We start from the raw sequence: 69,424 nt of genomic DNA, 5'->3' as shown, positions 1-69,424 counted from the left end.
TTGTATGTAAGTAAATAATATAAAATGCTGCTTGTTGTGCAAACAGTCTGCCATAGTTGTTTTGCTTGGTACTTTTCTTTCTTCAAGTAAACTGATATATGGGAAAGTGTAAAGATTGTTTGACGACTTACATTGTTTGCATGAATGTCTCATTCCTGTCATGTTGTCAGCTGGTTGTAATGTTGCGCATAAACTTGCCATGGAGGATATGCCCTTACAATGATGCTTGTGGTTTTAATTTCCTTGAAGCTTTAGTCATGTGCAGATAAACTAATTATAGGTTATTGCAGGCTGGATTAGTTCGAGAAAAGTCATTTGGGACTACAAAAGATAGAATGCTTTATATTGAACAGTGCGCAAACTCAAGGGCTGTCACAATCTTCATCCGTGGTGGTAGGTTGTCTCACAGCATCACATTTATTCTTTAATCAAGGGGACTAGCACAGTAGAGGGCTGAGTTACTCGTATATCCATCTTAATTTCATTAAATTAAACATAAAGATATGCACATGTAGATGCTGTCTCTGGCACCCATACACATGCATGTATGCCCATAATCTCTTTTTTTCTCAAACAGTTATCAGAAAATATTGAAAATACTAAAAACAAAAAAACGTCAGGAAAATTAGAAGATCATGGCACTAAATTATATTATCCCTAGTCTTCTAGATGACAAACAGTAAAATAATATGATGCCATAAGACATGCGTATTTCATGAAACTTCATTTATAATTTTTTGACAGATCTTCCAAATTGTGTGTAATTTGATCATTGTTTGATTACTTCTGAAAATCTAATAAATAAAAAACCATGGAAATGAACCCATGAAAAAAAATGTACTTAGTTTTGCCTTAGAAACTGAAGGGTGGTTCATGGAAAATCCAGAAGTTTATCTAGTTTTGATGAAAAATTGTTGCTGGAGAAATGTTTCCCTTGAGTGTCTAAGCTCTTCAGACGACACTCTTGGGAGTATCTAGGAGTTGAGATCTAACAGCTTCCGTCAGAGCGTGTGTGTCCATCAGTATGTGAAATACCTCATCAATCTCAGCTTCACAAGGCGTTATATAGTCTTCTTGAGTTAGATTTGAACAGAAATTTTCTAGCCCGCAGAATTGACAAAATGAATGTGTCAATGCTGCTTGTTAGTTTGATTGGTCATATTAGTCTGCCACTCTCTCTGAATATACTTTATAAGATGCCAACTGACGCTAAGATCTTCTGTGATGATTTTCCAGGGAACAAAATGATAATCGAGGAGACCAAGCGTAGTATTCATGATGCTTTATGTGTTGCAAGGAATTTGATTCATAACAACTCAATTGTTTATGGTGGAGGAGAAGCTGCTGAAATATCTTGCTCAGTTGCTGTGGAGGCAGCGGCTGATAAAAATCCTAGAGTTGAGCAGGTAGGAACCATATGTTGTCCATTGGTTACATGCTGCATATCGAAATGTTACAACATTTGCATTTGCTATATACTATATTGGTTTTCTCTGCGTTTATGTCTTCTATATCTTTGTTAATTCTTCGCCTTTTTTATCCCCCAGTATGCAATCAGGGCCTTCACAGATGCACTGGACTCCATCCCTATGGCATTGGCAGAAAACAGCGGCCTTCAGCCAATTGATACATTATCTGCTGTTAAGTCTCAGCAGATCAAGGTGCCATGCGACTCATTCGGCCAATGATTCTGAGTTTGGAACTTTGAAAATATTCTCTGCTCCATTTTTCATGTTGACATTTTTGGTTTTGGCATTAAATCAGTGATCAAGACCATTAATTTTCTGTGTTGTAGGAAAACAATCCCCACTGTGGAATAGATTGTAATGATGTTGGAACCAATGACATGCGTGAGCAGGATGTGTTTGAAGCACTGATCGGTAAACAGCAGCAGATACTTACTGGCGACACAGGTGGTGAAGATGATACTCAAGATCGATGATGTGATCAGCCCTTCGGATTACTGATTATTGGTTTTCTTGTGAAGAAGCTATCATCGCTTTGGTGTTTGCTGCTCGGTTGCATTTAGTTCAATGATATGGCATGTTTGAGACACAACCTATAAGCGTTCGTCATGTTTTTGTGTCGACAGTTCTGCACCTTTTCGGCTTTTTCGTGTTCAGAAATGCTTCCCGTTGACCTCAATGCAGATATGAATGTCTTAGCAATTGCCTTTCAATTCAAATGGTTGTTGATTCTTTAACTCCTTATATATATATATATATATATATATATATATATATATATATATATATGGTGTGAATTCATTGGGGAACACCTGATTGGCTATGAATATTATGGTAATATTGCATTACTGCATTGATCTATGTTATTCAAAAAGTTTATTAGCGACGCAGTTTATGTCACTTATAAACAATAATGCATTTTGATACCGTATGAACATGGTATCTACCATAAAAAAGCGCCTGTTTGCTTGGATTTTGCCATGATTTTCACATATTTCTTGAAAATGCATGGTCATATAAAGATCATCAAATGGTATTTTTTGTTCCAGCTGCAAATAGTGATAAGGACGACACCCGAATTAAATGGTGTATAAGTCCATTCAAACCCTGAAGCCAACCAGAACATTGGAGGCATAAACAGGGTCCGTGGTTCCCCTTAGGGAGAAAAATATTGTACTTATATTTTTGAACATTTTTAATTTGCCCTATGTAACAAATCCAAAAAATATTATTCGGTCCCTCTAAAAATTTTCAAAATACTATTTGGCCCCTCTTAAAAAAAATTCTAGCTCCCCTAGGAGTAAGAGTATCGCCTCAAGGGATTTAAGCAAAATAAACATTAAAACAAATAGATATTTTCAATCAACCAAAAAAATCCTCTTTTATTGCTTTTCTCAATACAAGATTTAAACTTTCAAACCCATGAATTCCTATTACATTAACTAAAAACATTTCAAATCAACAACTAAAGTCCAACACATAAATGTGCATCAGCTTTAACAAATTCAAGTTGAACAACTCCATCACAACCCAACCGCCACTTGAAATCTTGAAAAGTCCAGTGTCTTAGAGTTCAATCTTGAAAAGTTCAACTTTTTTGGTAAATTTTCTTGCTCTTCACAAAGCACAAACATTAGGGAAACTGTGTTTGGAATAATGGAATTCTACGTAAAGTAATTTACATCCGTATTTATTTTTTGATGTATTTGTCATAAAAAAGAGCGAAAATTAGTATTAATAATTGCTTCCTACATGCATGACCTTATCTAATGTTACACATGCAAATGCACACACATATACACATGAGGCACGCATTCACACACACAAAGAGAGAAACATATGCAAATGGGCATGCACTTGTCTATATACATTGGCACAAACACACTTACATACACAGACGCATACATACACTATGTCACCCACAGGATCGACAGGAAGCGACCGTTGGATTTTTAAAGGGTGCTGGTCCATCTCTTTGGAGTTTTCACCAACAAGCACACACTCTCTCTCTAGCGTTCAAAGAATCGTGGACTATTTATCTCACATGCATTGATCCAGAGATCATTCATCTCGAGTTTGGGTTCCTGTTCCTGCTATGTTAGCCTGATTGGTTTCTTTTTGGGTTTTTTTGTCCCCGTCGATGGTGATTGGTAAGATTGTCGTGTCGTTGGATGGATTCCGTTGTTTGGTTCCTTCCGGCTAGGTCCGAATATGGATCTTTTCGAGACTCGAACCGTGGTCTTGGAAAAAGAAAAGAAAAGGCAAAGCATGGGCAGGCGTGGGTTCTAGTTCCCGATAATCTTTTGAGAGATCTTTTTGTTCCCTGCTCTTCTGTTCATCATTATCTTGACATTTAATCAGTAAGAGTAGGAACATAAATGTTTGGTTAGCTATAAGGGATTTAGTTAATGTTCTTGGTAGTGTTCGATTGGACCGATTTTGAACTTTGTGTGGGGTGAGCGAGAACGGTGAGTATTTCATTTAAAACCCCAACCTTTGCAACCCTAAATCGAAGTTTTCACATTCATATATCTCAATATCAAACCACAGGAAACAAATGGTTCTGGATGTGTTTTTCAATTCAAGCTGCAAATTGGTTGTCCAAAATGGAAAGAACATGCTTCTCAAGAACAAACCTGGTTTTATGGAAACAAAAAATGCCAGCTTCATCGGTTTAATGCCACAAGGACGGTAGTGCTCATGAGAGACACTTTCACCCCTTTTAAGGTGTGTGTGCGTGTGTGTGTGTGTGTGTGTGTGTGTGATAGAGAGAGAGAGATTGACATTATCAGGCATAAAAAGGCTAACCAGGTTTACTATGAGAAATTTGCATGAACTTGTCTCTATGAGACAGTGGTTGAAACTTCCATTGCCATTAGGCACCACCCTGGGATTCAAGATTTATATATTTTTTTCTTAATGTTGAGTTTCCTAGTCAATCCGGGGAATAAGTATGACTAATTTATCATCAAAATAAGTTATCCAAAATTCCAAAACTATAATAAAATAGGAGTTTTGTTTTGTCAAGTTCGCAAGATATATATATATATATATATATATCACCTCAAGGGCATTGCTGAAATGGGCATATTGGGATGCATTATGTGGTGACCTCAGTTCTATTCCTGGGGGACTATGTTTTTCATAAGTTCTACTTGTGAGGGACTATGTTTTTGTATGAAAAAAAAAAGTGGGTATCTATATGCAAGTTGATGTATGTAAACATCTCATTATATATTACCTGAGTATAGCTGTGGACCATGAAGGTAAGAGAAAATTTTGGAAGGGGTTCTATTCTTGTTTGAGTGGTAGGATAATCTTTTGCTTATATATATATATATATATATATATATATATATAATGGGTCAATTCACATAATCAATGGCCAATTTAATTCGATTGAGATATAAGCTTTCACAATATACTGTTTCAAACAGTCCTAGTTTTCTAAACCCTTTCCAAAAAATTAAACAAGAAGAGCCGAGAAAACAGTTATGGATTGGGCTCCATTTATAATGACGTTGAGCAGCACTCAAGAGGGACTCCTTTTTGACGGTTTCCCTTCGAAGCGTGACCGCCAATGGCTTCTGGCAGTGTGGGCGAGTGCGTGTGGAGATGGTCGATCGATGGGTGGACGGAGGCCACATGGATCTTCACATGGCCTCCCCAATGATTGATGTGAAAGAGATCCTCCATCAGATCTCATCTCACTGTCCAAGAAAATTAAGGCGATGGCGATATACAGATGATCTTCCTTCCTTCCTCTTTGGTCCCAACAATGGAATGATGATAAAGAGTTTAATTTCCACACAGTAAGCAATCATTGGCAAGCTTGTCTCTGTGATGGTGAATAATCGATCCACATCTTCCCTTAATCGCCTTCCTCCTTGTTCCTCAACGAAGAAAAGAAAAAGATGGTTTGCTTTTCTCCTCTTACTTCGATCTTGATCAACTTATCTTTCTTTCTCTCAACTGCACACCTTGGAGCTTTGGAAGATGCTATCTTGATGATATTAAAAAGTATTGATCTTAGGATTAAGAGTACCTGTTGGGGAGGCCACCTGAATGGGCTCTTTCCCGCCCCCTCTCTCTCTCTCTCTCTCTCTAGACAACTAAAAGCCATGTTTGTTCCAACTTGACATGAGACCTCCACATATTTGAAAACCATGGATCTCATATTATCAGAACTCTTCCTTTAAAAAAAAAATCACTTACAGGAAACAACCTTCAACATAAAACAGCTAAGTTTATACTCTTATGCCTCCAAAGTTCGGGTTTGTTTCAAAGGTATGGGTAAACTTACCGTGTATTATTCAACTTGAGTGCCACTTTTTGTTACCTTTAGTAGCTTATAGGAATAACACACCAATACCCTTTCCATAAATCTTTGGTTAATGTAATATTGATTTGCCTTACGGCAGTCATGCGATCAGCTCGAGTCAACGGCACATGCAAGAGTAAAGCAGCACCCATCCTGGCATCTCAAGATACAATTTTAAACCCCGAAGGCGAGAGAAGAAGGAAGATTTCGGCTGTCACTCAGGTGGTAGGATTAACCTCTCACTTGAATGTAAAGTAAATTTGGACATTTCATTTTGTAAGTTCAAATTGAACATATTCCTTCTTCATTCTTGTTTGCATTTATCGTCACCTACAGTCACAAACTTCATGTGGAATGCAACCAAAAGAGTGAAAAATATCCAAGCTTTACCTTTGACTTGCATATCTGTATTTTTAATGTCGGTTGCAGAATATATTAATGGAAATTGCACCTTATATCGAACATAAATGAAAATTTGACCTGTTTAAATTTGGACCGTTGGAACTAATAAAATAAACCAAACGGTGACATAGACACTCTATATATATTCGAATTCGGTGCAATCAGTTGGATTTGACTTAGAGTTTACAATTTGAAGAAAGTTAATTAAGAGTTTAATACTTGGGCTGCATCTGTTGACAGAATGTGGCAGACCCTTGTCTTGAATGTGCATATATATTGATTCCTCAACTTTTAAATTTATTTTTTGTTTGTTTCATTAAATATTTATTGTTGATCATTCAATAAAAAAAAAAAGAGATATACAAAACTGTCATTGGGTTACAAATAAAAGTTAGGGTTTACTGTTGAGAGCATGCAAATCTTCCACAAGGTCATACATGGCATGGCCCAACATGAAATGCAGATGTCATGGATGATGGTGAATGATGCGCATGAAGATAATTTGGAGGATGGGGAATGATGTGATTGATTCAAATTTTGAAAAGAAGGTGGAAAATTATCTTTTTTACGGTCTTCCAAGGAAAAAAAGAGGTATGGTGGTAGGCCTTAAGAATATAAAATTAGAGAGAGAAACTGACTTGGTGCTTTTATTTAAATGCTTGAATGTTGCCAAATTATCTGGTGCAGAGAAAAGAGAACTTGTTCCTGAATTTCAATATGCGGAGGAAGAACTAGTCAACAACCAAGAAAAAGAAATGCAGTATGGGATTCATGGTGGATTTCATTCGTCTACCTAATAATTCTCTTGCATTTATAGGGTGACGACACACACATATATATATATATATAAAATTTTCAAAAAGAATAAATGTTAAAGTATGAGCAGTTTTTGCAGTTGAAAAATTTATTCTTAAATAATTAAAAATAATAATAATACATAGTACTATGGACCAATTATATATATTCAAATTGACTATTGAAGCCGATTTTTATGCACTGGCTTTAATGTTTTTTTCCCAAAGTTATATGATTGGGAACAAGATGGTGCACAACCCATTTGGTCACAAAGCCTAACTTTTGGAGTAAAAGTAGATATGTGCCAACGATAGATTTTTTCCTTTTTCCTTCCTAACTTTATATATTTCTTTTGCTTATATATATATATATATTATATGGAAGGAACATTTCGGATTACTTAGTTTTATACTTGAATGCGGTCCATTTGTTTAGGAGTTGAAAAATCAACGCCAAAGATAGGAATAAATTTTCATTTTTTAAAAGATCAGACATTTTTGTAAGAAACAAACTCTTTCTTTCTTGCGTTTGTAAATGAGCGCACTTACATGCTCGAACTCTGTTAGTGTTCTCTATCTACAATCTTTTTCCAGATCCATATCTAATTCATGCCACTGAGTTCACAGGTTATATTTTAGGTTAGAGCAATGGATTGCAACGGAGTGATACGAACATCAGATCCACAAAATAAGCTTTTCAGACGAGTCCTAGCGGCCAGTCCTAAAAGGCTCGGTCTGAATGCGAGCCGACTCAGCTCGATCGAACCAAAAGAAGACTCGAGCTCGACTCGGCCAAGTTGAAGCTGGGTGTACAACTCAACCTTAAGCAACGCACCAATGCATCAATGATATTGTTTGTAATGAGAATGTGTATGTGCACTTTAAATGAGCCTACTCGAGCATATACGGCACCAGATCACCTAGCTTGGGCTCGAAATCTTTTAGTACTGGTTCAGTTTCAGCTGAAGCTGAAGCACTAAGTCAAGCTCAATTTGTTTGACTCAATGCACGTAGAGATGTCAATATATCTATTTTGGATTGGATACCTGAACCAATTAAGCAAAAAAGTCGGATATGAACAAAAAAAAAGTTAATTTTCTATCAAGAAATCGGATTGGATTCAGATTTAAAAAATGTCATCCAACCAGATTTGGATTCGAATCTTAGTTTTGAATAAACATTTTCATATCTATACGTGTTACATCTGTAACATGCTCCGAGCCACATAGTATAGCTGGTTGGTTAGCTGCATAGTATCTGGTGAGTTGAAGTAACAATGAGCAAATCATTTTGAAATTTGGAGGTTAAGAACATTCAACTGGAACTCTGGACGTAGACAAACCAAATGGGTCCAAGTAGTCGCTTCAAGCGGCAGAGCTAGAAATTTTTAGCTACACTCACTAAGGGATTGTTTGAAAACAATAAAATTAAGTTACTTATCCATGCACTTAACCCAAAAATTGTTTAGATTCATTAGACAATTTTTAAAAAGTGTTTCATCATGTTTTGAAGTACATTCAAAAGACGGTAACAATGTGTTACTAATGTCAAACAATCCCGAAGACACACTGACGCAAGTCCATTTTCCAATTTGGAAGCAACGGACCCATTGGGTAGTTGCCTACACGAGCCCACATGTTATCGAAAACACAAGTAAAATTGGAAATATTTCATAGCATCTGCCAATACGAGCAAAATATATGAAAATGACAAGTGGCTTGATAGCCTTGTGGATCTAGTTGTTGGTGTATTTTCATAATTATATTGACAATAAGGCCTAAGTTGTTGATGTCACATACACAAACATATGTATTCATATCCGGTTGGTTTAATTTTATATCAAACATCTATTTATGTGAAGTTCATTTAGCTACTTCCAAATTTATTGCATCAAACAATATTAGTTGGATATATTAATAAAAAAAGATACTAGAACGGGCAATCTGAAGGCCGCCGGTACTGTGAACGCATCGTATTGGCTGGAATGCGGCAAGATTCGGCGGCGGATGCGGACATTTCCATTATTGCCTGCGGGAAGTCGGACCAGACCGACCGAACCCACCTGGCGTGCCTACGGACACGGACGCCGAAGTCGTCACTCGTCCGCCGCTCTGGTCAAACGACTGACTCATGGAGCAGGAGGAGCGGGCCCACCAGGCCTACGTGTCGACTTGTTATTCGATTTCATCTGCCCTTTTTTCCATCTGTTGACCTGCCATGTCAAATTCTCTCACTCACTCCCCAAAATGCCCTTGAGATCTCTCATATGCCCAGTAGCTTTTGTGCGACACCAAGCAGCGATTGGACGGTAATTTCAAATTTGGTGAGGGCACGTTGGACACGCTGAACGACTCGGTTTATTGAGGGCCGACGAAAAAACTGAATCGGTGTATCGGTTTTCAACTGGAAGCCTTGGCGTCGACCCTTGGCCTGGTTCGATTTGAGTGGCTGGGTCGAGGGGAACAGCCCTCGACTCAGGTGCAGCGGCTCGGTCCAGTGTGACCCGACTCGAACCGGCGACGATCACCGAGACAAGATATTGTGGCTCAAGTTGGCCAACAAAATTTTACTCCGACTTCGTTTAATCTAAAGCGCAATCGAAGTCATCTAATAATGCTTATGGGGATAATTTGGGTCTAGTTTGAAACGAGACGATTCGATTCGATTCGGCAAGGAAATGGGTCCGAGTTTTGCTGCCCCGAGCCACAAGTTCCTTCGCATGAACCAGGGCCATGTGTTTGCGGCGCACCGATTTGATTCTATGGGGTTGACTCGTTATTCCGGCACTTGTCACTCGTGCTAGTTCAGTTCATTTCATTCCCTTGTTAATGCTGACAATCAATTTTCCCAATCTTTGTGCTTCAAAACTCTTTGAAATTTTTAAACAGATCTCAAAGAGAATTGTCTATATGAAAATAGGCAAAAAAAAAAAACATTCAAAATAATATTATACAATGGACAAAGTCTCATCTTATAAAATTATTTTGTATGTCACAACTTTTAATAATAAGCATGCATACTTCGGTTGGAAAAAGCACAAATCAAAATATCAATTTGTAGGCTTTGAATATTTAATTCATGGATCTCAAGTTAGACTTCTATACCTTACAGCCTGATAAACAACAAGAAATTGAGGGATGACAAAAAAAAAACTATTCATACTTTTCCAGTATGTATTTTAACATAGTTTATGATTTAAGCTAGGTCCATAAAAATTCTGATATGAGGTTTGGGACACCGGCATCTGGTGAGACCAATATTATGTTATTGAAACACATACTCTCAAAACATGTGATCCTGAAACTCTATGTTCTTGTTTTCTAGAGAACCAATATGTGATTATGTATTGCATTTAGTTATTGGATTTAGAAACAACATCCATAACTAAACAATGTTTCTTAAAACAAAAACATGGTGTTCTTGAAGCTTGAGTTGCAAGAATTGTATGTCTGCGAATACGTGGTATTTTTCGTATGATGTGGGTTCAAAAAGCCTCGATGTGATTTAGTTCAGGGCTGTTCCAAGTCGAACCTTTTTTTTTTCTTGGTTTTCAGTTTAAATGGATCATCTTTGGAGTAAGTAGATAATCTCAAGGGGCATAACTTATCTGATCGGGCTGACAGACTGGTGAAAGTTCGATCATCAATTAGATTCATAAAGATACTATTCTTCATGGGCTTTATGAAGTTGAAGGTGCACCATTCCCACACTCACTAAAGATTCAACGCAACCTCAAACCATGGAGGCAAGGGAAAGCAGGTTGGGGACCCTCAGCTTCTCATGCCAAATTGACATATTTAGAGCATACGAACCGGATTGACTGATGAACATTTTGAAACTGAATTAAAATCTACATGTTAGTTGCATGTTTTTTACCAACTTTTTTAGTTTTGAGGAAGTTTATCTTCTCAGTTCTAACCCCATACAATTCTCCATTGGTTTTAGCTTGTTCTTATTGATCGCCTAATACAAACACGCGGTAAGTTTTTGAAGGTATGTTCGATAGAATCCGATCATACTGCATGAGCCTTGTTATTTATACAAACAATGTTTTAAGTATAAATATCAAATTCATTCTTGATGCTAAAAACTATGGATCTGGCGTCAGTTCACAGTGAATATCATATGCATGTTAAATTCAAACTAAAATAAGGAGTGACTTGATCTCAATTTTTTTTTTTTTTTAATTGTTGAGATCTTTAGTTCTCTTCTCTATAACAGCATTAAGTTTTTTAAGTGTGGTTTTGTTTAGAACCGTATCGGTTTTGTCCGATTCGGTTCGGATAATCCCGAGTCTTAGGCCTCCCGTGCTCCACTTTTGACAGGTCGAGGGTATCCACTTTATTTGCGTCTTTTGCAAAATTGCCATCTCTCTCTCTCTCTCTCTCTCTCAATCGTGGCAGAAACATTGGGCCGCATAACTAGCCGCGTTGGCAACCCGTCTTAGGAAAACGCCCTCGAGGAGCTCCTTTTTGGTTTTCCTCATTATTTTTTTGGGTTTCCCTTTCTTTTTTGCTTATTTCTTTCTCTCTCCGAAAGAGAGAGTGAAAAAGGGTGGGAAAATCCATCGGCGATTTTGGGGGTCTGCTTGGGTTGTGGGTGCCCATCTTCAATCTTTTGCTCCTTTTGCTGTTTCAGTTGGAGAATTCGAACGTCCATCAACTGTGAGTTGTGCTCTCCTGCTGCAGCATCAATTGTTGTTCCTCTTTCTTTTCCTCTCTACCTCTCCTTTTCTTTGACCTAGTTTGAATTGGCTGTTTCCTGTTTCTGGTAGGTGTTGTGGTTTTCTGTTTGGGTTTCTTATTTTTGTTGATGAGAATGCTGTTGATTGGTGTGGTTCGAGCATGCAAATGGTTGAGAAATGCCGTAGACTTTGCTCGTGATTTGTATTCTACTCTCTAACTCCATTTTATTTGGGGTGTTGTTGTGATTGGTGTTCTGTTTTTTGCGATGAGTATGTAGAAGAGTTTTACAGAGTTAATAGGTTTGGTACTTCTTTTTTTATACAAGGGCCAAGTTTTGGATGGCTGCATTTGTGCTTGAAATTTGGTTGCATGCGTCTTCTGCTTTTAGTAAGTTGTAGGATGAGGGCCTCTCGTGGATTGAGAAAGCCCTCCACCTTTTTTAATAAAATGACGGAAGTGTGGATTAATCTTCTAGACAGTGCTGATGAATGTGGATGCTTGACGTGAAATTTTTGGTTCTTGGTTAACATGTGGTGCCAATCAATTATCTACACGCATTTTAGTCAGGTGTACTTTGAATGTGCAATGCAAGCTCTTCCACCATTAATTTGCATGAAGTTGCTAATCGGACGTTAATATTAATTCTGCTGGTCTTTAGTATTGGTAATATTTCCGACTGCATCTCACGGATGTATGATATCGGGCACAACAATTTATTTGAAATTATTTATTCAACGTAGGATAATGTTTTGAGTTAATATGATGAGTATCTTCTATCTTTTTCGTGTCATTGAAGCAATGTATTCCTGTTGATGCTATTATGTTCCGTTGTCTACATGGAAGTGTTCGTCAAAGACTGAAAGCATCTCATATTTTGTTTTTATCAGTGGATTTTTGAAAACATAGAGATGCGTGATACAATCAGTAAAGGACTGATTCAGAAACTTATGTGCGATTTGATCTATGCAAACGCAAGGTTCTCACTTCTCAGTTCACATATTGTTTATCACGTGAATATTTGATTTAGCGTTTCTCTTGTGTACTAGAAATGAATGTTATTTTTTACTCATTACCACATTCTTTCTATGTGCACACACACACACACACACGCACGCACACACACACACACACACACACACACACACACACACATATATATACAAAATTCAGTGCAGAAGTAAAGATATCGATATTTAAAGCTTAGGTTTTTATGTTGGCCTCACTATATACCATCTCTTGTTGCTTTTGCAGGAAAAAATTGTTTTTTCATCTTTTTGTAACCCTGCATTTTGCTATATGCTCATTTAAACATAGAGTTATATGCCAGTTATAAAGACAACAGTTTTGTTTTGAGACAGTTCTTCTAAGATGTAATTTGGGTCCACTAGTTGTCTCCAATGTAGGGATTGGATATGATAGGTGCTGAGTGCAGGTTGGCGAGGAAGTTGATATGTGTGTTTATCCATGTTATGATCCAATGACTACTGCCAGAAGGTAGATATGATGGTAAACCTAATAATAGTAAGGTTCATTGAAATATTTAATTTGAAGGAAATTTTCAAATACTGACCTTCATATGACAGACTATTGCAAAGAGGACCAATTTTTCCTGTAATATGTAATTGGAAGGAAATTTTCAAAAATACATCCAAAGATTTGACAGTAATAAGAATATGTAAATTTTTCATTATTATTAAAAGCACACTCAAGTTTCACATTGCTAGTAAAATAACCTTCTCAATGACACCTTAGATGATCACTGAAACTCTGTTAATGTGATAAAATCAATAATTTGCCTTCAATACAGTTAAATTCTATCTTTGTTAGTTTATAAATGGCCTCCTTAACTGTACATGTTGATACTAGTGCACATTCAACGAAATGCCTAAATCCAAATTGGTTGGCTTGCTTTTGTATCTGAATTAATTCTGTGAGTTTTTTTATTAGTGCTAGAAAATTAGCCAAGAGAAGCCTAGATGTATTCACAAAGATAATTATACTTTTCATGTCATCTTTTAGAGAGAAAAATGGTAAATATTCGCTGGTTGAACAGTGGACTTCACAGAAATAATTTTTTTATGATTTTTTTTTTGTTAATCATGGGAAAACTTGGACGTGTTTTTAGTAATGCAAAAAAGTTTGTCCGTCTCTTTGTTATTACTAAATCTTTAGGTTTGCTTTTGCAGAAAGCAAAAAGGTACAAAGTACAAATGCCTATTGAATTGGAAACATGGGCAGATGATATATTGCTGTTGCATTGATGGTACCTTGAAGATCTTTGGGCCAATGCATTAAGAATTTGGGATGCATGACTGTTGCCTATTCTGGATCATCTAAACACATGCTCTTTCCATTTAACTATTTCTGCTTAGGCAGAAATAACATGTGAGAATTAAGATTGGTAAAAGGTCCACACTGCTAAAAGCTGCAAGAGAATATGCAGAATGGTCAGAGTGTTCCTTTATGCTAACGCACACTCTTATTTTTGGGAAGATGGAAAACAGAGTGTCAGACAGGAAAAAACCTCTTTGTTTTGGGTCACTAAAGGAATGACATCTTGTCTAATTTTTCTCAATAAGTAGTAATGTTTCTCAATGAGTAGAGGCTTTGCTAGATAAGTTTAGTGGCATCTGTTAGTTAGTTTCATCTGGATAGGCTCAACTTCGTAGTGTTGTGGTGATAGCAACCATGATTATGATATGTTTTGCCTATTGGCTGGCTATGATGTTATTTTATTTAAAAATATGACTGCTGGTCCTCTTCTGCATTCTCTGAATATCAATCTATTGTTATCAAAAGGAAATTTTGAGATTTCTGTTTCTTTTATCAGCGCTTTTTTATTTCACATGAATTATATGCCGTGTCATATGTTCTCTGAAGAATCTGAATACTCTTCCTTCTGCTGAGTTCCTACAGGCTTCTCAACATGAAGTTGATTGTGATGATGGGGAACTGACATTTTGGGGGGTGGGGGGGGGGGGGGGGTGGGGGCGGGGTGGGGGGGTGGGTGGGGAAGAATATCCCTGTAAAAGTAAAATGATAACCAGCAAGTCACCGAAAATGCAAAAGCCAAAGAGGGTCTCATCTAGGTCAGAACTAGACAGTGAGCAAGAATGTAGCAATGCATCTTTGAAGTCGTCAAGGAATATCGCTGTGACAAGGCAAAGAAAAAGGGATGGAATGAGCAAGCATCATTTAGTTGAGAAGAAGAAAGGAGCAGATGGGGTGAGCATATCTAACACCTGTGTTGCAGGAACTACCTCTTCAATAGAGCTTTGCAAAGTCAAAATATTCTAAGCAATGACTATTCCCTGGAAATGTCTGAGAGTTTTGCTTTGCATTTGCTGCACCTCATAGTGTTTCTGGCATTTTCTGTTCCTTAGCTGTCAATTCATTACATTATCTTCTACTTTACACATGCTTTCTTTGCAGTACTACTTTGAGTGTGTCGTCTGTGATGTTGGTGGCAACCTCCTTTGCTGTGATAATTGTCCTCGAACCTATCATCTTCAATGCCTCAATCCACCACTTAAGGTATGCTGCAGTTTGCTGACGATTTACGGCAGAAACTGACCTTTCTTTGTCTTCTCTTTCTAAATCAATAATCCTTGTCTCAATTGTTAGCATGCTCCTCCTGGAAAATGGCTATGTCCTGCATGTTATAGCCCATCTGAGACCAGGAAGCCGATACAGCAGCAAGTATATGAGCCTAGAAGAGGAAAGCGAGGTGACCATGTCAAAAACTTACGGGATCCAATTGCACTTCGTTCTCGGAAAATGCTGTTAATGAATGGTCCTGGTGTTAATACACCTAGTGAGGACAAGGAGGGTACACTTTTGAAGGATGTGACTTTGGAAAAGCCTGCCTCCATTCCATTGGATTTGTCTGCAAATACAGAATCAGAGTATTGTAACAGGGATCCTGCAGAAGAAGTCCTTGCCTCCATGTTGATAGATGTGGAGGTGGAAAATAAATGCAGTTCCCATGATGTGCCTACTGTAAATGCTTCCGTTCCTGAAAAACCAGATGCATCATGTGTGATGGTTTCTGCATCAGAGTGCCATGGTTTGTCTGCTGAGGTGAAGTCTACTCTTTCCTGCAATGATATATCAAGCAAGAAATTCAGTACTCCATTGATTGCCTTTACTCGGAGAGCCAAAAAGCAGGCTAATACAGAAAAAGTAGATAACCAAATTAATAGAAGTTCTTTATTCTCCTTTCATGATGCATCAGTCTCATCATATCATAGCAGAGAAGGATCCTCCCAGAATCCCAATAGCTTACAGGATCCAGCTTGTGTTTTCCCAGATAGAGAACTTTCTGATGCAGGACTATCGCTTGCAGGGGAGCAAGTACAGGTATGAGAAAGTCCTTATTGTGTGTGCTGTCCCCTTAGATTCTTACTACATTTCATTTGTCAAACATCATTTTTTCTGAAACAGATTTCATAATTCCACCTACTGATGTAGTTCGAAATTTTGAAGTTTTCAATTATCTGTAAGATGGTGAAATTCAAAAATAGGAATGTGGAGATTCATCTTACAAGTGCTTCGAATTCTTTTTATCTACATTATTTTTTAAAGATTAAACATCTGGTGACAGTTATTGAAGGCATGAAATGCTTTTCTTATTTACTTGGTTGTGGTCATACTCTAGAACCATTTGACCTGAAATATAAACCCCCCTCTAGGCATAAGCTGTCTCTAATTTGTTGTGCAGAAGGCTGACAAGGAGAAAAATGCCGAGTTCAGTCCATCTCCAGCAGGGTATCTTGAAGTTAAAATGTAATTACATTTGTTTTTCTTCATAATGTGTTACTTGTTTTCTCCATTAATTATATGCCATGCATCTTTCTTTCTGATTGTATGAACTGTAAACAGCGTGGATCTTAATGTCGAGGAGCAGATTAAGGACATAATTTTCATGCCAGATGAACAACCTGATGTTGAAATTCGTGCAGCTGGAAACTCTGAGAAACGCCCTTGTAGCATACTCGTTGAGCCTCCCAAAATCCAAGATGTCCAAACCCTCAGGTGTTCACTTTCTTTGACTGAGCATAGTACTAAGCTTTCTCCTGAATTACCCACTGAGGACAGGCTTGAATCTTCCAAAATTTGTGCTAGTAGTGGAAGAGCATCCACATTTAGTAACACAGAGGTGGTAAAGGAAGATATTGCCACAGCTCTCAAACCAAAGTCTCTTCTGGAGATAGAACCAAAGGTGTCGCTGAGCAATTTGGGATCAACAAGCCAACCTGTTTGTCAGTCACATGAGATTATGACATTGCCAGATCAAGGTCCTGGAAACTCTGGAAATGAAGTGCATTCAAGAATATTGGTATCTGACATAAAATGTGCTTCGAGCAGCGTAATAGATCTTGAGATGGATGGGGATCTGACGAATTTTAAATCTGGTGGTTCTTTATCCAAAAATTTGCAGGCTACCCCAAGATTACCAAATTTAAATTGTCCAGTGGAGTGGAACATGGATGCATCTACAAGCAATGGAGAGATGGAACTGCCAGAAACTTCTGGTAGGACTTTGAAGCCCACAATTGCTCTTGACCAACCTCAGGTTGATAGGAATTCGTGTTACTTTCTTGGAGATGGTGCTAAACCAAGGCAAGTACAGTTTGGAAAGCGCATCGGTTCAGTACCCATAAATGCATGTGCTAAAGACCTCTTGCAAAAAAAGTGTGGCAGCCAAGAATATCCTATCCCTTTAAGCTTGGTATGTTTTTCTGTTCTTGGTGCTAGTGGTTGCGGTTGTTTCTTTTCTTTTTTGGGTATGAAAGTTGATATCAAGTTTCATACCTTTTTACTTTCATGAGATCCATGCCTAAAGTCTTTCTGCTTTTATTGGCAGAGTCTTTCTGGAAGTTCCACAACCCAGGATAGCCCATTGACTAGTAATTCCCCAGAGAAGAGCCCCACGTTGGACTTCTGGAAAAGCATTTCTTCTGGCTGTGTGGGGCTCAGTGAAACAACATCTTGGCCTCAGCCTTTCCAAATTAAGCAGCCTAAGCTAACATCCTCTAAACTTTCTCCATGCCCTCCTCATTTTCTCAATTTATCCTTGACCGCAAGATCAGGTAATACCAATGATGTTCATGAATCCCCAGGCATAACATCATTTTCAGCTCTCAAGTTCAGGAGGAATGGGAACTCGTGCACTCAGCAACCGTTAGTTCCTGCATTGGAGGATGCATCACCCTTATCTGCAGGAGAATGGAAATTGTCATCACAGGGTCATAGGTGGATGCTTGAAAACACTGTGACGCGAACTGGTGCATCAAACCAAAGGAAGGTATCCCCAACAGAAAGGACTCAAACGTATACAAGTTCTTGGTCAGAGGAAGAGCTAGATTCTCTTTGGATTGGTGTGAGAAGATACGGAAGAGACAATTGGAATGCAATGCTTCATGACCCAAAGCTGCATTTTTCAGAATTTAGGGTCGCCAGCGACCTTGCTGAGCAGTGGAAGGCAGAACAGAAAAAGCTTCTAAATTCTTCGTTAACGGCTATGAGATTATCAAGGTCTGGCTTCCCATGCTTCCCTGATTCTGTGCTGGCAAGAACTGCTGATGGCCGTGTGGACGAACATAAAATTGGTCAGTGCACATCTCTTAGCTTAGATGTTCCCAAGGCCAACACTGCATTAGCTCTAGGAGGTCCATCAACTTCAGCAGTTGGGAACAGGCAAATGCGCCCGGATCTTTGTTTGCAATCTCACTCATCATTGTCACTGCTTAAAGATGACAGATCTAAATTGGATGCTGTTCTTTGCTTGAGTTCTGGATATGAATCATGGAACTCTATTTTTTCTAAAGTGAGTCATGGAGAAAATAAGCTCCATAGAAGCCGGAGGGGTTCAGCACCTCCTGACAGGAAGAGAAAGAAAAATGCATCGAAATTCTCAAAATTTCAAGATTCTGTTGACAGATCTCAGCTAGATTTATGGAATGAAGAGAAGCTCCATTTGGGCCAAGATCAAGAGGATGGTCCCCAATCCCAGGAAGAACGAATATGCAGTGGATCAGGCACCGATGCTCTCCCTCATTGGATGAGAGAAGCAGTCGGCAGTCCATCAAGGGTCACGCCTCCATTATCATCAAGCGTTTTAGCGATTCCTCATTCTGCGAACTTGTTGTACACCGATAAGCAAGTTATTCCTCCACTCTTGGAGCCCTTGGCACCTCCAATTTCTACAGAAGATTCATTCAAACAGTCGAGGAAGAAGAGTAGAACGTCTGATCAGGATGGTCAGCAGTTAACAGATGCATCAGCCTCCAACCTGGCTAACTCTGGGTATCCCTCTATAGAGACCAGGCTTGGCCTTTTCCCTGGTGAGAATTCACATACACCAAGAACCACATCTGCATCCCATTTGCCAGAGCGGGAAGACAGTGCTGATTCAAGTAAGACGCACTCTGATCCCCTTAGAGTCAATGATTTGTCCGTTCAAGAGGAAGTATCATCTGAAGAAACAATTTCTGATGATCAGAGCAGCAGACACTAGCTACAGCAAGGATTGTAAAGCACAACATTCAAGAGGAAGCATCATCTGAGAAGAAAAAAATTCTCTGATGATCAAGGCAACAAAACTAGCTAGGATAAGAAGTTTTGGAGCACATTTTATGGAAGTGCAAGAACTTCTTACATTTGAGAAGCATCTCTGACTTCTGTATTTGATGTACAGATATAGTTTGAATATAATATAGATGAATTATTCCTTCTGTTGTAACGGCAGTATCTCTGTTTTTCATGTTAGCTCACGGTGTTCAAAAGTCATCTAAGTTAATAATCTTGTTCATTTTCGACGTCCTCTATTTTCTAAAGCCAGATCAACCAGACACTAGTAGGCAACACAAGCCTTATACGGGAGGGATTATGGCTCTGCGAGGTTCCACACTAATTTGTTAGTAAGGGAACCGACTTTGCAGCGATAGATTATTGACACGCTGATTTAGCACGTTTGTATAATGTGCTTTTTCATCAGGTTTCTGCCTGGGGATGCATGTGTAGACAAGTATACAGCTGCCCCGGAATTTGTTGCCAGGTTCTTGCTGCATCATGGTCCATAGAAACTCTCAAAAACTTGCACGAGTTATCCTATATATTCTGTTAACTGCATATGTCTGCCGAAATTTTTCTAACGTGTTCCGTGATTCGAAATGGCAAGCCCGCACTCAGCCTCTTGGCGTGGAATCTTTCACATCCTGAAAGCTCAAAACCCTTCATCATTTGCAGTGTAGTTTCTTCGAAAGCTTGTGCGGGTTAGGAATTCGGCAAACTTTTTGCAAATCGTATCCAACAAATTCTTTTGGAAAAATAATGAACTACACCTTTCTAGCATGTACATGTTTTCTGGGTGGACTACTTCCTAGCTATACAGTGTCGCCAAGATGGCGTATCAGAAGTCTGAATCCTGCTGACTTCACCCCTTGCTGGGATGGGAGCACACTCTCTTGGCTTAGCCAAGAAACGCACACAAACATGCAAGGACTCAAATTAAGGCTGCGAATTGTTCTTTAGTATGGGAGCGAAGTAGAACAGAAACAATCGACTCCACTCACGTGAGAACTTTAGTGATGATCTATGCAGATAAAGAAGAAACCAATACCAGGCAAGTGTCAACTAAACTTCAGTTTCCAACTTCCAGAGTTCATTAGTTAATAAATAATTATGTACAATTGAGAACATGACCAGCTCGACACAAGGATAGAGAGGTATCTAAATGTATCATGGCTGCTCATCATCATTCCTTGGGCGTGTGAATCGCCTACGCCTCCGTGGCGTTGAGAAATCTTCAGCAGCATCACTAGCTGAATTCCAGTCATCTTCATCCTCATACAGCCCCAGCAGCCGCTCGCCCCATGGATAGCGCCGACGGGAGTCTCCACCCGAAGATCTTCGATGTCTTCTCCATGACCGCGAAGACCCCCGTCGCTCATCACGGTTGCCAACTGGTCCAAGCATATGGAACAGAAATAGAGTAGTCCACCACGGTCCTGACTCGGTACCTTCCGCAGCTGCACCTTCCCGATACAGTGATTGCCCGTTGTCATTATCCAACACATAGTCCCCAAGCACAATGGCACCAGGCATGGCTGACCTGATGGCACTTACAATGTCACCGTACTCTCTTTGATGCTCAAGGTGCCGCCAAGCACGTTGTCTTGATGGGTCAACATCAGCTGGACGGATAGATGGATGAACTCTTCTCGCATGCCTCCGCAGTTCATGATAATTCCCAACAAAGGAGCATGATTCCCTGGAGCAGGCCCTTGGCTTTAGATCAAGATATTCCCTTGCTTCTTTGACAATCTTCCAGCCATGCACTGTACCTCTGCAAAGTGGGCATTTTAGTTGACCATATGAGTCATGACCAGCAATGCTCCTCGCTATCTCATTATCAGCTTCTGTCGAAATAACTGGAACTCCAGCATTTTGTGATGATTCTTGCAGGTCCGAAGATGGGTTCCCTCTCATCCTCGCACCATCAGAAGGTTCCTCAGAATGATTTTCACTAGGAGACCTCTGGTGATGCCCACGACCTTCATCATTATTAGAGCCATCAGAGTTGGCTCTCAATTTTTTAAAACGGTCAAGGCAATTGGAATGTCTGTAACTTGTGTCACACATGTAAGACCGGCAGCCCTGGTCAAAGGAGCTGCAGATAAGCAGAACAGCATTGTGCGGGTGGTCCATACAGATTGGACACGAAGCATCGTCCCACTCCTTGTGCATAGCAAAGACTTGTGCATTAGCCAGTTTGCTTGCTTCAATATCAGACATCCCACCTCTGCTGTACTAAGCCAGTAACACCATCAGATTTACAAAAAAACAAACGGTTTCAAAGGAAATGAAAGAAGCCGATCTCAAAAGTGATTGACTTGGAAGGGTCAGAGACTGATAGTTCAACATGAAGCACATTCACCACCTACTTGGCGTTAGGTGGAGAATGGCTGCAAAGTTTCTTGGAAAGCAAACAGTACTAGATGGCAGACACTGAAGGATAGAATTGCATTACCGGTGAATAGATTAAGGAAAACAACTCATATACCCCAAAAATGCTATTCAACTCGGACAAGATTATTCAGCATCATCTCCACTCTCAAGTGCAATGTATTTTTTTACAACTGTATCGCATTAGGAATCCTCCAAAACCAACTCATACCCCAAAAAAGCTATTCATGGCAAATACCCCAAAAATGGCAGTCATGCTGCAATCAAACAAGAGATTCATGGTTTGCTTTTGGAAAATGCAAAAGCATCCATCCCATTCCACCCTACCCAACCCCCCCCCCCCCCCCCCCCGCCACCCCCCCACCCCGCCCCCCCCCCCCCCCCAAAAAAAAAAAAAGGAAAAGATAATCTTTTCCCTCACTCCTTTTCCCAGCTGTGTGTTTGTGGTCGCAGAAATCAGCAGCATAAGTTTCAACAAATAGTTTAGAACTGGGGAAGAAAAAAAAAAAAAAAGGAACGGTCGCATGGATGGGCACATGCAGAGGATACATTGCTAAAATCTCCTATAAACTCTCAGAAAATGGATTTGGAAACATAGAAAGGCGGCAAGTATACCTCCAAGACCCCCAAAATTACTTGACTATTCCAATCACAGTAATGTGTGATACCATCCCAACCAACAGCAAAGACAACGGAAGCGAGAAAATCTCTCTGCCAAATATCTAGAAATCACATAAATCATAGGCGCTATAGTAAATAACAGGGATGATACCCACTCCATTCATGAACACATGTGGAGATGAAAAAGAAACTACCATATATACATACACACACAGACTGGGCAAAATAAGCTCACTATACATAGTATGTGGAAAGGAAGACCTATACTCATCAGCATATGGCGGGTGAAAACATGATCAAGCTATCAAAAGGGAGCTGTTCTAATCCCATTATTGTTTTCACCATTTGCCTGTGTCAAAGGTGGAAATGACAGAGGCACACTCTGATAAGCTTCACAACATTTTCAGCATGAACCATAGAAGTGCGAATAAAAATTAACTAAGGGAAGAATATTCAAGACTGCTTGCCTATCTCCAGCCTCAACATAGGACACGCTGACTAATTTTTAAATTTCATATAAAAGTCGCTTATTTGTCATCTAAAAAAGCAATGAGTAATTTCATGCTGGAAAGTTCAAGACCACAAAAAATGTGCGTGTGGACACATTCAAACTATTTAATTGTGAAAACCTTTTCATTTTTCAAATGTTTTTATGCAATTCATCTGTTGTTTTTTAACCCTCCTCAAAACCTGCCTAATGACAAAACTAAAGGCACCTTCATGCATCAGTGAAACAAAATGTTATAAAAGAAGCACACAACTACAAAACTCACTTATCAACTTCAGTTTTTGCATTTACATTTGTTCTTGTTGCAGGGGCTGCAGCTTAGGGACTATCGAGAGCTAAAAGTCAAGTCCACATGCCATGCCTGGATTGGTAATCAACTTCAATGTCCGATATGTGGGGGCAAGACAAATGCATATTTACAAAATAAAAGGCACATACATCTCCCAAACCAGATGAATTTGCATGATAAGCTTAAAGCAGACTAGATAAGCATGTACACTACAAAGCAAACAGGCATCAGACACTGAACCTGACAGACCACCAAAACTGAAAAGCGTCAATACTCACCCACAACAGGATTCTTGAACTTTACTTGCTTACTTTTACTTGAAATTGTAAAACAGCAATTCAGAACTTCTTCTACGTGTAAGAAAAAGCCAGTTGATGTTGATTTGTTTTGATATTCAAAAGCTTATCCAAATCCTGACAAATGCTGAAAGCTTCCAATACTTTAACCTAATATTCCAGTGTTCTACAGATATCGAATTGCAAGCAGACTCTGGCACTAAAGTTTAATGCTTAGTGACGCCCCACAGCAAAATCAGCAAACTGTCCTCAATCCTGCAGTGGGACTGGAACAAGGGTGATCGTCATTGATAAATCATCCAAAGATTAACATAGCACAACAGAACCAACATCATTCGTCAGATCAAACTGAAAATGAAGAAAAAAAGGAAACGGTAAAAGGTACTGGTCGCCAAAAGTGACAAGCCCCACAGAAAATGGAAGTAAGAAAAGCATGAATGAAACCAGCAGGTTGCAAAAGGGTGAAGGAATGATAAAAGCAGATATTGCCTACAGCAGACTGCACGAGGAAGAGGGCGGGTGACTAGAGAACCAGCCTACAGAAAAAAAAAATCAAAAGCAGATGAAATTAACCAAGGATTTGCTAGCAAACCACCAAATTCTGATCTAATCTGCTCCCTGGATCACCACTAAAAAGGCAGAAATCAAACAAATTGAACAGGCAGGATCAGGATGCTGTCAGATCCAATGTTCGCCTGGCATGATATTGGGACAGATATCCTCAACAAATTCTCTAAGACAAGCCTAGAAACTAAATCTTGTATTCCCGAACGTATTCTACCAATCTAACTCCGTGAATTTCGAAACCGTCCAAGGACTTAAAAAGGAGGTCATTTAGGTGCAGATTCAATTAGAATCACATATACCAAACATCCTGAAACACCCGCATCAGACGGTACAACAAATTGGGTATTCAGAAATACAAAACCCCCATCAAAAAATCAAATAGAGATTCAACGGTCCTCCCCAATTCAGAGATTCGGAACAAGACGAGGATTAATTTAGACCTTCTAGTCCGTGTCAGAATCTGTTCCCCACAATTTCCTTTGCTCGAAATAATCCAAGATTAAGATTTCAGATCGGGAAAATTAACCTAGGAAAGTACTCAACTGATCGAACTCTTACACGCCCAATAGGGGAAAGAGACCAAATTTGTTTTCAAAAAAAAAAAAAAGTCCAACAAAACACCCAATAGCAGATCCCAGTCCCCAACCCAATTCTTTAACCAACAAATAGGACGCTAAAAAAGAAACCCAAAATCCCCAAATCCCACCAGCTCTAACGCGCAAAATCAAAATAATCCACATGGAATTTTCCCAAAAAAAGTTAGTTTGAAAAAATGGGTGTACCAGAAAACGAATCCATAAAGAAATCAGACAGACAAAATAAAGTGGGGTATTACAATCAATTGAATGGCAGATTTCGGAGAGAGTTCCACGGGAGAGAATCATCGTCATCTCTTCCTTCTGTTTCTTGATCGAAAACCGACACTCTTTTTTTCTTTCTCTTGTTTCTTTGTTTTTTCTTCCTTCCCCTCCAACAGAAATCAATTCCTTTCTTCAATCGGGAAGGGAATAAAGAACACGGAGGAGGCCAAGATCAGAAACCTAGACCGATGTTTGGATCAGAAAGCAGCCATGAAATTTATAGAAGAAAAGCTGGAGAAGAGAAGGTCGGTCTCTCTCTCTCTCTCTCCAGAGCCCTTTCTTCCGGTTCTACGTTCTCCTTTTTTTAAAATCATTATTAAACGCTCTTAACTTGTGCCTCACTGACAAGGACGCCCCTGCCGTAACGTTTCGGGAACGGATCCACTTTCATCCAATGTGATCCAAATCCCACAGGATCAATACTAGAATTCCTGCCTAGTTCCTGCTTCCTACCTTGGATCCAAATCCGACTAGGTTTTTTCTATCAAACCCGATTTTTCTAAGTCGGACACAGGAAGGAAACTAGACAAATCCCATGACTTGTGAATGCATACAAGCTGGCATCTGGACCCATGTATGGGTCCATATCCAACTTACCAACTCCATAAGCACGTGAATGTGGGTTGGTCCAGGATCTGTTTACATGGCTCTCATATGGTTCATAAATCCATATCCAGGTACCATATTACTGTTTTTAATGATTTTTTTTAGGGTGAGTGGTTTTTTTCATCACCCCTGAAAAAATGTTAGGGATTTCTCCTGTACCCAAATTTACAGAATTTGTTTTGAGACCCATTATGATTCGAGGAAGAGCACATTGGATTCAAGTAAAATTGAAGACTCTGAATTTCATGCATTGCACAAATGGATTGAGTCCTGGTATCTTATTTGGACCTGCCATGACCTAGATATCAACCCGGATCTGAGTTCATTTTCGGCCGGGTTCGGGCCAGGTTTTTATTCTAATAATCAAGTTTTTGGGTTCAAAATAAGTTGGATTTCGATACAACCCGACCTGATTGCGCCACATCAGGTGATCCATTTGGTGGAGATTCAAAGGCATCTCATGTTTGGCCTCACTCGAGCCGTCCAGATGCAAGATGGACGGTGATTGTAAAGGGAGCTTGGTTGAAGCAACTTGAAAGTAGTTGAACGACACCTAACTTTCGTCTTTAAGAATAAATATTATGTCGTTAATTGCCGTCACTAAAAGTTCAACTTAAATTGTGTTCAACTCGTTGCTGCGAAAATAGAAGGTTGATTTGATTACCCATAACATACAACTTGCTCCCACGAAAATAGGCGGCTGAATGAAAATCATTAGAATTAGAATTTGTTTTTGCTGTTTCAACTAAAAGTCGATGCCCTTTTTTGCAAAATGTTCGTTTGAAATTGCGATTGGAGAGTCAATTGCTTAAATTTGAGAAAAATTATGAGCCACAACCAAGTTCTGAGTTGTCAAACACGCAACATGTGAAGATTCTTAAACAAGGTAATCTAGGAATTAGGACACGGCATCTTAGTTGATTCTTTGAGTCATCTAAGCTTTTCAACTTTTGTTTCATTTGCAAGAATTTTCGCGAAACAATTTGACTGTGCGAATGCTACTGTTGTACAGAAATTTGGGTTTTGAGTTTTAATAAAATTATGTAAAATCAGATTTTATGTAAGAACTTAAAGCTTAGCAAAGCAAACCATGGGCTTTCCTCGTTCTTTGGCTCGAGTTAAATGCACGGCCTTGATCCAATGTATCTTTTCATCAAGAAAGCCCTCAATGGATACGTTTCCAGGCAAAGTGCTCTCCCAATGTACTCTCTCTCTCTCTCTCTCTATCTCTCTCTCTCTATATATATATATATCTGGCTGGTCTCCGATCTAATTCTGACCAGCCCGCCATGCATTGTTGTTTCATGCGTCTGTCATTTATGACAGATGGTTGTATATTTGCTTCTGTCACTTTCGATAAGAGCATTTTGTTAGAGAAGAAGAGTTAGATGACATCCTAAGACATTATTGTTATGTTATTTCAAGGAGAACTCGTATAGGAGCATACGCGTCACCAGAATATTGATAACTGATATACCTCACACGGGAGAGGCACCAATCTGCCAGTTCATTTTATTCATTCATGCATCTCACTATTATTTGGCGTTATCTCATCCAACTTCCAAGCATTCGATAGCGTGAAAAAGTTGCAGAGAACTTTTTTGCTGTTGAATGGCAGGTGAAATTTTTACCGAATGGTAGCCGAACCCCTGCAAAAACCAACTAATTTTTATCAAACTTCTGTCCTCGAATCTGGGGGAGGGATAGAATTCGCCTTGAAAAGTTTACTCGTGTTTGTTTCGAAAAGTTTGGCAAAAAAAAAAAAAAGGTTTTTGCTTTTTTACATTACACCCTGAATCAGATGCCCCTTTAAAACTCATATTAACCTCCACCGTAGGCAGACATTGCAGGTCTCTTTCGGAATGCGATTTGGTAAATTATATGATTTGCTGATTGCGCCTTGATTTACTGTCGATGCGAAAATGCCATGTTAGAAACTTTTCAAGTAGGAACCTCAATGGGCTCGATGTTGCAAATTGCAAAAATCGATGCTCTTTTTGTTACTGAAACCTGCATTTCTGCACCAACAGCACAAGCAGTTCAACATTGTGCTGAGCAGAGGCCAGCAAAATGTCAATGCTTAATTGCGCAGATTGGGCAGACCAGCAATAGTTTATGCCGAGAGATTCTTCGCCTCTTTTCAACTTGAAGGCCTCAAGTCTGACTTCCTAGCTGTGCTTTACCTCTTTTCAACTTGAAGGCCTCAAGTCTGACTTCCTAGCTGTGCTTTACCTCTTTTGCGATCGCATTAAACAATAACCTGCAAAAAACCTTTGACAAGTTGACATCACACTAAGGCCGACTCCTTTTCTCTAATTAAACTAGCCCTTGCTTTACACGGGTAAAATTTTCTTGAAGAATTTCATGTTTGTATTTCAGGATGTACAGGAAGGTGAAGTTTTCCCCGCTTAGTATCAGTTAAGTGGATGAAATTTCACCTGCCCATACATCCCCAAACCAAAGATAGCTGAGCGTTTCTCGACCATTTTCAGGTCTTCAAAAGGCAAAATTCCCCTGGGGGCAAAAAAGATGGAGCTGAGAGCCCCTTTTTTCTCCTGAAATGTTTTGTCCAGCAGTAGACGAGGATACATTCGTCCTGTTTGTTCTTTTCATACTCCCAAATGGCCCCTTGGGGTCATTTCCTCATGGAGAATGTGCATCCTTCGACTATGTCAAGAGATGACTCTTGTGGATTTCAGATTCATGATGGGCCGCCAACTTGATGATGTACAAAAGTCCGCCTTACCAGAACAAATAAGCTGAGACTTGCCGCGTTGGTGGGCTATGAACAGGAATCTCAGTCGATCACTTTTAGAGTGCTCACCAGTACTGGGCAAATATAGACTAAGAACAACGGTGCTGATTGAAAGAGTTAATGTTCAGTTACTTGAGAAAGTAGCTTGGAACTCTAATCTTGTGATTCACTGTCCCAGATATGCATTCTCAGGCTTTCTCACATGTGGTGCCTGAGGGGATTGAAGAATAACTTCATACGTGTTACAAGGGCCCAACCGCATACGAAATGCTCAGAAGGACATGATCCAGCAATGGTGAATTATTTGTAATTTTTAAAAGTGCTAGAAATGGAACATAACAATGTTATAAGTATGTATATGATGATAAACCATGACTTACAAGGACCAGCGTTAGCGAATTCTGCTGTTAACAGTGCTAGAAATTGAACTTAACAATGTCACAAGTATGCATTTCATGACATACACGACTTGCGAAGCTATGGGAGAAGGCCTTAGTCTCTTGCTTTTTATTGGCTGTGCTTCAATTAATAGTATTCTTCCATATGCTTGGAAGCTTTATTGTCTTAGGCTCTTAGCTCTCTTGAATTGAGAAATACATTTGCCACCTTTTAGTGGCATTGGTTCTAATAATACACAGAGAGTTGTATTCATGATGATGAAAATGGAAGTTGGTGGTTCTTGATGTTTGAAGGTCTATGGCCTTCTTCTCCAAATCAAAATTCTGTGGCCTGCAAGAGTTGTTGCTTAATGCACATTTGCCATTGAAAGTTCTGACTGAATGAAAGACTCACCGGCCTTGTATGGATCACCAGTAAAGATGCATCAAGCTCATCCGTCTTTTCAATAGGAAAGAAAATTTCAGCAGTTCAGTCATTGGACAACTGACCCTCAGTTCCACAAAAGACAGGGAGCCCAATCGAAGAGGTATTGTCTTCAGTTGCCGCATGAAATAGTGATTAACTTCTTTGACCCTCGAATGTTGAGGCTCACATTCAGCAATGTGGAGCCACGCTTTGCCATATCTGAACCAAAGACGTAGGACAGCCATAAATTGTTTGTATTGCTTTCCGCTAATATGTTTCAAGCAACCAAGTTAGATAGTCCTGGAGAAACAAGGGACATCTTTGGTTCCCGTTTTTCTTGTTCTTCACCATTCAACAATTTTCATGCTGCCAAGTAAATTCACTTTGTAACTGATTCTTAAACCCGTGGAATTCTTTATTCTATTTGCTCCAACTTCCACAAACAATTGTGTTATCCAGCGAACTGTTCTGTTGTGCACTGGTCGCCTACCCCCCTCATATGAATGGACATGACTCCCAGGAGGTCGTTGATTTCAGCTCCGTGCGGATGTGATTTTTCTCCAACTATAAATACGTGCACCTTGCTATCCATTTCAATCCAACTACAACCAGGATCCTTTTTCATTCCCATGCCCATCATCAACTTCCTCACTCTGGCTGCACTCTCCCATCTACCAGCAGAAGCGTAAGTATTGGCCAGACTTATGTAAGTTAAGGGCTCCTCAGGCATGAGTTGTGTCAGCTCAAGTGCGGCTCTTTCTGCAATTTTAGTATTACCAAGCTCCTTACAAGCACCGAGAAGAGCACCCCAAACTGAATCGCCTGGTTTCCGTGGCATGTCTTCTATAAGTTCTAATGCTTGGTCAAGCAATCCAGCCCTTCCAAGAAGATCTACCATACAACTATAATGTTCATCTCTTGGTTCAATTCCATATTCTTTGGTCATAATCTCAAAGCAGTTCCGAGCATCCTCTACAAGACCCCCATGGCTACAACCAGAAAGGATGGCCACAAATGTGATGGTATCAGGCTTTACCCCCTGTTTCTGCATTTCCCCAAAGAGTCTGACAGATTCTTTCCCATGCCCGTGCATGGAAAACGCAGAAATTATAGAATTCCATGAGGCCAAATCTGGTTTCTCAACCTCTGTAAACAACTTATATGCATTCATAATGTCACCACACTTTCCATACGCATCTATGAGTGCATTATTGACGGAAACATCCATTTCAAGCCGCCTTTTGAGTACATCTCCATGAACTTGTTTTGCCATCTCTAGGGAGGTCATGTTTACACAAGCTCTGAGAACGCCTGATGCAGTGAATCCGTCACCTTTAATGCCAGACAGCCGCATCCTAGCAAACAATTCTAGAGCCCTGACAGGATGACCATTATGTATGTTACCAACAATCATAGCAGTCCATGAAACAACATTCCTTTCTGGCATCTCTTCGAACAGCTTGTAGGCATCCTTTAAAAGATAAAACTTCAGATACAGATCAAGAATGGCACAACCAACAACAATATCTGAACCGAAGCCTAATTTGACAGCAATTGCATGCACCTGCATAACCTGATTGAAATTATCCATTGATAAGCTTGCCAAAACACTAGCAAATGCGGACTGATCAGGAAGGGTGCCTTCACGAATCATTTCCACACAAAGCTTAAACCCCATGCACGTGCTGCTCCTAGCGTAGCCGCCTATAATGGCAGTCCAAGAGACTACGTTTCTCACAGCCATTTCATGAAAGAACTTCTCAGCATCGTCTAGACTTCCACACTTGACATACATATCAACCACCACATTCCCCACAAAAGCACAAGACTCGTTTCCAGTTTTCACCAATTCCCCATGAATCTGGTGGCATAAGCTTATTGATCCAATTGCTACACATGCCCGCAACACAGACGACAGTGCGAAACTGTCCAAACCCATGCCATGCCGCCTCATACTAGAGTAAACACGCAAAGCATCACGATGGAAACCGTTCTTCACGCATGCGGAAACCATGACAGTCCAAGAAACAACGTTCCGCTTAGGCATTTTCTCAAACACGTTACAACCATCATCAAATCTCCCGAGTTTTGAATACACAACAATAAGGTGGTTGTGCAAGGCGATGGAAGCGCCCATTCCAGACACCACCAAGTGGGCATGAATGCACTTAACGGTTCCCACGGATCCCAAATCGACAAGTCTTCTTGCCAATGGGATAATAATCTGAGGATTATCATCGATCTCTCTGGTGCTCCTAGCGATTAAGGGATCGATGGTATCCCACAAACTCCAAGCATCGCCTGATTTGACTACGATTTCAAGGTTGTGATGATGGGTTTCGCATGAATTGCTGATGAAAGTTCGATGGTTCGTAGAGAAATTCGTGCATGGGATCGATGCCTTCCTACTGAGAATTCGAATGGTTAGCTTCCGCGGACGCGGGAACATGAGGGAGATGGGGAGAAGCACGGGCTGCCGCTGGAAGGAAGAACGGAGCGGTGGGCTCAGCCGGGACGAGCCCGTCCACATGACTGGCACGAGCCACCGGGCGGCCGCTCGGGTCGTGGTCCACCTAAGTAGGACCACTTTTTAAAGGGGGCAAACTTTTGGAGGAAAGAGAGAGCGCATGTCCATTGTCCTCACTTCCATAGCCGGACTTTAAATTGAAAAATAATATTGCTTCTACTTAAGGTTGCAATTTCTTCTTATTTAATTTGACGATTCAGTCAAATTTCAATCTACTAAATCCAATTTTGAAGCGACCTCGCATGTATTTTATTTGCGGCAAATCCAATTTAGTTGCAATCTTGTTTCCATTCTATCGGTGATTTTGAATTTGTAATTTACATTCCCTTCTAAATCAATGCAACGAAGATCTTATGTTACGACTCTTAAATTTGTAACGTCCTCTCCACTTGATAATCTTATGTTTGACGGCCCTGAATTTTGATTCTAGAATTAAAATTCTAGAAACAAAATTCTACCACAAATTGAAAAAGAAAATTTTAGTTATAGTTTTCATTTATGTTTGATAGCCTTCAATGTGATTCCACAATATTCTATTGATGAATTAAAAATTCATAACGTGTGCTCTAAAAAGAGATGAAAAAAAAAATCTAAACTTCTACAATCATAATTCCACCGCTCATGGTAGAATCACAATTCAAGAATGAGGCTCTCTTTCGTTTACCAAGAGCCACAGGAAAATATAGTATGCAGAGAGAATTATGGTATGCACACCATAAGTAGGATTTAAGAAGGCAAGAACAGATTACAAGGCAAGATTTGACAAGGAAAAAAAAAAAGGAATTGAAATTGCAGGCAAAGAGAAACTGGACCTGTATCGTTGTCCTCCTTCTTTGCCTTTGATTCATATTTACAAATCAACTTCTTAAATACAGATAAGGTTGACATTGATAAATATGGTGAAAACATCTGTAGGATTCATGTCAGTAGATTTGTTGATGACCATCATGGAAATATTGTAATCTCTCCACAAATAAAAGAGGTGTAGCTCAATTATATAATGAAGAAGGTTTTCACCATGGTTTCAAACGGTAATAATATCACCTTTCTCGTGCAAGTAGGTGATTCAATCTATGGAACCTCAAGGGATAGGATGGATCTGGAAAGGAGGCACAGAGCTTTCAAATTTCCCAAGATCTCGATCTTATTGTGCTCATGTAGTTAGGTGACCTCCCAAATCACGAACTTGGTATCTCTAATTCAGTTTAGTTGATGCAAATAACTCTAGACTCGGGTTATGGTAGATCCAGAACAAGATCTCGTTCAAGCCAGCTTTCTTTCTAACCCTCTTTGCTTTGAGAGACTCGGCAGTGCGTGCTGCGTTTTCGAACCCGGGTTTATTTGATTGGACCTTAGACCAGCTTTTCTCGTTTGACCCAATTTGGCAGATTTGGATCTGGTAGGAGCAGGTGTTTTGGATCCAAATCTAGTTTGTGAGGGACATAATGGAGATGGGGCCAATTAATAGATGTGAGTCAGAATATAGATTGAATATTAGGAGGCCAGAAGAGAAATACATAAAGAAATAGCACTCTTAACGGTCAAAATTTGAAAATCATTAGCACTTGGGCTATAATATAAGTGCCTTCCATAGGAAAGATTGATGTATGGACTGGCTGGGTAGATTAGCCGATAGAAAACTTTTCTTACCGAGCAGCAGAGAGTTTGCACAAGAGTCACATTGGCGGCGGCAATGGCGGCGGTGACGATGGCGGCAGCGGCACCAGCAGTGGTAGCCTAGCAGATCTGAGTTTGAATCTTTTGGCAGAATCAATATGTCATTCTCATTTTGTGACGAAATCAGGATTATATAGACACTTACCATGGCTTCATGCTGTACTATAAACCTTTCTTCGACTTGAAAATCTTAAGATTCTGAGACTAATTCAGGGCTAAGTTATAAACCCAAGATGAAGCATACAAGAGCTCAAACTTTCTATCAAGATTACCAATGCTTGAACAGACCATGGTCCCAACAGATCACATAAATTCCAATAGATTTAAAGTCCGCCTGGTTCAGTTGAAGATTAGAGTTTGATTAAATAAATTATTGAATCTCTAGTACTCGGAATCTGGATTCCCAGCTTGAAGTTGGGAAAGATCAAACATTCAAGTGTGAGTGAGAGAATCAAAACCACAGGAGGTAACTCATGAAAGCAAGTAAAATAAAAAGGCAAAAGGAGGGCGTGGGGGTAAATTTATTGCAACAGTTGCCTAAGTCCCTAACGAAAGGAAATGGAAAGAAAGGGATTGGGTGAGCAAAAGCAGGAGCCCGAGACGACTATGTCACCCAACAATGGCCCTAATTCCATTCCAACCCACAAGGGAGAGAGTGGGGGGGAGAGAGATCTTTTTGGCTTCTCTGCCCTGCCCTGCTGCCTTCTCCCATTGTACCCTTGCCCTTCTCAGGAGTCTCTGCCCCCCGTCACCCACGTTCCCTCTGTGCGGGCGTCTCTTCCACGAGGAAGGAAGCACTAGCTCTTGCTGCCGTGGTCTGCCGATCGAGTTCGGAGGTAAGCAGCTTTCTTCGAGAAGAATCGTGGGGATGTCGTGGTTTTGTGGTTCGTTTATTGTTTTTCTGTTGCTTTCCTGTGCGCAGGGGGTTAGTTGGGGTTGCATTGAATGAGAGGTCTTCGATTTTGGGGCGACGGAGAATGTTGGATTTTGGTTACGGGGTTTTTGGGTTTCTCTGCCTTATGGGATAGGTGGGACGGATGAGGAATAAGTGGGTTTTGGGAAAGTTAGGGTTTATGGGTTTGGGATGTGGTTTTGGTGAATGTGGAATCGGGTGTGATATCGGCATTGTGAATGTGAGGGGGTTTCGTGTTTCTTGAATTGTTTATTGTTTTAATTTTAGGGAACAGGGGAATGCTGAAGGAAGATTGCAGGATTCTCCATTGATTGCAGGACTTTGCTGGGAGGGGAGACTCGGGAATTCAGGATACAGTGGTTATGGATAGTTTAAGATGTGAACATAATGGGAGATTGTGTGTTCTGGAACTCACGCATTTGTTGGAAATGATCGAAGAGGTAAGTTTTGGGTAATCAACATGGTCAAAACAGACGAGCCGTGGAGGGGCAGTTGATTGGAGAAACGGGGTCTGTTTTCTGTAAATTCCTTCTTTACGTCTCTGCTGTTTGGTTTTGTCCGACCACATTTCTCTGGCTTTGTTCTTTCTAGGCTAACGATGAAATGATCAAGTCTGGCGAACAGTAAAAATGGGTGCCAAAAGAACAAGGGTTTGGGAGTTCAATAAGGCAGAGGCGGTGAAAGCTTTATTTGGAGAAGAGCTTGGAAGTTTGATTGATGGTGACTGTTGTCTTGACGGGTCTAACCGCGAATACCATATATTCTCTTCTGTGTTTTCTCAGACCAATGATTTGTGCGAAAATACAGCAAGGAGTGTTCAAAATGCTTGCCCCTTTGATGGGTTCAATTCACATGCAAGTGTTCAACCTATGTCAGGCAATGCAGGAAATGCAAATGGTAATATGGATGGTTTTGTGGTCTCAAATTCCAGGAAATCAGCCAGGACGGATGAGTCTTGCGCCCCAGTGGTGGATGGAGATGGTTGTTGTACCTCTGGTACAAATTTTGGGCCTCCAAAAGGGAAGTCTGGAGTTGGGCCTGAGTTAAGCGGTTATAAACCCACGCTTCTGATAGAGTACTCCTTTTTGCCAGTGGGATTGGAGCCTCAATGTGTGAAGGCGAAGCAGTTGAAGGTGTCTCCTGATAGTACTGGTTCTTGTATAGTTGGTGCGCCTTCTGAGAATGGTTCTGGGATGTCACATTTGAAAAACTATGAGAAGGTTGAAAATTCTTCAATACATGGCTCTGGATTGGTTGGTGCATTATCTGAAATGAATTGTCAATTGTTGAATGTAGAATCTGAAGAGGAACTTGTCCACGGTTCCCTGCCTTTTGTGGCCTCAAAGGCAGTTGATGATGTTGTGGGATCGATTGGTCATAGGAAATTGATCCAACACATGGTAGGACCAGTAGACGAATCTGCAGTTGATGTTAGATCATCTGTCAATGCTTCTGCCTTGAAAGAAATAGCATCAGATGATATCAGGAATGAGCAAGATCACACCAGTTCCTGCCAATCATATCAGAGAATGTCGACTGCATGCGAAGCCTCCAACGTGGAGACACATATCCCACAACGTGCTTTAGCAAGGGAAGTTATGGATACAGATTTTGGGAATGGAAAATTAGGAGGTGGAATTAAATTGTGTTCCACACCTTTTTCTCATTTGGAAAGCTCATGTGCACCATCGGATTTAGAGTCCCAAGGTGCAGAAGTACATAGTGATGCTCCTGGTCCTGCTACTGTTGGTGCATCTCATGAGAATGATTCTCAGATACTGAGCCTAGAACTTCATGACAAGAATGAAAACGATCCAGTGCATGGGTCTGGTTTATTTGAGGGATCTTCTGATAAGAGTCCCTGTCTAGAATTTAGAAATGATTCTGTGCATTCAGTAGCCCTTGAGGTTGTCAGTGACACTATCAAATCAGGGCATGACAATGGGGCAGGTCAATGCATGTTAGGACCAATCGCCATATTTTCAGCTGACAATATGACCTCTCATGATGATCCTGCCAAGAAACAAGTAGGGTTAGGTAGAGAACATGAGCAATGGTGCTCCACAGAATTAGGTCAGAAAAAGTTAATTGCTTCTGAAGCTAATGGATGGGATACACATAGGCCAAATAATGTTTTGGCTAGAGAAGCCGCAAAAACAGACATTGAAGGTCTGAAGGGGAAACTCAGGCTTCGGAGCAAGTTACACACAAAATCTGCCTCTTCTACAGAACACCCTTGCTTTTCTCTGTCACTAGGCGGTCAAGGTGTGAAATCCAAGCCGGTAAAATTGCACACTGGTATTCCTGGTTCTGAGGAGGTGGCTGCATCACATGAAAATGGTTCAGGGATCTTGAACTCAAGCCACAAATTAAAATTTCACAATGATTTAGTGCATGGGACTGTCTTGGTTGATGCATCTAATGCAACCAGGTCTGGGATGTTGAGTTCAAAGGCGGAAGAAAAGAATGGGGATGTTTCTGTGCATTCAGTGTTCCTCACAGTGGTTGATAATGCTACTGAATCAATAGACAATAGGGTGGTGACTCAATATATTAGAGGATTAGTGGCTGAATCTATGGTTGATGATATGTTTTCTCATGATGGTGCCTCCAAGAAACAAGCAGCATCAGACTCTAGGGAAGTTGAGGAAGAATGCTCAGATTGTTTTCAATCACATCAGAAAATGTCAGCAGCTTCTGAAGCATCGTGCTTGCACACACCAAGCCCAAGTGATGGTTTGGCTAAAGAGACCATTGATGCAAAAGTCATGATCATGTCTCCTGTTTCACAGGAGAGCTCTGCTCCTAAGATTGATGAGAACAATGCAGTTGTTATATTTGGTGACGACATCCAACCTTTAAGCATCTATACAGAAGAGACTGATAAGAGAACACAGGAAGCACTGCTTTTAATGTCCGAGGAGGTTAAACCATCATGGAAGAAAACCTTCACTGCTGAACTCCGTGTTAAGCTCTTCCAATATGTAAAAGCTTTTCTTGTATCTGCAGGATTCGAGGTGCAATTGCGTCACAGGCTTACAAAAAATGCTGTTGATTCTGTCTATGTGTCACCTGGGAATAAAAGGATTCGTTATACATCAGCCATCAAAGCATGGAAGGCATCTGCTAAAATGCTATTTTGCGGCAAGAACAAGCCTGTATTTGACTCAGCTGAAAGAAAGTGGGATGGAACAACTGAATTTTGGGCCGACTTAACTGATGCATTAGCTCTAGTTGAAGGAGAGGTACAACATTGGGGTCATCATGTTGCATCACTAAAGAGATGGATTCTATTTGACCCCTTTGTGACTATGCTGTTTATCAAGAGGCTTGAACCACTGAAAGGCAGAGAGGGTACAAAAGCTTTGAGGAGATCAACTAATAACTCTCATTGCTGCCGATCATCAAAACGTTTGGCCACTAAAAGGAGGTTGGAACTCCTTGCCCCTGATGATGAACCTGGAAGGTTGGATTTGAGCCTAGTACCGCAGCTAGAATCGGACGGTTCTCACAGCCAGTTGACTGAATCTCTGCACATTGATGGAAGTGAAGGCTTGCATGGTACATTATGCAGGCGTGCTTTGAACAGGAATTCTATCCAAAATGCTGGCATGCAACCACTTGAAGCTTCATCGTATGCGTCACCCAGTATTTCTTTTGACATTGTTCCTCATGATGTAGGCGCAACCTGTACTTCACAAAGATGTAAAGCCTCAGATTTTTTTGTTGTTGATTCTGGTGTTGAAGGCAGTCAGATGGGTGTTCTAAGGAATATTAAAGTAGCCAATAAGCAAAAAGAAGCACAGTTGGCCATCTTTGAGAGGGGCTCGAATCACAAAAATGAATTACCTGAACACCTTTGGGTGAATGAAAAGCCATCACCTGCTCAAAAGCAGGCTAAACAGCATAAGAGTGTCCAGCATGTTGGTTGCCGTAGGAGTTCTCGCAGGAAGGGTACTTCTGCTGGTACTGATGATGGTGCATGCCTGGCTGAAATTTCGGATGATAACCAAGATTTAACTTTGATTTCCAAGGAAATTTTTTACTCTAAAAATCATGGGAAGCTAAGATGCGATGTCTCAGAAGGTCCCAATTTTGAGGGACCTAGTCCTAAGAAAATGTTGACTGGGAAGTACAAGGAGCCATTGATAATTGAAGCCAACAAGTTATGTGACAGTGACTTGGAAGTAGATGCTTCACCAGCTTGTGAAAGTAGAAGACGGTTCATAAGCCCAGGCCGTCAAAGTGAAAGGCTTAAAAGGGCCTCCGAATCTCCAGCTACAAAACAATGTAAAGCAGATAGAAAATCTTCTCTTGCTGGTACATTTGTGCAACAAGTTACCAATAAAACGAATAACAAATCTCATGATGAAATTCATGCCCTAAAGAAACAAAAACTTGTTGCAGATGATGAAAGGAATAGCCCAGCCAGGGCTTCCACTGGTGATCTGTTTGTTGATCATGAAGATAGCTGGAAAGTTGTGAATTTATATACATCTAAGGCTTACAATGAAAGTGGACGAAAGAAAATAAAAGATGGTGCTGTTTCAAGTAAAAAAGGATGTCGAATAAATGATGACGATCTCTTGATTGCAGCTATAATAAAAAATAAGGATTTCACTTGTACGAAACAGTCTCCTCTCAGAGGAAGGAAGGCAACATCACGAACAAAAAGGAAGCTGAAGAGTCAAAAAGGTGGCTGCAAGTTGCTTCCACGGAATCTCGTCCAAGCTGCACAGCATCCATTAGAGGGAGAGCAGTCTACATTGCACAAAAGGACAATCCTATCTTGGATGATTGATTCTGGTGCTTTATTTGAAAATGAGCTAGTTCATTACCGAAGCCCAAAAAGTGGGGCACTGGTTAAAGATGGATGGGTTACAAGGGATGGCCTGTTATGCAAATGTTGTAATAATTTGTTTTCCCTGTTAGCTTTTAAGATCCATGCTGGTTGCAAAGCTGGCCGTTTATCATTAAATCTTTTTGTGGAGAGTGGTGAATCCTTCACTCTATGTCAGCTTCGGGCTTGGTCAGCTGAGTACAAGACTAGAAAAGGCAGCATACGTGCGGCAGAAATTAATGAGGTGGACCTTAATGATGATACCTGTGGAATTTGTGGGGATGGAGGTGTGCTAATATGTTGTGACAGCTGCCCATCTACTTTTCATCATGCTTGCCTAAACAATCAGGTTATCATTTTTTCTGTTTTAATCTCTATATGCATGCGCTCACATGTCTAAATGTTATGACATACTTAACTCACAGACGAGGGCTGCAAGTGGTCTGGGTCTGGTTTGTGGATTTTGACAAATTCTAAGGTACCAGAACAGATTTTGATCTGACATCTAATGCATTTCACAGTGCTGGATCCAATTTGTTTGCTAACCCTACATTCTACCTTTCAGTAGTTGAGGGAAAGTGAGAGAGAGGGAGAAGAGAGAGAGTAAATGTGCTTCTGTTTTTCTTATTTGAAAATCTGACCATAATTATGTGCTTTACAAGATCAGAGTCATCAGACTAATGGGACATGACTTGAGTCTTGTTTTTCTGCATGTCAGCATGTTCACTGTGTAGACCACATTCTCATGGTCAGTGCTGGAATACAATCGCTAAAAAAGTGCACTTGACCATACATACCAAATATATATGTATGTAGACTTGTTATTGTTGCAGATACTGTGGTTATTGTTCTATTGGATTATGGAGATTTTGTTCTTCTAGAAGTTATCTTTTTAAATACCTCTCAACTTATTTGGTTGATGCAAATGATGCTAAATTCCTAAAAATGTTTAGTAGAAGAGGAAAACCTTTGGAATTTGTGCATCCCAGTCATTGCGGCTGCTGTCTGAGTATTCTTGGCATTAGGCTCTTCCTCCCCTCCACTGTTAACTTTTTCCTTTCCTAACAAAAATTTACTAACCACATTTATGCTTGACCTTATGATTTTCTAGTCACCTCTATATATGCTTTTTATCACAAAAATTGTAAGAACAATGAGTTTCTTCTACTGATAAAAGAAATATCTGATAGTTTTTGCTTTAGAAGTTACAATAGAAGCGGATCTATGATCCTTAGAGCATTGACTTTTTTCTTTTGGTAAACATATTCAGTTGCTTCCTGAGGACAAGTGGTATTGCCCATACTGTATCTGCGAGTTCTGTGGTGAAGTTGCTCAGCAGGATGTGTTGGAGTGTTCACAGTGTGAACGCAAATGTAATTTCTGCTTTCCTCAATCTCCAGTAACATGAAATTAAGCTGTATATGCCATCACTTATGTGTTATTTGATGGACAGATCATAAGCCCTGTTTGGCTGATAGAGTTCGGTGTGAGGGTGATGCATCAATCACAGAAACATGGTTTTGTGGAGAGAACTGTCAGAAGGTACTTAACCCTTCAAAAGTCTGTTCTCATATTATTTGAATAATTTTCTTGCAATTGTAGCATGATAAGGAAAAACCTATTATGGTATTATTTCTTAGTTGAAGATAAGAAATTTGATGACTGACACAGGTGCCTACTTTCACCATTTCATTTTTGTTTTGGGCAAGGCAATTTGAATAATAAATTATTCACCAATTGGGTTTTTGCATGTTGACTTCCTGATTTCTTATTATTTCCAAATATAGGGGCACTTCTGTGTTTATTTTCTTCATTTTCTTTGACATGGAACAAGTTTTTTTTTTAACTGACATCTATCTTAACTTCTGACCATAGTCTGGTCATTTGTATTAACAGTTCAATAAAAATATAGATACTAATAATTTTTACTAGTAACCGAATATACTTATGAATGGAGATCTTGCTGAGTTTTTTTCTAGAAAAGCAGAAGAAATGTAAATATGCTTATTATTTCCTTGCTGAGAAATTAAGAAAAAGAACATTTTTGACTTTCAATTATAATTACAATATACGTAGAGATCTTTAGTACCCCATGCATTTGCATTAGCAACCATCTATTTCTCTCTCTTCTGTGTATGTTTGCCTTGCACTTGATTATGTGTATGCAAGACAGTAAGTGCATAATAAAATCATCTAACAATTTACTTGCAGGTTTATTCAGAATTACGTTCTCATATTGGAGTTGTGCACCATATTGAAGGAGGTTTTTCTTGGACGCTTCTGAAATGCATTGACAGCGATCCAAAAGTTCGTTCAGTACAAAAACTTGCATTAATGGCAGAGTGCAATACTAAACTAGCTGTTGCACTTACTATTATGGAAGAGTGCTTTATGCCTATGATAGACCCAAGAACTGGCATTGATATGATTCCACATGTCCTATATAGTTGGGGGTGAGGCCTTCACCTTGATTTATTTTGTCCATGTTTTGTCATATGATAATTTTTCTAGACTTGTACCTTGTTGTGTAGCTTTCTTTTTCTTTTCCATTTCTTTCCTGTTTGGCTTGTTTCTTGTTTGTGAATTATACAATCTTAAGAATCTAGCAAATAAATCTCACCTTCGATATTCCATGTAGAAATGAAACCCATCTTCCTAAAGCCCCTCATCTTAGACCAGCCCCTTTGTCCCAAAAGAAACGTATTGAGAGCGTGCTGTTTTTCTTAGAAGTGACAAACACCGTTACGTGTGCAGTGGTTTACATAGCTGTGACCAATAGAACTAGAATTTTCTGGCTGTGCAACAGTATACTGTACCTATTAGCTACACAAACCCATTTTTCGTATTTTTCAACTTTTTTTATTGTTAAGTAGTGTGCCATCCTGACCATGATAGGCTTTCTGTGAGAATATTTGGTCAGATCTTTTGTTTTCTTCTGTATTTTGCATTTCATATTTTATGCTAGTGCTTTGTCTCTTATTTTAACTCTTTCATATGGTGGATAACATGTCATTTTCAGGCTATTTTGCCATTTTTTGTGCACATTTGCATCTTTGTCTTATTTGGTGAAAAGATAGCAACTGTTTGTCAAAATGGGGGGTTGTGAGTTGTTCATGCTAAGGCTTGTAATTTTTTTTGTTGGTTCTCTTTGGATGACATGCTCAATGTATATTGTTACTGTAAATTTCATATGAGTTGGTGCTTTGCTGGACAAGGTGCTAAGTCCACAACCTTACCATAAGGTGAAGAACTGGCCAATGAATTTTGCTTTTCACTTGTGAAAAGCAATATCTCATGCAGGGGAGATTTGGTCATCATTCATTTTGTGGATTATTAAACAAATAAGTTGAGAATAAAAGATTGGTATGAAGTTAAGTATTAACCTTTAATGGGCATACAGTCAATAATACAGCTCTTTGGGTCACAACATTTTTTAATATCATTTCTTGTCAAACATGTTGAAATAGTCTACAAGATAATCACAAATGTAGCATGTTAGTTAGAGATATAAGCTATTCTTTGTTAATTAATTGAGGACGGGTTAGCTGGCTACTCTTCAGTATTACCTACAGCAGTTTACCAGAGTCTGACATTTTTTTTTTGTGATTTGTCAGTACAACTCTTAAATTATGACATTCATGTAGCTTTTGATGTTCACAGATCTAATTTTGCACGGCTAAATTATCAAGGGTTTTATACTGTGATCCTGGAGAGAGGCGATGAGCTCATCTCTGTAGCATCCATGAGGTACTGGTTTACTAGTTCATTCATGTCACCAGGATATTCCCATCTAAATGTGGTTTTCAGTTTTGAGTTGAAGAATTATTGTCTTGGATTGATGGTGACATGCTCCATTATGACCATTGGACCATGTCACATGGCTATGCTGAGTGAATAAAATGATTTGATAGCTTTTGTGCTGTTATGGTAAGTTGTATATAAGGACCCATGATAATCAGAGTGAAGATCTAGCATCCATGTGAAACAGGGTTTGACAGATTTCTCTATATCTACATGCCTGGTAGCTGTGGTAACCTTGATTGCACTTCTAGTTCATTGTACTGGAGTTCATCAGTACTTTGAGTTTTGTAGTTGATCCATCGTTGTACATGTGCATTTCTGCTGTTAAATAACTACATGTAGTTGACATATATGCCTGGATATATGTAATTCGAGAATGCCACAATGGAATGTGAAATTTTTGTGCGTCATCCTTCAGTGCTGCTAATGTCACAGTGTTTGTTTGTGATTTTCATCGACTTAGTTTCTATTTCACCTGGCAAATGAACATACTATAACAGTGGATGGAACTAAACAAAGAAAATGTAGCGGAGTTGGTAAGAACTAGGAACTAAAAACGTTTTCATTAAGTTTCAAGTTTGAAAGTACTTCCTAGAGGTTTGAAGAAATAGTTTGATTGGAAGTATACAGTCGTAGACTAAGTCGATCTTATTGTTAATGTGTGCTGTTGGTTCATGGTTCTATGGCTCAAATCTGGAGTTCCAAATGGTTGATACTTTGATATAAAATGGTTTACTTTCGCATGTTTCTTTTATGAGGTCTTTAGGCTTCACAAGAGGTACACGTTTATGTCAAAGTAGCTGATATTGACCATTTCATTGTATCCATGGTTTAGTCAGAGACATGCCTGGAAAGAGTGGCATGAATGTTATGATTCTGACTGAGGAGAATGTATGTCCTTAGGTGCTGTACATGTTTTATTTCCCTAGGTTTATCCAAAGGAGGTGCAGGTTTAAGTGAAAGGTGCTGATTTTGATAATCTTAGTGTTTCCATGCTTTAGTCTGGGAGAAGCCTTGAATGAGTTGTCAGAATGTCACGATCCTCAATTGAGGAGAATATATATCTTTTGCTGCTGTATATGTTTTATTTGGCCAGGTTTAAGCTAATCGAGGTACAGTTTCAAGTTATAGGGGCTGACTTTGACCATTTCATATGTGCATGCTTTAGTCACGGATGAGCCTGGATAGAGTGGTCACAATGTGATGATCCTAAGGGAGAATGTATATCTTTCTGTGCTGTACGTGTTTTATTTGTGCAGTTAAGCCAAGATCAAGGTGCTTGTGCCCTAATAACTGCAAAAATTCGTTTTGTAGAGTCCTTTGTAGGCATTAAGTGTTACTTGTATCCTACTGGAATTCGTTGCACAAAATCAAATTCATGTCTTAGTATTTGTGTTCTGGCCTCTTTAGAAATGAGATTTAATGTGTTTGTTATGCTTTTGCTCTTCTGATAAGGTTGTATAACACATTCTCACAGCTGGGGTTGTGCAGGGTGCATGGAGTTGTAGTGGCAGAGTTGCCCCTTGTTGCAACTTGTAGTGGATATCGTCGTCAGGGCATGTGTCGCCGGCTTATTAAGGCCATTGAAGAGGTAAGTGCTTCCATTAGGCCTTAGGCCTCTAACAATGAATGCATCTTTTTTTTTTTAATCTCAGAAAGTACAAAATTGTTTCAAATGCTGCTGCTGATGAAATATGTAGCTTCTTGAATTGATGCTTTCCTTCTGTTCCATCGTACTTGACCTGCCGTATTTTGAAATTTATGGTTTGAAAAGTTGAGCTGCCTACCATGGTCACAACTTGGTCCAGTAGTTTTGACATTAATAGGACTAACCTAGACTCCATATGTCATATTCTTCCTCTATTTGCACAATGGGTACTCAGGTAGTGAAGAGTTGTAATCGGACGATTTGTTGAATGAGTGCCAGAAATTGGGAAAATTAGTTGGGAAATGGTGATATAGCTGCATTACGAGTTATAACTCTAGACATACAGACTTTTAGGTTTGCTAAAGGGCAAAAGTAGCATACTCTGCCAATGAATACTAGAAAGTTATTTTTGGATGAACTGGGAAAATCAGTGGACCATGTTAATGAGATTATGGACAAGAAGTAATGTTTCATTGGTTTAATGGTGAACCTCAACGGAACACCATTTGATTTGAGTAGTACTGCGCTAGGAAATGATAGGTGGGCTTTGTTTGTTCTTACAGGTTTTCACTTTTTCTGGTTTTCATTTTCTGTTTTGAATCTGGATATTAAGAGCTTGAAAATTTTCTGCTCGAAGGCATGAAAGGTGGAAGTTTTGTTTCATATGTACTAGAATTTGTGTTCTCTTGGCTCCTCGACTGCATTGTCAAGAGACTCAGCGTAATGGAAATCACATCCAGAGGCTTCGTGGTCTTGATCACTCCTTATTCGCAATAAGCTTCCATGCGAAGATGCTTTTGTCAGATATGTTAATTTCAACAGTGGTTATTGATTTAATCTTGATTTGTCAATCCCATATTTGTGGATTGCTGTGAAGAGGACCATTCTTGGCCTCATTTTGCAGTCATTCTGGTGACATGTTCTCACAAACCAAGTTCAAAAGGGGAAATGGGAAGGAAGATTATTGTACAGAAATTGATTTGCAGTTCTTTCTTCTGCTCATTGTTTTTCTTTTCCTTTTTTGCTTTGTCTCATATTGGCTGGTACTATGTAACAGATGTTAATGTCTGTCAAAGTGGAAAGGCTGGTAATATCAGCTATTCCTGAATTAATTGACACTTGGACGTCTGCATTTGGATTCAAACACATAGATGATTCTTCTAAGGAGCTATACAATAGGATCAACTTGATGGTGTTTCCTGGAACAACATTACTAGAAAAGCGCTTGAATTGTCTGCAACCATTTGAAGGGCAAGCAGGTGAAGTTGTCCTTTCTTTTGCATTGTAACAATAACAACTATTCTTGGATCTTGAAAGTGGTACTATTTTCTTTTTTCTCGTTTAATGAACAGGGGAAAGGTGCAAGGTGTCAACAGAAAGATCTGAAGTGCCTCCGTTCAAGGCATTTCCTGTGCTTGAAGCCGGTCAGCAAGTTGCTACTATTCAGAATGCTAAAAATGACATGGAGATGGAATCTGTTCATGAGAATCCATTGCTAAGAGAAACACCTGCAGATATCTCTTTGCTCACAGTTGCAAGTGTTGCAGCTGATTTTTCAAGAGATGTTCCTCCAACACGTGCTACTCCCGTAGCCACCAATATCATTTCAGATGTCATTGATAGACTTGAGACCTGCAGTATGCAGAACAAAGCAGTGGAAGACACTGAAGGGAATCATGCTGTTGATATGGTGACAACAGTTACAAGTGTTTCTACTGATGATGGTGATTCCTATCATTCTGTGCCTGCAGAGAAAATTGCTAATGACATTCCATGTGGGGTCACAGATGGTGATATCCTGTCCTCCAAAGCAAAGGATTGTTCAGATGGCACATTGGGTCAGGAAAGTGGAAGTTCAAAGCCTGATCTGGAGGGATATGGGAATTTGGAAAATAGCATTGAAGTGGCAAAATCTACTGCTGAGATCTATCTTGCAATAGACAAACCCAGGATTTTAGAGAGCTGCAACTGCGGTGAGTTGGTTGGCAAACATGAACATTGTGGAAACAGAGTCGACCTGACTATCTCAAAATCTGCAGATGCTCACATAGTCAATGACTTTAAAATAACATCTCCTGTACTGCAGGAAGGATCTTCCGATGGCACTTCAGGTTCAATGTATGTTCCATTGTTGTGTACATCAGAGGAACAAAACCATGAGATTGCTAAGGTGATAGAAGATCATCTTGCTTCAGTGAATCTTTCCAATATTGATCTTAGAACCCCACAGAAAGAAGGGCTGGAATTATCTCTAGGTGAAAATAAAACTAGTGAGGAACTCTATGTTGAGAAAAGTTCAGGGAACTTCCTAGTAGACTGTGTTTTGAGGCTGTCCAGCAGTGGATTGAATGCAAATCAAAATGGTCATGTCATGGAAGTATTTCATTCAAAAAGGTTAGAAAATGAAGATCGTCAGATTGTCAACTTGAATGTGGACGAGGTTTCCAGTATACCAGAAAATGCTTCTCAGCATGAATATTCTATCTCTTGCCCTGAAGTTGATTTAGCTGCTTCATTAGATTCCTCTTCTTTTGATCCAGAGGCTGAAACAGCAAAAGTTCTTGACCCAGAATGTCCCACAATAAAACATCCTGATGGTCCTGCTGAGTTGAATGTGATGAGGCTTCCATCAGAGTCACTGACTGAGAATCTGAAAGTTGAAAAAGCTACTGTGAACACGGGAGACAAGGCCATCAATTTCTTCCAAGATAACAGTGGGGAAGAGAGAATAGCTAGAGAATTGGTGAGAACTCGAAATGTTGATAAAAAATTTCCCAACCTCTTTCTTGATCCCTCAACTATGGAATGTGAAAGTTGTCAGAAACCTACTGGGAATGTTGAGGATCCTTCAAAAAGACTGAATTTTAGTCCTTCTTGCAGATCAACCAAAGGTAAGGGTATACCATCAAAGTCCTACTTCTTGCGTTCCATAGTAGGTTCTGGTACTCTTGCTGAGGATCAGAATTCTCCATCGGTTCCAAAGAGTGCCAAAGAAACAAGTCCTGTACACAAGGAGATTGTTCTGGGTTTGGGGTGCCAACCGTTTGATGATGTCCCTTTGAAGAGCAGTTCTATTAAGGGCAATGGTGGAAACCCAAAGTTTCATGACTGGTTATAAGGGTTAACTTCCTAAATCATTTGTACCATTCTTTTAACTGGCGAGTAATGGTGAAAATTTTTGCTGGACATTAATGCAGCTTCCTCGAATTTGTCATCAGGCCATAATGCCAGAGCTAAACTGCAAAAAGTATGCTGAAACTGGCCCTTGTTTATTGGATTATAATCAGATAAAGTGGAACCTCTATACTTAAGCTCTACATTTGGTTCTTCATTTTTTTGTGAAAAGCCTGCCCTCTACAGTCAAGCAATCAGGCGGTTCTTTTGTGCAGTCCATGGATATATCACTGTCTTCTGTTAGAGCAGCAGAAATATTGGGCTATGAATATTCAACATGTTGGTGCTTGGTTTCAGTAATCCAGTGAGGATTTCCATGGAGATTGTTTTTACCATGCGTTCATGATCAAATATGTTTCACGAAATCTGGTAACATGGTGTGAGGGGACTTTGAGAATGCCCCCTTGAATTTTTGGGGTGGTCAGATCTCGTCAGGATTTTCTCCAGAAATTTATCTTTTTTAGCATGCTAGATGTTGGTTCCACTACTATGTCCTGTCCATGGGCAGTATTGGAAAATGAATTTCAGGCTCCAGCTTCCGTGAGTTCAGTTGAACCAATAACAGCTAGCGAAAATGACTTGGAAAGATTGGCAGTTATGACATCATCAGATCTTCACTTTCAATATGAACATGAAGCTTGCAAATTAGTAAAGATCTTCTCTGTAGCTCTTTAACATAGAAACAGTTGACTAACCATTCGACATTCAATCACATAAAATGTAGCTGACCACCTGAATGATCACCATGACACATGGTCCTTGTCTTGCTGATTTTGGTTGTCCATGTTTACTCCTATCTACTTGAATTTTGTAAATCAATGTATTACCTGTGAATGAGAATAAAAAGCTTCTGTTAAAATGCCTGCCTTGTTCTCTTCCTAATGACATGTCTCTATTTGCATATGTACCGGTTACTAGAGAGGACATATAAGTTGCGATACAACACCTGTGCGGTTGATTTTTCCATTTCGGCTGTCACCATAAGTTGCACTATAGCAACTGTGTGGTTGACCGTTTTTACTGTTTCTTGCTGCCTGCAGAACTGTTATGTTCGTCTTATCCGCAGATTTCCTCTGGGTTCGTTCTTGTTTACTTCACCTGAAAACATTCCAAGGAAGTGGAAAATAGTACAACTGCTGATGCTGACTGTCATCCAGTGGAGTGGTTGAAAATGTGGAGAGAACATTCGTATAGGCTAGAAAACGGTTGGTATTAGTTTACCTTGACCATGTGTCAAGATTGTCAAGATTGTGTCATCTGTAGTTTCATCGAATTATAAGGGCCATTTTTTCTATGGTGGATTGGTGGGGATGTCTAGAAAGTTGCGACCTGAGGGTGATGGTGAAAAGAACGGGGACGCCTTTTTTTTGTGGAGATTTTTTTTCATATGAATGGACTGTAGCAGTCGACATCCCCTTCAGGGAGATCTTTCTGAAACGCATGCTAAGTAGGATAGGAAAGATCTTTCTGAAACGCATGCTAAGTAGGATAGGAAAAGTATGCTATACTAAGCAAATGCGAGGTATGATGGGAGATTTCCCTCATGCATACACAAAACGAATATGCCCTAAACAGGATCATGTTCATGCTAAATCATTGAAACAAAATTTTAACTGTAGCGGAAGTGTACCTGAATCCATCTGAACAAATGGACGATCGGATTGCAGTAGGATCTTCCAGGGTCTTTACGGGGCACGTGAAGTCTCTCTCAGATGGGGAAAGACAGTCCTAGAAACCAATGTTTCAAGCAACAATTCGTACGACCCCAGGGACCACTACCATTTTATATTATGGGCAATTACAGATTCAACCGATCAAAGAGTCCATAATTACGTACAGGTATCTATACATTACAAAATTACCCCATATCACATAAAATGACGTAATATCTCAAAATACAATCACTTAAGCGAATATTTACATTAAGACAACCATAATGTCTGAAATTCCTCATAGACATATGCCAGCCCACCAAATGATCCTTATAAGGTATTTATGTTTATCCCTTCTTGGGCTGGTACTTTTCTATATAATGATTTCCTTTAACTGAGACCATATATTCTTCTTTCTTTTATATATAGATATATATATGAAAGTCATATATGTGGGACGCAAAATGTTGTCGGAAAGCTATAAAGTAAAAATATTGGAGGTGTAGTCACATGCTTCCTGTTGACGACTTCTAGCTCGTTTACAGGAAATCATGGTCATATCTTCTCCATCGTGAGCTAGACTTTCGTAGAATGTGTTTCTGGCTTGGGTCCTTTGCGTCCTTTTAGTTTGAACTTTGAACCCTTCATTTTCCCTCTTCTCTCATCTACATTGATCCTTTGGTAATCTTTTTACCATCTTAATTTGGATCCTGTGCAGATTCTCAATTTTTTTGCCCTTTTTAATGTATCTTAAGTTTGAGTTCTTTGCCTATTCATCCTCCGTTCTAACCTTCTTCACTTTCGTTTTTTGTTTATTGGTGCTTTTTTCATATCCTTTTCTTTTTATCATTTCTTGATTTTGTCTTCTAGTTTATCTGAAACAACCGAACCATTAAAATTACATTCAAAACTTTGTGTTCACATCCTTTGTTATCCAAATCGGTCAAAAGTTTCCATGGTATTGGTAGTTGTTCAAATGTAAGGTTGTGTTTGTTTCACCTCGGATATGAGATCCCTGGTGATATGATATTTTTAAGATCTCATATCCATGAATTTAAGATCAGTCCGATCCTATCCGACCTTAAATCCATGGCTTTTAACATGTAACATGAATTTAAAATTAGATCGTCAGTTTAAACAGAAGATTTCTCAAAACACTATTTTTTTAAAAATCTTCAACGCAATTTTTTTTGTATTCCTAGAATGTAAGATCGGAAGCAATCAAACACAACTTAAAATATTAAATTATTACTGTTATAATTATTTGTTAGTTCCTCAGCTACGATTGACCTTTTTGGTGTCTAAATGGATAGCTAGGCTGAATCGCTCGTGTATTACAATATGAACCAAAAGGGGTCCCAAATCAGTAGCTTGCAGATTATGATCTATCTAAAGATCACAAAATTTTCATGAACCTTCTGCTAAAAAGAAACTTGGACGTGTTCGGGAATGAAGTGAGTATCACGGATAGGATTAGCGACCATCCAAATTCCAGGTAGGAAACACCTTGATCCTTTTTGGTGTTTCAATGGGTCAGGTCGATCTATGGTGTCAAGTTTTATTCATCTGGCAGGCAGGCCAGTTTTGAAAAACGGAGCGCCTAAAAATTTAACGAGCTAGTGGACTGCGTCGCTCTTCAAATTCACCCGACTAGTTCGGTCATAACGCATGGTCATAAACTAGAAACCGGATTGGTATCGCGTGAGGAGGCAGTTCCCGGGAGTAGCACCGCCGGACGCTCGGGCCGATCGCCAGGAAGTTGGGGGCGATGTTGCGCGGAGTTTCTTCACTCCTTAAAATCTCTTCTTCCTCACGGTACCTGTCTCTTCCTATTCCTTCCTCTTTGCTGTTTCGATTGTACCAACCTTGTCAATTTGTCATCTTAGTTCGTGAGTACAGAATTTTTCTCTCTTAACCTTGTCTATGGAGAAAAATTTTACAGGATTTTTTGCGCCTCAGCATTACATATTCGAACTGATTCTATTTCTCACATTGCTACTAATCTGGTTGTGAAAGGCCCAGTAGTTAGTCTTGTCCGTCATTCAGCCCACTTCTTAAATATTGTTTTTCAAGATTAGGTCTTGCATTGTATTGGAAATTTTGAAAATATTACCGAGAACGACTTCGTTACCTCTCTCACTACTATGGTCATCACTGTATCGATTTGCTACCGTGGTAATCGTGCTGATCCACTTGCAGAAGTATAAACAATCGATTCTCTCAACCTGCGACAGTTGATTTTTTTTTCCTCCTTTGTATAGTTTGTGGTCTTGGTTCTCTTGGTTTTTCCAATGTTCTATGATTTTGTATTCTGAGCCTTTTCTGTTATATGAAAATCTGATCGTTGACACCTTCTTTGTGCTATACTCTTGTTTCCGTAGATTGTCAATCATATAGACACGACATTGGTAATAACTGATAATTTCACCAATAATGTCAGTGCTTCTTGCCTGCCCTACAGGGAAGAAGTGGCAGAGAGCTGAGGTTCTTTCGATAGCTTTTCTTTGTTTCTCTCTATACTAGAATCGTAAGCAAAATATGAGAACAGTATGTGATGCATCTCATATTTTCTTTCAGACTGAATTCCTGGAAGCACTTGGGCACTAGAGGATTGTGCTCTTTTATGCTTGAGCTTACCTGTCTTCAAATGTATCAAAATCTGTGGGATCTTATTGTTTCTGATCATTTAAACCTTTTTCTCTCTCTAGGCCCTCAGGAAATCAATTTTCAAATATGCTCTTTCCTAAGAGATATAAAATGCAGGCGTTTAATTTCTATAAATAGATATGATACATGAAGGCAGAGTTCACAAACTAGTAACTTGGACCTAGATTGCCCAATACTTTAAATTTGCTCGAGTGGGTTGGCTCAGTAACATGGATGGGTTAGAATAAAAATGGTTTCATTTTTGGCACAAAAAAATAAGATATAGAATTACTTAAATCCACACTGGCATACAACTAACATGATCATTAACATCTACGATTAAAGCATGTATCTTTCTATAAGCACTTCATTCCTAAATCACAAACTGCATGATAAGCAACCTGTAAGAGGCATAATTTGGTCTTTGTTTTTTATTTCGATGAAAACGTCATGCTCTCACAGACCAAAAGGGGTAATTACAAAGAACTGTTTCCGGTAATGGTCTTGAATTGATGATCCATTAGGTTCAGTTGGAGACTTCGAGTTGACTTGGATGATTTGCAAGTCAATTTGCTTTGCCAACTATGCCTGAAAGTGGTGGAGGATCACATTTTTGAAATAGTTCACCTGCACAAAGTGGATACATCATGTTAGGTGTCCAGTATAAGCTGTTTATGTCACGTGTTTTAGTCAATTACCAAATTTCTAACTTAAAAAGGAAGATTAAGTTACATGTTTGTATCTTATGGAAGCCAATAACACATACACATGAATTAGGCACCCATCACGGCATCAACCAAATCCTTGGGAAAACCACTATGCATGTTTGGATAGGCACATCTGGATGTCTGTAGAAGTTATGAGTTTCTGAAACGTAATTGCATGCACATATATTAAGCAGCTGTCACAGGTTCAAGTACTTTAAGCTCGAATGGAACAGCTCAAAGGTTAAAGCCTGGAAATGGGGAGTTTGAAGAAGTGATTGATATTTTGCTAATGCAGGTCCTACAATCTTGACCAAGCTAGTAAATGCTGGAACAGAAAGCTCATCCAATCCAGTAACTATCTGAGGAAATTTGATCACGTTTTGGTGGTGAATTGTGCTTATACTCAGACAGGTTTAGGTGCAACATGTCTTATCAATTATACAAATAGTAGGATTGATAGATTGTTTGCCACTTGAATCATGCTGGATATCACACGTTTGCTACATAAAAAAGTTAATACCTTGTAGTAAGAAACCTCGACATTTCTCAACTTGTGCTCTTAAGATATTTGATCTCTGTGTTATCCAAGTGATATTTTGCCTGAAGAATCTTGAGTCCAAATGTACAGAGCTACCTCACATTGGGGCAATTAAATAAATGGAATAATTCTCTAGGCTGTATTGTCTTGTCACTGATATGGACTGTCCAGTGGGACACTCATTTTGAGTACTCTTTTCACTGCATAGTTGCACACAGGATCATGATGAGTCATGATGCCATCTATTACTGATTTCTGATAGTTGTGCTTAAGACCTTTACCTTTGTGATTGCTATTTGTGCAAGACTTGTATCTTTCCTTCTGAAATTTTTTCTTGTTACCCTGTGTGTTTGTAATATGAGTCTTCTCATTTTAAAAAAATAAAAATCTGTTCTCTTTCTGCTCCTGTAGGTTCTCTACTTTGGCTGAGGATGGGAAAGTAAGCAGGCTTGGCATTTATGGCCGTAGAGCTGTTAAAGTGGTGCTAATTAGTCTTACTGGTGGATTTGCCTTGAGTGCATTTGATGACTTGGCAATTTATCATGGTTGTAGCAGGTGGACCACTTGTTCTTAATTTGTTTAGTCTTATATGACCTTGAGCCATTGGAATGCTAGATGAATGTCAACCCTTTTCAAATAGGAAAACAGCATGGAATGACAATTTTCTTTCTAATAAGTATTTTCTGTTTGCTGTGTGTATGTGTGTGGTTGGAGAAGGGAGTAGAAGGGAAAGAAAGTGTGGCCCTGCAAGAGACAATTCCTCTTGAAAGTCAAGATTTCGAGACATATTTATTTCAACATAGTATATCGCTGTGGATAATTGGTTCTTTTTTGTTTATCCTAACTTTGTTACAGTTTACAGATAAATAGAAAAGATTGTACATGATGGCTTTGTGTTAATATTTCATGTTGCTTGTTTTACTTGAATCTTGCTACCAATGTGAGAAAGAGATGAAAATAGTTTTGGATGATGCATTTGTTTGCAGTTTTCTATATCAAAGTTTGATTTCTACAGAAACTAAGCCAAAATAAGAATGTGATACTGATATTCATATATGTTGCATGACTTGGGTGTTGCATTGGCACCTTGCAGTAAGGCTATAGAGAAGGCCAGTGAAAATCAGAAAATCAAGGAAGCCATTGGAGAGCCAATTGTCAGAGGTCCTTGGTACAATGCATCACTTGCCGTTGCCCATAGACGGCATTCGGTATCTTGCACTTTCCCTGTGTCAGGGCCAAAAGGAAGTGGCATATTTCAGCTGAAGGCTGTCCGTCATGGAGGTAACTTTTGGGAATTGTTACTGATTCTCCCTTTTTTGTGTGTGTGTGTGTGTGTGTGTGTGTTGTTATACAGATAACTTTGAATTGGTTTATGCTGTTTGAGTTATTGGGACTGGCATATCTGATTTTGGTGATGCTGGTAGCATTTTAGTGGGCACAAAATATCTTCTTTAAGGAGCAAATATACAACCACAATGTCCGTAAAATTGTAGTCCTTTGTATTAGAAAGTAGTTGAGGAAATTTTCATAAATTTTCTAATTAAACAATCATGATCAACTTTAATTTCTGTTGGACAGTAAAGCCAGTGCATATTGTCATGCTATAAGCAGCTATTTTCCGGCTGCCAAAAAGACGTTGGTGAGTTAATTCTCAGCCAACCAACAAATGGTTACATAGGTTTCGGCAACCTTGACAACTTTCAGTGAACAAGAAAATTGTTCTTGTGTTTTTCATTTTAACACGTTCTTCATGGGTTGGCCTAGGAGATCCACCAAAATTAGAACTTGCCTTTCTTCATTAGCTGCGATAGACAACCTACGGACTTGGGGTGTGCAGTCTCTCTATTAGATTTTTGGGCCACCTTGATTAATGCATCAGAAGTTTGGCCATCCACAGCTATTTTCGCTTCTTGTTTTGTTAGATTGTCTTCGCGGTTTAATTGATACTCACACCCCATTGGTTGAGATGGCTATAACTTCAGCCGTCTTATTGAGCTCCGACTTATGGCTTGCCTATTGCTATGCACACAGTCACAACGAAGTACTCTGATTCTTGTGCTGTTTTAAAACCAATTTCCTTTGACATGCCAGACAGCAGGTTGTTTACGTTTTTTGGCCACCAAGACTGGGACATTCTAATAATGGAAGCACTTATCCATGTTCCTGGAGATGACGAACAGCAGCAGACATTTCGAATCAGTCTCACTAATCCTTCACCCGATACGCATGTAGACTGCCAGCCATGTATGCCTCAAGCTTCCAATACTGAAAACAAGTGACATTTACATCAGCTGCATTGGTATGACGTATTATGTTCTGCCTAATGCCATATACATAGTCTATGGGCTTTGTGAGCCCGTTAATTTTAAGTGTTCGTATTCAGGTTCACCTTATTTCTGGTGAAAAAATTATAAACCCTGGCATCATTTTGCTGCCCATTTATCCCGTCTTTCCATTAAAACACTTTTTGTTCCCGATACTTTTATGAATAAGAGAATGAAAAATGTGACCTGCGGTATCTATTTACCTGTAGTATTTTCTTCCTTGTTTTCCAAATTTCACTCAAGGGTGCTTAATCTTAAGCTCAAGGTTGTTGAGATCTTTGCCAGTGGTCCTGTGTCGTGCAGCTGTTATGAGAGTTCTTTCTTCCACGAAGGTCTGAGGGTACTTGGATGCATTATGCAAAATAACCAAAAAAGTTGATGGTTTCAGTCAGCTGGTAGGAAGGACGCAGTTCACTTGTAAACAACTCCTTAACTCAGGTGGTTCAATGAGAAGTTCTGGAAACGCCGCCTTGTGTTTTTATATGAGCAAAAGTTGGGCGGTTCTTAAAAAGTTCATAAAAAAAAAGTTGACTTCAATTTGGCATCTCAAAAGTAGCTTCTCGAAAAGCATATGGCGATTTGTTGGTCTATGTAAAGTTGCTTGTGTGATAATTGTAAGCCTTTTTGTTAAAACGATAGCAACTCACTATCAAGGGCGGACCCAAGGTGGGGCTGGCAGGGGGCATGGCCTCGCCTAATTGTTTTTTAACAATTTCATATGTAATTCATTTAACTTATATAAACATTAAAAAAAAAAACTATATTTCGATCCTTATCAAAATTTTGAAACTATAGTTCTCACTCCTAACAAAAATTTTCTAACCCTGCCCCTGCTCACAATAATTCTCATTTCACATTTAGGAGGTCCTAACTTCCTTATATATGATATCACACTACGTTCATACACTCAAACTTGGCCTATGTTCAGAATTAATTTTAAAGATTGGCTTTTAGTGTCATGCAAACAGTAATTTTGTGGGTAATTCATGTCTCATGCAAACCACCAAGTTGGTTTAAAAAAAAAAGTTGATCAGCCAACCCATAAAGTGGATTGCTATTTTTAAAAGAGGATTTGTTGTTGTAGAAGCAAGTGGAACAAAATGTTATCTTTTTCTTTTTTTAAAATAACAAACATAAGTTGATAAGTTCAAGGGGCAAGGGGCGTGGCATAGCTAGTTGGACTACTGGATGATTGTTCAAACTATGTAGGTGTTAACTTGTGCTCAAGCAAAACCAAACATCGGCGTTCAAACTAAGGGTATTAGCATCCAGGTTTTACTCCCAGAAGAGAATGATCAAGGGACTGTTTGGATGAGAGCCTTAAAAACGGCACTGAGCCTCTAAAACGTCGTTTTAAGTGTGTTTTGGTGACATCAAAACTGCGTTTCCAAAATTCCAATTTAGACAAAACTCAATTTCTTCAAAAGGGAAATCAGATTTTGTCTTTCCTTAGGTTTTTGTTCGTCGCCTAAGCACACAAACTATGTTTCAAAAATGGCTTAAAAACTTAATTTTTCGTTAATTAGTTTTCAACAAGCATTGCCATTCGAGGGTGTCATCTAAAAGGTGTGTTTGATAGCCTTGGATTTTAAATTCGAAGATAATTTAAGATTCCTTTTATGTGCAAACGCTAGATTTTGCCGTTACATGGAAAAGAGGACTTGATATCTTCAGTTTATGGCCATAATCTCAGATTTGAGAGGCCGAACGGAGGGGAATCTGACCTCGGATCTCAAATCTTTTTGAATCTCAAATCAGAGGCCATCAAACACCTCTTAGAAGTGTTTCAAGCGGTTTCCTTAAACCAAAAATTAAATACGATACATAACTCGAGCATTAACTCTAGCGTTCTTCGAATTACTTTGCTTATCTGTTTTCTTTTTTTAAGATTTGTTCAAATCTTATTAGCTGTAACCGTCCACAAAATGTTGGACAACACTAGCAAAATCTTCCTTCATGGGTAATATTGCAGCGTCAGATTTGATCAAAGATAGTCAGTTTTGTTCTTGTAATGTTTTTACGCCGGATGGTATTGCAACGAACCTGCTAATCCGTCCACTGTCGTGGCATTTGGGAGGAGGAAGAGGACAAAAAGCGGGAAGGAAGAGCGCAAGGGGAGCGGGAAAGGGCCCGCAGAAGGGCCTCGCCAAGTAACTGACTTGCCCACGCTACCACGTCGGCACACGCTTCAACGACTCCGTCCATCGCGCCTCTCTGTTCTTATCCGAGCATTCTTCCTACAAAAAAGGAAGCGTGACACGACTCCTTCATTTTCCGACCTCTCTCTCTCTCTCTCTCTCTCTCTCTCTCTTTGGATTGGTCGGACATTCGGTCGATCGATCAGCGGTAGGAAGGATGGAGAAGGCGGCGAACAGACAGAAAGTTCTGCTGGGCCATCTCAGCCCGATCTCATTACGCAGCTCCGACGATCATACTCTACGAGTAACGTCTCTCTATCTCTCTCTCCCAAAATATCGGAATAATTGTTCGGAGTTTGGTTGATCCACGAGACGCAGTTTCGCGGCAAGATTTTCATGATCTAAATCAACTTGGGCTGATTCTTTCTTGCAGTTAACTCATGGGTGTTCCTTTTTCTCATGGAAATTACGGTTCCCTATCGTTATGGACGCGATTTTATATAGTTGAGCCTTTTTAGTTGATAGCTTTTGGCACATCTTTCCATTTCTTCAGCCGCAGGTTGCCTGACTTTTTGCTGGATTTCGTAGAGGCTCTTTTCTGTTCATCTTCTTTAGCCTTCTCTTCTTAAGTAGCACGAGCTTACGCTTGATGAATCTTGAAAAACTTGATCGAGTTATTTGAGTCGGCGGTTGTTAAAACTGGTGAAGCTTTGGCTTGAATTCCATTATAAAGTTTTGGGTCTTTATGCTCTTGGAGGAAATATTCTTTCGTCCTCCAACCACTTGCTATAGTTCAAGGTCCTTAGCAGACCAGGCATCAGAACTGCTTCTTCCAGGAGTAAATTTTCGATCATCATGCTGTCAAAGGTTGGATGTCATACTGATGAGTTCTGTTTGGTCTAGTATACGCTATTAAGGTTTCTGCAGATGAAAGAACAAGTTGGTGTATATATATATATATATATATATATATATATATATATATATATATATATATAAAGAGAGAGAGAGAGAGTGCGTGTGTGTACTGTGTACACATATACTGTGTTACTAATCACCATAGTTTATAGGTCCATCAAGTATCTACATGGGTATAATTTCAAAAACAAAACCTGATTATTGGATTATGTTTAACATAAACTTTTGGAATCCCTTTGGGTTAGGCAAGAAATCATGGGGATTCTTTTCGTTCTTTTTGATAATCAAGTACTAAGATTTTGCTAAAGGTTTACAACTAATGATGAACCTGCAGATTTAATACATGAAATTGGTGAAAATTGAACAACGAAGTTAAGCATTGAAATAGCGATGAATCTTGAAACTTGAAAGTTCTCTTAACACAAAAAAGATGGAAAGAATACAAAGAAGAGCTTTGCCTTGTAAGATTTCAATTGTAGCGGAACCACTTTTGGGGTGGGAGACTTGGACCTGATGGACTGTCTATACCTATGGTTCCAGTGTAAAATTTCGAGGTGAGGGCCCTTGGAACCCCATGAAGGGCAAGCAGCAGGATCAGCCCTGTGAGTGGCGGCAATGAGGTTCCAGTTGCCTACCGGCCAGGGCCCTCCCTATCCTTGTTTCAGCTTTGCCTTGTAAGTTTGGTGAAGTGTTAGGATTAAGCAGACCTCTTTTGAAGGCTAAAACACTTATTGTTGTGGGATGCATTTGTCTCTTCCTCTATTATCATTATTAACTTACTAGTGGTGACATCATGTCTTTCATTTTCTATCCAGTATCCAGTTTATATTTAGAATTTAGATAAGAAAACTACTTGAAACAAATAAGAGGAAATTTGTGTATCAAAAAATAATGGAACCTTTAGAAAGGTATGAAAAGGGACCAAGTCTAAGTTGATGAAACTTTGAAAAAAGAAACCGAAAGAATAAGGTTTTGGTTCACAAGGTCTTGAGAATTTCTCAGCATCAAGCAATTAAAATGGACAAAAGGTTTAAGAGAAATTGGCAAAGGAAAAAGAAATTTGTAATAAAATCATTGTGTAACAAACTAAGTTGAAAGGAGGGAGGTAAAGGTAGAGTGGCAAGGGTTAAGTGGAATGACAAGAATCAACTTTTGGACTACCACTTCGATCTATGTAATCCCATTTATGGGACTTGGACAAAGTTTATGAGTACATTTCTGGTATTGAATCAACTTTTTGATTTGTATCAGTTTTTGGTGTTAATTTTTCTGGGTCATCACCTTGTCCAGTGTTATTAAACTACATTTTATAGGTTTATCAACACTCTTGTCTGGTATTAAAATTTTGTGGTGTTAATCTTCAGTGTTTGCACTTTTTAGGTTTTAATTTCTACTTTCTTAATTTATCACTTTTTTCTTGGTTTAGACTTTAGACCTTGCATTCTCGCTCCATTATTACTTGTTGGTGCTAAACTGTACTTCTAACCTCTAAGTTATGGGCTTCATATTCACTTTGAACTGTCAAATTCACATGCCAAAAACATTGTCTTCTTTTTATGTTTATTTACCAGTTGTGGAGCGAATATTCTAAGTTTAGGAGGAAATGTAGATTGGCTAAACTGATAAGGTACTCTTGTCTTGGTTTGCCTTATTGATCAGGCCGAGGTAGGTTGCAGACAACTATGTCATGGAAAAAAAGTAGCACCTCAAGCAATACACTTAAGTAAATCAAAGATCTAATGTGGTTCTCACTGCTTATTTAACATGGAAGGTCCTTTGGTTCAAACTGATTTTATTAAAAACATTTTGATTTCTTATGGTTAAAACTTTTTATTGTTACTAGTGCCATTGATTCGTTTTGATTGCTCAAGAAACACATCTGAACCTGAAAGTTGGCTAACGTAATGTACCTTTCGTACTAAATCAATTGTAATATCACATCTACAAGGTCAGAGTTGAAATACATTAATTTACATATTTCAAGCTGCCTACTTCTGTCCCTGACATAAGTTGTCTGGGATGTGCCAATTTCTGTGTGGAGAGAGAGAGGGAGAGAGAGAGAGAGAGAGAGAGAGAGAACTGCAATGCCTGTATCCAGCATCTTGTGCCAATTTCAAGGAAGGGCGTACCCATACCTGTTTGGTACTGGTACCTCACCCAAATAAAATACCCATGTGAATAGAGTTTCTTACCAATTTTCTATTACTTTGGTAAATCCATAAGGGCTATTAGATTATTGAATATATCAGCACATGGTATTTATATGAAAAGAATTAAAAAAAAATATATGGGTATTTCAATGTTGATGATGAAAAAGTTTGGACAATTCTGATGAGGAATTTAACTTGATTTGACAAGCTAAAAGAATTTTTTTTTTATTTTTATTTTTTAAAAATTAGTAGCTTGATAGTGTGTGCTGGTGCATATATATGTAGTAGAGAAAGTAAAGTTTGTTTCTGTTTCTTTTATTTAATGAATATTCATAGGTGTAGAAAATGCATGAAGATTTTCTAGAGAAGGCAGTAAAATTGGGACAGCTTTCTATGAATATAGCGTACAGAACTTCTAACCAAATCTAAGTATAGTTTTGAAAGAAAAAGAGAAAGTACATTTTCACATGGTACCTATTCTGGTTATTCTTAATTCATAAATCAATCTTTCTTAAACGAAAATTAATATGTTAGCGAGAGAGAGAGAGTAATATAAGAAAGTGAGAGAGGTTCCTGTTCTTAGGCTCATGTCTGGATACTTTGGTTTGGAATCTTGGATTGATACCAAATTTGTTGGTGTTTGGCTGTTTTGTCTCATAATAAATTTATAGTGGTGATTATAAGTATTTTAGCCTTCATTTGCTATCGTATTCGTATTTTTGTTACTACTTTTTCTTAGGTGCAAGTTTCTTTTCTCATTCAGCTATTAGCTTCTGACTGCTTTATGTTTACTCTGCCTGTTATTGAAGACAGGAGCATCGGTTGATGTTTTTTCTGAACTGTGGTAAATAAAAAACTAGTGATGGCCAAAATGTTCACGCTTGAAGGGAACAATATCAACTAGCAAGCAGACATTGTTTCCCTCTAAAATTTCCTCTTTTTTTTAGTTAATCTTAATTGTGTCATTAGATATGAAATTGCACATCGAAAAGAGTAAAAAGCTAATTAGATCTGGATTTGGTAGCTGGATTATGTGCATCGAGTTTGTCTGGTTTTTTTGAGAAATTGCCTTCAAATTTGGGCTCAATGTGTGCCTTTTCTATTTTTGTCAAGATTATAGTAAAACCTGGGAAGCCTTTGATCAATTGGATAAATGAGGGATCCTCTTGTTTTGTTCAAGTCATTCTGTCCATGGTTATACTTTCCTTACTCAGTCCATGCTACAGGCTTCGGTTTGTTCTGCTGGGGATAGTGCACCATATCACCGAAATGCTGCTTCTGGGGATGATGTTGTAATTGTAGCGTAAGTGTAAATGTATCAGAAATTGTAGAGGTTCTTCAATTGCAGATCTTTGATAGCATGGTTTTCTTCTCATTACTAACCTTTGGAGTTCTGATTCTATATGATTCTCTCTTTATAGTTCTGTCCGAAGTGCAATTTGCAAGGCCAAGCGTGGGGGCTTCAAGGACACATTGGCTGATGACTTACTTGCACCTCTCCTTAAGGTTAGCTGAAGTTCAAGCCTACTCTGCTTCTATACATCCTCTCTCCCTCTCTTGCCTATTTTCAGAAAATAAAATTCGATTGTAAGTCTTCTGATTCTCTTAATCTGGTGTTTTAATTAAGCAATTGCTGTGAGATGCAGGCAGTGCTTGACAAGACCGGTCTAAACCCAGGTGAAGTTGGGGACATTGTTGTCGGTACTGTCTTGGCACCAGGATCTCAGAGAGCAAGTGAATGTAGGATGGCAGCATTTTATGCTGGGTTTCCTGGTACGTACTATGCTGGTTCTAAGATATTCGCTCTTTTGATTATTAATGTCCTTAACATGTTCTTTTATCATACAGAAACTGTACCTGTTAGAACTGTCAATAGACAGTGTTCTTCTGGATTGCAGGCTGTTGCTGATGTTGCTGCTGCAATAAAGGCTGGGTTCTATGACATTGGTAAACATTTTATTATTTTGACTTGAGCAATTGGGAGAAAGTGCTTTCTCATTAACCTTGCTAATGGTTTATACTAGGTATTGGTTGTGGGATAGAGACTATGTCGAAAAACCCTATGGCTTGGGATGGCACCATAAACCCTAGAGTATGTATAATCAGAGTTATGCCATTTTTTACAGTTTGCTAATGAAATGCAAAATTTTTACTTATGCCGTGTTTTATCTTCTTACACCATACTTTCGGCAAATTTCTCTTCTGGGTATTAGATGTTAGTGATTCTTAATTCATTCTCAATTTGCTAGGTGAATGAACACATACAAGCCCAGAATTGCCTTCTTCCAATGGGCATTACATCTGAAAATGTTGCTCACCGCTATGCCGTGACACGTCAGGAGCAGGATCGGGCTTCTGTAAGTACAATCTATTTCATATCTTGTTGTGTTTTTCATTATGCTTCAGCAAATTGACAATTTGTGCATTTCAGGTTGAATCTCATAGGCGAGCTGCAGCAGCAACTGCCTCTGGTAAATTCAAAGATGAAATTGTTCCTGTGCAAACAAAGGTGAAAATTTTGCCAGAGGCTTCAATCCATGCTCTCCATTGCCTGGCTGACAGAATTTGCATGCCATGATAATTGACTTGTGCTTCACTTGTAAAGGTCATAGATCCGAAAACAGGGAAAGAGGAGAGTGTTACGATTGTGGTAGATGATGGAATTCGGGCAAATGCATCAATCTCAGATCTAGCAAAGCTGAAACCAGTTTTTAAGAAGGATGGGACCACAACTGCTGGTACTACTTTGTAGCTCCTTGCTGTTTTCATGACAAATCATATGGTAGGCTCAATGTTATCTGTGTCCTTCACAATGGCAGGTAATTCAAGCCAAGTGAGTGATGGTGCTGGAGCAGTCTTGCTTATGAGGAGATCTGTAGCAGTGGAGAAGGGACTTCCCATACTCGGTGTATTCAGGTTTTGTTTTTCAGAAATATATGTACTTGTTCATTAAGGAACATTTTTCCATGGCTGTCCATCTTGCTTTTTTTTTTTAATTTAATGCAAAGCTATACAAATATACAAGGAATTTACTGTTCCTAAGTGGGCAAATACTGTTGTTTTTGGTTCAATTCTGTGAAGATACAATATCACTTCCCGTTTTTGGAACAGAAAATTAAAATCTTCATCTAGAATTCTGCTAAATGGATGTAAATGAAATTGAAAAATATGTTCCTCTGTAGCTTGCAATCTTGACTATGGTAGTTCTGTTGGATATTCAGGAAGACTGTGGCCAGTTTCTATCTTGGAACCTATTTATGTCAATGAGTCGCAGAGTACTTTTGATGTGCCATTTTGGACATTTTGGTTTCTGAATATATTTCTGGGTGCACAAATACAGGAGTTTTGTAGCTGTTGGTGTTGACCCTGCAGTCATGGGCATTGGCCCTGCATTTGCAATTCCTGCAGCAGTCAAAGCCGCTGGTCTTGAAATTAGTGATATTGATCTTTTTGAGATAAATGAGGTAGGACTTCATTGGGCTGTGATTTTCATTGTTGGAAATTGTCGGAAGATCATAGACACTTTTGAACGGTGTAGGCATTCGCATCTCAATATGTGTATTGCTGCAAGAAGCTGGACCTAGATCCAGAGAAAGTGAATGTTAATGGAGGTGCTATTGCTCTTGGGCATCCTCTAGGTGCTACAGGTACTTATCCAAGCGCATGTTGGTTATGATTTAAGTTTTTGATATTGCCTGAAGTATGCCACTTTTGTCATTAGAGTATATGCTCATGTATGTCTATGGCCTTTATAGAACATTTACATACAATTTCAAGTATGACGATTTCAGGATATCTATTCCATCACTGGGGTTACGATTCGTCAACTAGTAGCATTTTTTCTGAAAATACAGACCAGTTTTTGGTGCTGCTTGGGTTTGGCAAGGAACAAAATTGCTTTGATTTTTGTTAAACCATTGATAAAATGATAGCTTGTCAATTGTTAACTGCTACTTTTACTGTGTGGACAATTATATATATATATATACGTATATATATCCTCGCTGCACCCACCCACAATTTTTCAAGGAATGCTGCACAAAGCACCTGCTTTACATGGATGTTTGGGTTGTTGACTCATATACCTGTGTTGGTTACGAGTTGTTTAAGTTGGATCTGTCTTATTTAATGAAGTGTTAACTGAGTGAATAAATGCGATTTTGTCAATGGTTTGTGCCCAATTTTTGTATCTAAAATTGAATGAGGGAAATATTCATATCACTTGAATGAATATTCTGAATTAGGATATATATACACATGCATTACTCAACAGCTTAACTTGGTTGTTGAATATAATGACCTTTAAGTGAAGGCGCTAGTTATTGGAAAACAAAAAGAAGATAAAGAAGGAATGTACATTTTCTAGTTCTTCATGCACAATTATAGTTTACATGCTGAAGTACCTGCTATTGTACGTTTAATACCTAATTATTAACACTCCGCTGAAGTTCATGTTAATGTAATCTGGAGCTAAAACTGGGTGGAAGGTAAAAGGCTTTTATAAAGAAATTTGTGACTGACTTGACATTCAACAGCTGAATTGGGTAAAACTGTAAAAGTGCCATTTTCAGGCAGTCTCACCCACATACTAACAATTCATTTCATAATATTAGGTTCATTCATGAAACATATTGCCAAAACAAATGTTTTTATCAGGAAAATATCATGACATTTCAATTTCTTGCCGAACACTGAATTTCTTGCAATACTATCGTGAGAAAAAAGGGCCTCATTTCTTTAAAAGGCTTTTCTCAAAGCTTGGATTTCTTGAAGTATGGAAGTTGAGCCTTGAACTTTGTATCTTGTCGTTCCATTGTTATATTTCAGTGGTTTGTTGGTAACTTGATATTACACTAGGATGAGTTGTGTGGCTAAATTATGGTGCATATAGTTAGTTTTGATTGTTCTTTACATTATCATTTGATTATTAATTGCTATTTTTCATATAATTAGCACATTACATTTTTTGTTACTTTTCTTTTATTTTACTTTTACCTATTTTATTTTTTAGATTTCTTCCTTTTTTGGAAGTTACTGAGAAAAACGACCTCTCAAAAAACACCCAAGAAAATTTTTAAATCAGGTGATCATCATAAGTCCATATGTTGCCTTCTCAGAGTAGATGTAGCAGAAAAAGAGGGAAAAGAGGGAGAGCGAGAGGGGTCATGTCTTATTTCTTCAGGGGAAATGCTTATAGACAAAAGGTTGTTAGCAGGATAAAAATTTCTCTTGTATTAGAAACTAATCCTTAGTAGAACGTTGAAATGGGCAACTCAGTTTGCACAGGAACTACATTTCCTTATCACTTTCGTCAAGCTACAAAAAAGAGGTCAAATATCTCATTTGCTAATAGTATATTTTATTTGTTATGCACCCTTACCAAGTATGTTATTTAATCGCAGTCAGACACAAGAAGTATGGGTGCATTTTGGTATAATGTACAAGGTAGAAAGGAAGTAGGAGGCCCAACAAGGGTCTTATTTTACATGGTTTCTTGATATTATAATTGCTAAAGTGTTCTGAATGTAGTGGTTGTTCTTCCCACTCACATCGATACAATCTTGCATATATTTCAATTTCCAAACTATTTCCTCTAATGAATATGAAGTGGCAGTCACATGGATGACTGTGTGATCGGCTACTGAAGTTCTGAAGTCCACAATCAATTATGAGCTTGTTGTTTTATATTATTTTTTACGTTTAGCAGTTTAATTCTCTCTCTCATATTCACACACACAAACACAAAATCACAAGCATCAGTTTGTGTATGAGGACAATATAGCAATGAACTAGCCATTTCAGAAAATTATTGCCTCATGTATCATAAGTGAATCTGCATGATGACACCTTGTTTCTTCCTCATCGAGTACTTGAAGGTCGAGGAGAGCCAGGTGCAGTGACTCTAGGCCTCCAAACACATCTTGCACCTAAACCCAGAGTATCCCTGCATGCACTGTAGCAAATGTTTCTAAAAGGTCAATGTGGTACTAGGAGAACAAGCTAAACAAATTTGGTTTCCTTGTCAGAATTTGTAATTTTTCCAAAATATGACTTCTGAATCAACATAGCAGCAAACTCAAACTTATATGTAATTTTAGCAGCTTGTCAAGAAAAAGAGAGGCATTCTGATGCAAAACTGGAGTTTGTATTCTCTCTGCGAGAGCGAGGATAGATGTCCATTTGGAACAGCTGGATACGTGTGGGGGATTGGGGTGATTTTGTTTAATATTCTTTATTATTTGATTTGGTCGGAGGGACGGAGGGAGGGATAGTTCAGAAACTTTATCCTGCACTTACCTGGACCCTTCAGGAACCCGTAGTTATTTCAAATGTTTGTACGTACTTTTGGCATTTCTTTTTTAACATTGTTGTGGCACTGTTGGCGTGATCATCTTCACTCTTTTATGTGGGCAACGTCACATTCATGTGGATGTGGATGTGGATATGGATGGGGTATGGGTAAGAGGGACATGGTACTGCAATCTTCATGAGATGGTTACAGGGGTACATGGCTAGCCATGTGCACAAAAACTATATTACGTATGCAAGTGTACTTGACTAACAAAATGCATTGTACGGAGTTGTATATCATCAACTGGAAACTAAAACTATAGAACATGTCAAACTAGTGGGTAGAAAAGGCAAGATGCTTTTCACCCAAGTGCTGATTACATGTACTGTAGTTGATAAACTGGGTTAAATGGGTTGAATCAAGCATGACATCAAAACGACATCAAAGGCACAGCTGAAAGTGCCTGACTGCCAGTGTGGTTGTGACATGGGTATCGGAGGTTTGTAAGGGGTACCTACCTATACTCGACCTGGCATGTTTTATTGCTGGATTATGTATACCTATGGTCTGTTTAGTAATTATTTTTTTCCTTAGGTGCACGTTGTGTGGCAACTCTGTTGCATGAGATGAAACGTCGAGGAAAAGACTGCAGATTTGGAGTCGTCTCCATGTGCATAGGTAAGTGTAAAATCACCTCTATTTTATTTGTTTAAGGAACAAGAAGCTAATTAATGTTCCCCGGCTTAACAAATGTGAACATAGGCACAGGGATGGGGGCTGCTGCTGTTTTCGAGAGGGGAGACTCGGTTGATCAGCTCCACAATGTGAAGAAAGTTCAAGCCCATAATCTACTGTCTCGAGATGCTCTGTGATCCATAGATGCAGAGAAGGGAAAAAAAAGGATCTATTTATGTTCCACTAGTCTTAGGAGGATAAGGGGGAATAAAGAACGAACCATTAAGTGGAATGCAGAATTCGGTACGGGACCTCTGCTGTTACGATCAATGATTATAATAAATGCCATCGAAGCTCACTATTCCTCGTGCCTGTTGAATGGGGACATCGTGCGGCATAATTTGTGGGGCTTGTTTATCCCTTCTGCTTTTCCGGATCTAGTTATATCCTTTTCCTGTTCATGCATACCCCTTGATGGGCTAGATGGAAAAAGCAGAAACTACTCCGTTTATGCTTGCATACATTCATTGTCATTGATTGGAGTGATTCTATGTTGCCTGGAAAGAAAGAGAGAGGACCAGAAATATTACCAAGGACGTACTTAAGATGGCATAGAGAATAGGTAACATATAATTTGACAGTGAAGCAGCAGCCCAATGTTCATGGTGGGGAGGGGATTGCGTGTGTATTTGATTCTATCCCGTTTCTCTTGGGGTGGAATATGATGGAGGGGAAGGGGCACTAAGGTTGACGAGGACCGTTCAGAAAATGAACGTCCTGGTATAGATTCTCTCCTTTGAACTTGCAAATGGTTCCAAAGGGCGGGGTTGTGCTTTCTGTGCCAAAGATCCTCCGCACCAGTGGTGCCTCCCCAAGAATGATTCTCACCCCACGATTGTGAGCAAGAGGGCATTGGCAGACACTGATTTGACGTTTCAAGTGTGAAAGATGCTGCAGGGTGCGTGTATATGTGTGAGAGTGCCTTTGCCTTATTATATTAACATTACTAATACACATACAAGGTGCTTAGGTTGGGCTTATATCTTCTCCCAATGTTGACGAGTCAAGAGGTATACCCAAGTGGCTTTCCTTCTGCTTTTAAGAAAGTCAGGCTTGGGCTTTCTTTTGAAGTCCACTAGAAAAAGAGAGGGAAAAAAGAAAACTGTGGTGGGCAGCACTGTCCCTTTCTCAGATCTTGTTTAATTGCTCGGAAAATATGTCTGCAGTAGCTAGATGTCTGCACCGTATGGTATCAGTTGAAACATAAGTTTAAGAAAAAAAAAGTTCAAAATTTTTTCATTTGGTTTAATACATTTTACATTATTTTTTTGAAATTTTACTCAAATTTTAGTCGGACCTGGAAAGGTCGGACTGAAAATCCAAGATTATCGGACAACATATGTAATTCATTTTGTGCTTGATTTACTCCATTGATTTTCAATGCTCTGCAAAGATTTGTCTATGAAGGTTTCAATTCCCAAGTAATTGAGTCTTATTGGGTCGCACCAACATGAAAAGTCTCTTGGAAAGTTCCCTGTTTATATGTGCATGTCAAATTTTCTTAATCGCATTCTTTCGGCATCTACTCGCGCGACCCACAATTGAACATCAACACGAACCATAAACCAAAAAAACCCAAAAATTAAATCGAAGTAATTAAAAAATAAAGAAGGAAAGGGAAAAAGAAGATTTGTATCTGCCCGTCTCATTTTATTGAGGGGCCAGTATGATTTGTGTCGGCGATACGGGTTGGAACACGCTTTGTTTGTTGAAAACATTCGAATCAAACACGCCAACTTTTCTGGAAAGTAATGTGTGTGTGTGCGTGCATGTATGATTGAGCATGTGTGTGTGATTGGAT

General features: G+C 39.1%; 7 protein-coding genes and 1 long non-coding RNA gene across 13 annotated transcripts; 6 read left to right on the top strand and 2 right to left on the bottom strand.

Annotated features, from left to right (window-relative positions):
* The first annotated feature begins 294 nt into the window (after positions 1–294).
* On the top strand, positions 295–1,972 carry LOC116265295 (T-complex protein 1 subunit epsilon-like). The gene is made up of 4 exons (XM_050080977.1): positions 295–393; positions 1,237–1,406; positions 1,548–1,661; positions 1,796–1,972. The coding sequence occupies exons 1-4, from the start codon at positions 336–338 to the stop codon at positions 1,940–1,942; spliced, it is 489 nt and encodes a 162-aa protein (XP_049936934.1). The 5' UTR covers positions 295–335; the 3' UTR covers positions 1,943–1,972.
* Positions 1,973–11,389: 9,417 nt separating this feature from the next.
* On the top strand, positions 11,390–14,631 carry LOC126410617 (uncharacterized). The gene is made up of 3 exons (XR_007575024.1): positions 11,390–11,647; positions 12,556–12,644; positions 14,585–14,631. It is a non-coding gene; the product is annotated as an uncharacterized LOC126410617 (long non-coding RNA).
* A 49-nt stretch (positions 14,632–14,680) lies between these two features.
* Positions 14,681–19,412, top strand: LOC116265864 (protein CHROMATIN REMODELING 4-like). The gene is made up of 6 exons (XM_031646819.2): positions 14,681–14,893; positions 15,101–15,202; positions 15,293–16,027; positions 16,389–16,453; positions 16,550–17,399; positions 17,535–19,412. Exons 1-6 carry the CDS (start codon positions 14,705–14,707, stop codon positions 19,185–19,187), a joined length of 3,594 nt encoding a protein of 1,197 aa, XP_031502679.1. The 5' UTR covers positions 14,681–14,704; the 3' UTR covers positions 19,188–19,412.
* An 861-nt stretch (positions 19,413–20,273) lies between these two features.
* On the bottom strand, positions 20,274–25,072 carry LOC116265549 (uncharacterized). Of its 3 annotated transcripts, XM_031646227.2 has the most exons (3): positions 24,754–25,072; positions 23,334–23,617; positions 20,274–21,476 (listed from the first exon to the last, which is right to left on the bottom strand). In XM_031646227.2, exon 3 carries the CDS (start codon positions 21,464–21,466, stop codon positions 20,411–20,413), a length of 1,056 nt encoding a protein of 351 aa, XP_031502087.1. In that variant the 5' UTR covers positions 21,467–21,476; positions 23,334–23,617; positions 24,754–25,072; the 3' UTR covers positions 20,274–20,410. The 3 variants fall into 3 exon arrangements, with proteins under 3 accessions (XP_031502087.1, XP_031502088.1, XP_031502089.1); XM_031646228.2 differs by having other exon boundaries at positions 20,274–21,481; positions 23,334–25,072; XM_031646229.2 differs by having other exon boundaries at positions 20,274–21,473; positions 23,334–25,072.
* A 4,322-nt stretch (positions 25,073–29,394) lies between these two features.
* Positions 29,395–31,473, bottom strand: LOC116265438 (putative pentatricopeptide repeat-containing protein At1g56570). The gene has a single exon (XM_031646030.2). The coding sequence runs from the start codon at positions 31,471–31,473 to the stop codon at positions 29,395–29,397; it is 2,079 nt and encodes a 692-aa protein (XP_031501890.1).
* A 2,313-nt stretch (positions 31,474–33,786) lies between these two features.
* Positions 33,787–48,382, top strand: LOC116266172 (uncharacterized). Of its 3 annotated transcripts, none has more exons than XM_031647284.2 (10): positions 33,787–33,983; positions 34,328–34,500; positions 34,652–39,249; positions 40,171–40,273; positions 40,354–40,442; positions 41,112–41,353; positions 42,561–42,647; positions 44,193–44,292; positions 45,407–45,608; positions 45,702–48,382. In XM_031647284.2, exons 3-10 carry the CDS (start codon positions 34,690–34,692, stop codon positions 47,465–47,467), a joined length of 7,149 nt encoding a protein of 2,382 aa, XP_031503144.1. In that variant the 5' UTR covers positions 33,787–33,983; positions 34,328–34,500; positions 34,652–34,689; the 3' UTR covers positions 47,468–48,382. The 3 variants fall into 3 exon arrangements, with proteins under 3 accessions (XP_031503144.1, XP_031503143.1, XP_031503145.1); XM_031647283.2 differs by having other exon boundaries at positions 34,328–34,569; XM_031647285.2 differs by having other exon boundaries at positions 34,335–39,249.
* A 2,165-nt stretch (positions 48,383–50,547) lies between these two features.
* LOC116265390 (uncharacterized) lies at positions 50,548–55,588 on the top strand. 2 transcript variants are annotated; one of them, XM_031645968.2, is made up of 5 exons: positions 50,548–50,670; positions 50,749–50,990; positions 53,478–53,621; positions 54,160–54,347; positions 55,158–55,588. In XM_031645968.2, the coding sequence occupies exons 2-5, from the start codon at positions 50,944–50,946 to the stop codon at positions 55,343–55,345; spliced, it is 567 nt and encodes a 188-aa protein (XP_031501828.1). In that variant the 5' UTR covers positions 50,548–50,670; positions 50,749–50,943; the 3' UTR covers positions 55,346–55,588. The 2 variants fall into 2 exon arrangements, with proteins under 2 accessions (XP_031501828.1, XP_031501827.1); XM_031645967.2 differs by having other exon boundaries at positions 50,629–50,990.
* A 1,930-nt stretch (positions 55,589–57,518) lies between these two features.
* On the top strand, positions 57,519–67,927 carry LOC116265507 (3-ketoacyl-CoA thiolase 2, peroxisomal-like). Its single transcript, XM_031646162.2, has 14 exons — positions 57,519–57,832; positions 61,823–61,899; positions 62,018–62,102; positions 62,243–62,369; positions 62,445–62,543; positions 62,621–62,688; positions 62,846–62,953; positions 63,028–63,105; positions 63,202–63,334; positions 63,416–63,512; positions 63,937–64,060; positions 64,135–64,243; positions 67,483–67,566; positions 67,651–67,927. The coding sequence occupies exons 1-14, from the start codon at positions 57,746–57,748 to the stop codon at positions 67,758–67,760; spliced, it is 1,386 nt and encodes a 461-aa protein (XP_031502022.1). The 5' UTR covers positions 57,519–57,745; the 3' UTR covers positions 67,761–67,927.
* Positions 67,928–69,424: the final 1,497 nt, after the last annotated feature.

This window comes from Nymphaea colorata, chromosome 12, assembly GCF_008831285.2.
Source record: "Nymphaea colorata isolate Beijing-Zhang1983 chromosome 12, ASM883128v2, whole genome shotgun sequence".
NCBI classification, from domain to species: Eukaryota; Viridiplantae; Streptophyta; class Magnoliopsida; order Nymphaeales; family Nymphaeaceae; genus Nymphaea; species Nymphaea colorata.
Note: the sequence above shows the minus strand (reverse complement) of the source record. Positions and strands in the feature narration are given on the sequence as shown.

Bases quoted from the DNA above. Each gene is read 5' to 3' on its own strand.
- LOC116265864 (XM_031646819.2), top strand. From the start codon at position 14,705: ATGATAACCAGCAAGTCACCGAAAATGCAAAAGCCAAAGAGGGTCTCA. The intron at 14,894-15,100 runs GTGAGCATATCT...CTTTCTTTGCAG, and splicing joins AGAAGAAAGGAGCAGATGGG to TACTACTTTGAGTGTGTCGT. The intron at 17,400-17,534 runs GTATGTTTTTCT...TTTTATTGGCAG, and splicing joins ATCCTATCCCTTTAAGCTTG to AGTCTTTCTGGAAGTTCCAC.
- LOC116265549 (XM_031646228.2), bottom strand. From the start codon at position 21,466: ATGTCTGATATTGAAGCAAGCAAACTGGCTAATGCACAAGTCTTTGCT.
- LOC116266172 (XM_031647285.2), top strand. From the start codon at position 34,690: ATGGGTGCCAAAAGAACAAGGGTTTGGGAGTTCAATAAGGCAGAGGCG. The intron at 41,354-42,560 runs GTGAGGCCTTCA...TGATGTTCACAG, and splicing joins CATGTCCTATATAGTTGGGG to ATCTAATTTTGCACGGCTAA. The intron at 44,293-45,406 runs GTAAGTGCTTCC...ACTATGTAACAG, and splicing joins TTATTAAGGCCATTGAAGAG to ATGTTAATGTCTGTCAAAGT.
- LOC116265507 (XM_031646162.2), top strand. From the start codon at position 57,746: ATGGAGAAGGCGGCGAACAGACAGAAAGTTCTGCTGGGCCATCTCAGC. The intron at 62,103-62,242 runs GTTAGCTGAAGT...TGTGAGATGCAG, and splicing joins TACTTGCACCTCTCCTTAAG to GCAGTGCTTGACAAGACCGG. The intron at 62,370-62,444 runs GTACGTACTATG...TTTATCATACAG, and splicing joins ATTTTATGCTGGGTTTCCTG to AAACTGTACCTGTTAGAACT.
- LOC116265438 (XM_031646030.2), bottom strand. From the start codon at position 31,473: ATGTGGACGGGCTCGTCCCGGCTGAGCCCACCGCTCCGTTCTTCCTTC.
- LOC116265390 (XM_031645968.2), top strand. From the start codon at position 50,944: ATGTTGCGCGGAGTTTCTTCACTCCTTAAAATCTCTTCTTCCTCACG. The intron at 50,991-53,477 runs GTACCTGTCTCT...CTGCTCCTGTAG, and splicing joins AAAATCTCTTCTTCCTCACG to GTTCTCTACTTTGGCTGAGG. The intron at 54,348-55,157 runs GTAACTTTTGGG...TTGACATGCCAG, and splicing joins GAAGGCTGTCCGTCATGGAG to ACAGCAGGTTGTTTACGTTT.
- LOC116265295 (XM_050080977.1), top strand. From the start codon at position 336: ATGCTTTATATTGAACAGTGCGCAAACTCAAGGGCTGTCACAATCTTC. The intron at 394-1,236 runs GTAGGTTGTCTC...ATGATTTTCCAG, and splicing joins CACAATCTTCATCCGTGGTG to GGAACAAAATGATAATCGAG. The intron at 1,662-1,795 runs GTGCCATGCGAC...TCTGTGTTGTAG, and splicing joins TTAAGTCTCAGCAGATCAAG to GAAAACAATCCCCACTGTGG.